This window comes from Melanostigma gelatinosum, assembly GCF_949748355.1.
Source record: "Melanostigma gelatinosum genome assembly, chromosome: 6".
Lineage (NCBI taxonomy): Eukaryota > Metazoa > Chordata > Actinopteri > Perciformes > Zoarcidae > Melanostigma > Melanostigma gelatinosum.
In genome coordinates, this window is record NC_136639.1 from 26,641,241 (window position 1) to 26,713,329 (window position 72,089).

A 72,089-nucleotide genomic window follows, 5' to 3' on the forward strand; every position below is an offset into this window, starting at 1 on the left:
TCTGGGTGAGATAGCTCTGCATGCCAGTAGAGCCCCACACTGCCTCTGGATCTGGGTGATCAGCCCCATTGCCGTGATATTATTTCCGCCCTCCAGCTCTACATTCACTGTCAGTCTCTTCAGGTCATTCGTACTCCTCACCTTCTCCGCAGCCCTTTGTGCTGCATTCTCCTGCTCGCTCCTCACCGCTACCACCAGGTTATTCACCGCAGCTGCAGCCGGGGCCTCGCATCTCTCTGTAGCCCGGGTGGGCATCTCCTTCCTCGTTGTCAGTATTCCATTCCTTGTCACGCCATCTTTCGCCGTCTGCATGGGGATGTTCATTCGGATTGTCGTTACGCCAGGCAGGGTCATACCGTCGTTGTCAATCATACCAGGGGTGTCCGTGTTCGTCCTCATTGTACCAGGCAGGGTTCGGTTCACAGGTGTGGCAGTCATCTTCTCCGCAGCCCTTTGTGCTGCATTCTCCTGCTCGCTCCTCACCGCTACCACCAGGTTATTCACCGCAGCTGCAGCCGGGCCCTCGCCTCTCTCTGCAGCCCGGGTGGGCATCTCCTTCCTCGTTGTCAGTATTCCATTCCTTGTCACGCCATCTTTCGCCGTCTGCATGGGGATGTTCATTCGGATTGTCGCTACGCCAGGCAGGGTCATTCCGTCGTTGTCAATCATACCAGGGGTGTCCGTGTTCGTCATCATTGTACCAGGCAGGGTTCGGTTCACAGGTGTGGCAGTCATCTCGGGAGGGGAAAAAAAAGCGCTCTTTTACAAACAATTGTAAAAAGAGGGAAAAACACGCCAAAACGACGGACTTTAAACACTTCCCCCCGAACAGTGAGACACTGTCGGGGGTACTAGAACGAACAATCAAACAATTAACAAAGAAAACCACTCAGGGCATGTAAGAAAAAACGAGTATAGTGTAGAGAAAAGCAGGAGCAGCAAACAAGCGTGCCTGCAAACAGGATCACAATCAGCCAAGTCCCACAATGCACTCTGGTCCTGACAGGTGAAATCCAAATTGTGCCTGGGTTTCACGAGTGACATCTAAATAGACATCATGGGTTGCCTCGATAGCAAGGTTCTGCTATATTCCGCGTAATGAAAATGTCGTTGTCTCATGAATTTGATTTGAAGTTAGCTCATGAATGAGATTTTGAAGTGCTTTCATTTTAAAATGCTACATCAGAATGTCCTGTAACACACCCAAGTATAGCGAGAGTAAACATCTACAAATTCATCCCAGGTTAAGTCCTAGTCTAAAACTCTGAAGCCCAACGTGGGGCTCGAACCCACGACCCTGAGATTAAGAGTCTCATGCTCTGCCGTCTGAGCTAGCCGGGCCTGTTAAAGCAAACAAAAGGTTGAGAGTTCGAATCCCACCTTCCGTGATAGTCTTTTGTACTGTGGACTACTGTTGTCAGGGGTTGCCTTTCATTTGAAGTTAGCTCATGAATGAGATTTTGAAGGGCTTTAATTTCAAAATGCTGCATCAGAATGTCCTGTAACACACCCACGTATAGCTCGGGTAAACGTCTACAAATTCATCCCAGGTTAAGTCCTAGTCTAAAACTTAGAAGCCCAACGTGGGGCTCGAACCCACGACCCTGAGATTAAGAGTCTCATGCTCTGCCGTCTGAGCTAGCCGGGCCTGTTAAAGCAAACAAAAGGTTGAGAGTTCGAATCCCACCTTCGGTGATAGTCTTTTGTACTGTGGCCGACTGTTCTCATGGGTGGACTTCAGTCCTATAACACACGCCTCCGCCAACCCATCCCCCACTGTTGACATCAGTGGTCTGGGAGGATGCTGATTGTCGGCTTGATTCTGACACCAACTCCAGCTGGATTTACATTGACATTCTGTGTAACTTCTAGCAAAGTAAAATACATCTTTTGAACTAACAACTAAATCCATGTTGCACACCTTAAAGCAATTTGGTTTTCTATGTTCTCATGATTTCATTCAGTCAAAATGGTACCGGTAGATATTCAAGGACAACTTTGTTTTCTACAGAAACCACCGCAGAGATATCTGTTTTGCCAAACTACAAGGATGAAACTTGCAGGTAAAATTATCTGTCAGAAGTGGGGTTTGAACCCACGCCTCCATTTGGAGACCAGAAGTCTCTTTGCTGAGGAAGGAGTGAACCCTTGAGTCTGGCGCCTTAGACCACTCGGCCATCCTGACAGGTGAAATCCAAATTGTGCCTGGGTTTCACGAGTGACATCTAAATAGACATCATGGGTTGCCTCGATAGCAAGGTTCTGCTATATTCCGCGTAATGAAAATGTCGTTGTCTCATGAATTTGATTTGAAGTTAGCTCATGAATGAGATTTTGAAGTGCTTTCATTTTAAAATGCTACATCAGAATGTCCTGTAACACACCCAAGTATAGCGAGAGTAACCATCTACAAATTCATCCCAGGTTAAGTCCTAGTCTAAAACTCTGAAGCCCAACGTGGGGCTCGAACCCACGACCCTGAGATTAAGAGTCTCATGCTCTGCCGTCTGAGCTAGCCGGGCCTGTTAAAGCAAACAAAAGGTTGAGAGTTCGAATCCCACCTTCGGTGATAGTCTTTTGTACTGTGGACTACTGTTGTCAGGGGTTGCCTTTCATTTGAAGTTAGCTCATGAATGAGATTTTGAAGGGCTTTAATTTCAAAATGCTGCATCAGAATGTCCTGTAACACACCCACGTATAGCTCGGGTAAACGTCTACAAATTCATCCCAGGTTAAGTCCTAGTCTAAAACTTAGAAGCCCAACGTGGGGCTCGAACCCACGACCCTGAGATTAAGAGTCTCATGCTCTGCCGTCTGAGCTAGCCGGGCCTGTTAAAGCAAACAAAAGGTTGAGAGTTCGAATCCCACCTTCGGTGATAGTCTTTTGTACTGTGGCCGACTGTTCTCATGGGTGGACTTCAGTCCTATAACACACGCCTCCGCCAACCCATCCCCCACTGTTGACATCAGTGGTCTGGGAGGATGCTGATTGTCGGCTTGATTCTGACACCAACTCCAGCTGGATTTACATTGACATTCTGTGTAACTTCTAGCAAAGTAAAATACATCTTTTGAACTAACAACTAAATCCATGTTGCACACCTTAAAGCAATTTGGTTTTCTATGTTCTCATGATTTCATTCAGTCAAAATGGTACCGGTAGATATTCAAGGACAACTTTGTTTTCTACAGAAACCACCGCAGAGATATCTGTTTTGCCAAACTACAAGGATGAAACTTGCAGGTAAAATTATCTGTCAGAAGTGGGGTTTGAACCCACGCCTCCATTTGGAGACCAGAAGTCTCTTTGCTGAGGAAGGAGTGAACCCTTGAGTCTGGCGCCTTAGACCACTCGGCCATCCTGACAGGTGAAATCCTAATTGTGCCTGGGTTTCACGAGTGACATCTAAATAGACATCATGGGTTGCCTCGATAGCAAGGTTCTGCTATATTCCGCGTAATGAAAATGTCGTTGTCTCATGAATTTGATTTGAAGTTAGCTCATGAATGAGATTTTGAAGGGCTTTCATTTTAAAATGCTACATCAGAATGTCCTGTAACACACCCAAGTATAGCGAGAGTAAACATCTACAAATTCATCCCAGGTTAAGTCCTAGTCTAAAACTCTGAAGCCCAACGTGGGGCTCGAACCCACGACCCTGAGATTAAGAGTATCATGCTCTGCCGTCTGAGCTAGCCGGGCCTGTTAAAGCAAACAAAAGGTTGAGAGTTCGAATCCCACCTTCGGTGATAGTCTTTTGTACTGTGGACTACTGTTGTCAGGGGTTGTCTTTCATTTGAAGTTAGCTCATGAATGAGATTTTGAAGGGCTTTAATTTCAAAATGCTGCATCAGAATGTCCTGTAACACACCCACGTATAGCTCGGGTAAACGTCTACAAATTCATCCCAGGTTAAGTCCTAGTCTAAAACTTAGAAGCCCAACGTGGGGCTCGAACCCACGACCCTGAGATTAAGAGTCTCATGCTCTGCCGTCTGAGCTAGCCGGGCCTGTTAAAGCAAACAAAAGGTTGAGAGTTCGAATCCCACCTTCGGTGATAGTCTTTTGTACTGTGGCCGACTGTTCTCATGGGTGGACTTCAGTCCTATAACACACGCCTCCGCCAACCCATCCCCCACTGTTGACATCAGTGGTCTGGGAGGATGCTGATTGTCGGCTTGATTCTGACACCAACTCCAGCTGGATTTACATTGACATTCTGTGTAACTTCTAGCAAAGTAAAATACATCTTTTGAACTAACAACTAAATCCATGTTGCACACCTTAAAGCAATTTGGTTTTCTATGTTCTCATGATTTCATTCAGTCAAAATGGTACCGGTAGATATTCAAGGACAACTTTGTTTTCTACAGAAACCACCGCAGAGATATCTGTTTTGCCAAACTACAAGGATGAAACTTGCAGGTAAAATTATCTGTCAGAAGTGGGGTTTGAACCCACGCCTCCATTTGGAGACCAGAAGTCTCTTTGCTGAGGAAGGAGTGAACCCTTGAGTCTGGCGCCTTAGACCACTCGGCCATCCTGACAGGTGAAATCCTAATTGTGCCTGGGTTTCACGAGTGACATCTAAATAGACATCATGGGTTGCCTCGATAGCAAGGTTCTGCTATATTCCGCGTAATGAAAATGTCGTTGTCTCATGAATTTGATTTGAAGTTAGCTCATGAATGAGATTTTGAAGGGCTTTCATTTTAAAATGCTACATCAGAATGTCCTGTAACACACCCAAGTATAGCGAGAGTAAACATCTACAAATTCATCCCAGGTTAAGTCCTAGTCTAAAACTCTGAAGCCCAACGTGGGGCTCGAACCCACGACCCTGAGATTAAGAGTATCATGCTCTGCCGTCTGAGCTAGCCGGGCCTGTTAAAGCAAACAAAAGGTTGAGAGTTCGAATCCCACCTTCGGTGATAGTCTTTTGTACTGTGGACTACTGTTGTCAGGGGTTGTCTTTCATTTGAAGTTAGCTCATGAATGAGATTTTGAAGGGCTTTAATTTCAAAATGCTACATCAGAATGTCCTGTAACACACCCAAGTATAGCTAGGGTAAACGTCTACAAATTCATCCCAGGTTAAGTCCTAGTTTAAAACTCTGAACCAGCGGGCCCTGTACATTGAACAAAAGATTGCGAGTTCGAATCCCACCATGGGTGATAGTCTTTTGTACTGTGGCCGACTGTTCTCATGGGTGGACTTCAGTCCTATAACACACGCCTCCGCCAACCCATCCCCCACTGTTGACATCAGTGGTCTGGGAGGATGCTGATTGTCGGCTTGATTCTGACACCAACTCCAGCTGGATTTACATTGACATTCTGTGTAACTTCTAGCAAAGTAAAATACATCTTTTGAACTAACAACTAAATCCATGTTGCACACCTTAAAGCAATTTGGTTTTCTATGTTCTCATGATTTCATTCAGTCAAAATGGTACCGGTAGATATTCAAGGACAACTTTGTTTTCTACAGAAACCACCGCAGAGATATCTGTTTTGCCAAACTACAAGGATGAAACTTGCAGGTAAAATTATCTGTCAGAAGTGGGGTTTGAACCCACGCCTCCATTTGGAGACCAGAAGTCTCTTTGCTGAGGAAGGAGTGAACCCTTGAGTCTGGCGCCTTAGACCACTCGGCCATCCTGACAGGTGAAATCCTAATTGTGCCTGGGTTTCACGAGTGACATCTAAATAGACATCATGGGTTGCCTCGATAGCAAGGTTCTGCTATATTCCGCGTAATGAAAATGTCGTTGTCTCATGAATTTGATTTGAAGTTAGCTCATGAATGAGATTTTGAAGGGCTTTCATTTTAAAATGCTACATCAGAATGTCCTGTAACACACCCAAGTATAGCGAGAGTAAACATCTACAAATTCATCCCAGGTTAAGTCCTAGTCTAAAACTCTGAAGCCCAACGTGGGGCTCGAACCCACGACCCTGAGATTAAGAGTATCATGCTCTGCCGTCTGAGCTAGCCGGGCCTGTTAAAGCAAACAAAAGGTTGAGAGTTCGAATCCCACCTTCGGTGATAGTCTTTTGTACTGTGGACTACTGTTGTCAGGGGTTGTCTTTCATTTGAAGTTAGCTCATGAATGAGATTTTGAAGGGCTTTAATTTCAAAATGCTACATCAGAATGTCCTGTAACACACCCAAGTATAGCTAGGGTAAACGTCTACAAATTCATCCCAGGTTAAGTCCTAGTTTAAAACTCTGAACCAGCCGGGCCCTGTACATTGAACAAAAGGTTGAGAGTTCGAATCCCACCATGGGTGATAGTCTTTTGTACTGTGGCCGACTGTTCTCATGGGTGGACTTCAGTCCTATTACACACGCCTCCGCCAACCCATCCCCCACTGTTGACATCAGTGGTCTGGGAGGATGCTGATTGTCGGCTTGATTCTGACACCAACTCCAGCTGGATTTACATTGACATTCTGTGTAACTTCTAGCAAAGTAAAATACATCTTTTGAACTAACAACTAAATCCATGTTGCACACCTTAAAGCAATTTGGTTTTCTATGTTCTCATGATTTCATTCAGTCAAAATGGTACCGGTAGATATTCAAGGACAACTTTGTTTTCTACAGAAACCACCGCAGAGATATCTGTTTTGCCAAACTACAAGGATGAAACTTGCAGGTAAAATTATCTGTCAGAAGTGGGGTTTGAACCCACGCCTCCATTTGGAGACCAGAAGTCTCTTTGCTGAGGAAGGAGTGAACCCTTGAGTCTGGCGCCTTAGACCACTCGGCCATCCTGACAGGTGAAATCCTAATTGTGCCTGGGTTTCACGAGTGACATCTAAATAGACATCATGGGTTGCCTCGATAGCAAGGTTCTGCTATATTCCGCGTAATGAAAATGTCGTTGTCTCATGAATTTGATTTGAAGTTAGCTCATGAATGAGATTTTGAAGGGCTTTCATTTTAAAATGCTACATCAGAATGTCCTGTAACACACCCAAGTATAGCGAGAGTAAACATCTACAAATTCATCCCAGGTTAAGTCCTAGTCTAAAACTCTGAAGCCCAACGTGGGGCTCGAACCCACGACCCTGAGATTAAGAGTATCATGCTCTGCCGTCTGAGCTAGCCGGGCCTGTTAAAGCAAACAAAAGGTTGAGAGTTCGAATCCCACCTTCGGTGATAGTCTTTTGTACTGTGGACTACTGTTGTCAGGGGTTGTCTTTCATTTGAAGTTAGCTCATGAATGAGATTTTGAAGGGCTTTAATTTCAAAATGCTACATCAGAATGTCCTGTAACACACCCAAGTATAGCTAGGGTAAACGTCTACAAATTCATCCCAGGTTAAGTCCTAGTTTAAAACTCTGAACCAGCCGGGCCCTGTACATTGAACAAAAGGTTGAGAGTTCGAATCCCACCATGGGTGATAGTCTTTTGTACTGTGGCCGACTGTTCTCATGGGTGGACTTCAGTCCTATTACACACGCCTCCGCCAACCCATCCCCCACTGTTGACATCAGTGGTCTGGGAGGATGCTGATTGTCGGCTTGATTCTGACACCAACTCCAGCTGGATTTACATTGACATTCTGTGTAACTTCTAGCAAAGTAAAATACATCTTTTGAACTAACAACTAAATCCATGTTGCACACCTTAAAGCAATTTGGTTTTCTATGTTCTCATGATTTCATTCAGTCAAAATGGTACCGGTAGATATTCAAGGACAACTTTGTTTTCTACAGAAACCACCGCAGAGATATCTGTTTTGCCAAACTACAAGGATGAAACTTGCAGGTAAAATTATCTGTCAGAAGTGGGGTTTGAACCCACGCCTCCATTTGGAGACCAGAAGTCTCTAATCCTAATTGTGCCTGGGTTTCACGAGTTACATCTAAATAGACACCATGGCCTGCCTCGATCGCAAGGTTCTGCTCTATTCCGCGTAACGAAAATGTCGTTGTCTCATGAATTTGATTTGAAGTTAGCTCATGAATGACATTTTGAAGGGCTTTAATTTCAAAATGCTACATCAGAATGTCCTGTAACACACCCAAGTATAGCTAGGGTAAACGTCTACAAATTCATCCCAGGTTAAGTCCTAGTTTAAAACTCTGAGCTAGCCGGGCCTGTTAAAGCAAACAAAAGGTTGAGAGTTCGAATCCCACCTTCGGTGATAGTATTTTGTACTGTGGCCGACTGTTCTCATGGGTGGACTTCAGTCCTATAACACACGCCTCCGCCAACCCATCCCCCACTGTTGACATCAGTGGTCTGGGAGGATGCTGATTGTCGGCTTGATTCTGACACCAACTCCAGCTGGATTTACATTGACATTCTGTGTAACTTCTAGCAAAGTAAAATACATCTTTTGAACTAACAACTAAATCCATGTTGCACACCTTAAAGCAATTTGGTTTTCTATGTTCTCATGATTTCATTCAGTCAAAATGGTACCGGTAGATATTCAAGGACAACTTTGTTTTCTACAGAAACCACCGCAGAGATATCTGTTTTGCCAAACTACAAGGATGAAACTTGCAGGTAAAATTATCTGTCAGAAGTGGGGTTTGAAACCACACCTCCATTTGGAGACCAGAAGTCTCTTTGCTGAGGAAGGAGTGAACCCTTGAGTCTGGCGCCTTAGACCACTCGGCCATCCTGACAGGTGAAATCCTAATTGTGCCTGGGTTTCACGAGTTACATCTAAATAGACACCATGGCCTGCCTCGATCGCAAGGTTCTGCTCTATTCCGCGTAACGAAAATGTCGTTGTCTCATGAATTTGATTTGAAGTTAGCTCATGAATGAGATTTTGAAGGGCTTTCATTTTAAAATGCTACATCAGAATGTCCTGTAACACACCCAAGTATAGCGAGAGTAAACATCTACAAATTCATCCCAGGTTAAGTCCTAGTCTAAAACTCTGAAGCCCAACGTGGGGCTCGAACCCCGACCCTGAGATTAAGAGTCTCATGCTCTGCCGTCTGAGCTAGCCGGGCCTGTTAAAGCAAACAAAAGGTTGAGAGTTCGAATCCCACCTTCGGTGATAGTCTTTTGTACTGTGGACTACTGTTGTCAGGGGTTGCCTTTCATTTGAAGTTAGCTCATGAATGAGATTTTGAAGGGCTTTAATTTCAAAATGCTGCATCAGAATGTCCTGTAACACACCCACGTATAGCTCGGGTAAACGTCTACAAATTCATCCCAGGTTAAGTCCTAGTCTAAAACTCTGAAGCCCAACGTGGGGCTCAAACCCACGACCCTGAGATTAAGAGTCTCATGCTCTGCCGTCTGAGCTAGCCGGGCCCTGTACATTGAACAAAAGGTTGAGAGTTTGAATCCCACCCATCTTTTGTACTGTGGCCGACTGTTCTCATGGGTGGACTTCAGTCCTGTAACACATGCCTCCGCCAACCCATCCCCCACTGTTGACATCAGTGGTCTGGGAGGATGCTGATTGTCGGCTTGATTCTGACACCAACTCCAGCTGGATTTACATTGACATTCTGTGTAACTTGCTACATCAGAATGTCCTTTAACACACCCAAGTATAGCTCGGGTAAACGTCTACAAATTCATCCCAGGTTAAGTCCTAGTCTAAAACTTAGAAGCCCAACGTGGGGCTCGAACCCACGACCCTGAGATTAAGAGTCTCATGCTCTGCCGTCTGAGCTAGTCGGGCCTGTTAAAGCAAACAAAAGGTTGAGAGTTCGAATCCCACCTTCGGTGATAGTCTTTTGTACTGTGGCCGACTGTTCTCATGGGTGGACTTCAGTCCTATAACACACGCCTCCGCCAACCCATCCCCCACTGTTGACATCAGTGGTCTGGGAGGATGCTGATTGTCGGCTTGATTCTGACACCAACTCCAGCTGGATTTACATTGACATTCTGTGTAACTTCTAGCAAAGTAAAATACATCTTTTGAACTAACAACTAAATCCATGTTGCACACCTTAAAGCAATTTGGTTTTCTATGTTCTCATGATTTCATTCAGTCAAAATGGTACCGGTAGATATTCAAGGACAACTTTGTTTTCTACAGAAACCACCGCAGAGATATCTGTTTTGCCAAACTACAAGGATGAAACTTGCAGGTAAAATTATCTGTCAGAAGTGGGGTTTGAACCCACGCCTCCATTTGGAGACCAGAAGTCTCTAATCCTAATTGTGCCTGGGTTTCACGAGTTACATCTAAATAGACACCATGGCCTGCCTCGATCGCAAGGTTCTGCTCTATTCCGCGTAACGAAAATGTCGTTGTCTCATGAATTTGATTTGAAGTTAGCTCATGAATGAGATTTTGAAGGGCTTTAATTTCAAAATGCTACATCAGAATGTCCTGTAACACACCCAAGTATAGCTAGGGTAAACGTCTACAAATTCATCCCAGGTTAAGTCCTAGTTTAAAACTCTGAGCTAGCCGGGCCTGTTAAAGCAAACAAAAGGTTGAGAGTTCGAATCCCACCTTCGGTGATAGTATTTTGTACTGTGGCCGACTGTTCTCATGGGTGGACTTCAGTCCTATAACACACGCCTCCGCCAACCCATCCCCCACTGTTGACATCAGTGGTCTGGGAGGATGCTGATTGTCGGCTTGATTCTGACACCAACTCCAGCTGGATTTACATTGACATTCTGTGTAACTTCTAGCAAAGTAAAATACATCTTTTGAACTAACAACTAAATCCATGTTGCACACCTTAAAGCAATTTGGTTTTCTATGTTCTCATGATTTCATTCAGTCAAAATGGTACCGGTAGATATTCAAGGACAACTTTGTTTTCTACAGAAACCACCGCAGAGATATCTGTTTTGCCAAACTACAAGGATGAAACTTGCAGGTAAAATTATCTGTCAGAAGTGGGGTTTGAACCCACGCCTCCATTTGGAGACCAGAAGTCTCTTTGCTGAGGAAGGAGTGAACCCTTGAGTCTGGCGCCTTAGACCACTCGGCCATCCTGACAGGTGAAATCCTAATTGTGCCTGGGTTTCACGAGTGACATCTAAATAGACATCATGGGTTGCCTCGATAGCAAGGTTCTGCTATATTCCGCGTAATGAAAATGTCGTTGTCTCATGAATTTGATTTGAAGTTAGCTCATGAATGAGATTTTGAAGGGCTTTCATTTTAAAATGCTACATCAGAATGTCCTGTAACACACCCAAGTATAGCGAGAGTAAACATCTACAAATTCATCCCAGGTTAAGTCCTAGTCTAAAACTCTGAAGCCCAACGTGGGGCTCGAACCCACGACCCTGAGATTAAGAGTATCATGCTCTGCCGTCTGAGCTAGCCGGGCCTGTTAAAGCAAACAAAAGGTTGAGAGTTCGAATCCCACCTTCGGTGATAGTCTTTTGTACTGTGGACTACTGTTGTCAGGGGTTGTCTTTCATTTGAAGTTAGCTCATGAATGAGATTTTGAAGGGCTTTAATTTCAAAATGCTACATCAGAATGTCCTGTAACACACCCAAGTATAGCTAGGGTAAACGTCTACAAATTCATCCCAGGTTAAGTCCTAGTTTAAAACTCTGAACCAGCCGGGCCCTGTACATTGAACAAAAGGTTGAGAGTTCGAATCCCACCATGGGTGATAGTCTTTTGTACTGTGGCCGACTGTTCTCATGGGTGGACTTCAGTCCTATTACACACGCCTCCGCCAACCCATCCCCCACTGTTGACATCAGTGGTCTGGGAGGATGCTGATTGTCGGCTTGATTCTGACACCAACTCCAGCTGGATTTACATTGACATTCTGTGTAACTTCTAGCAAAGTAAAATACATCTTTTGAACTAACAACTAAATCCATGTTGCACACCTTAAAGCAATTTGGTTTTCTATGTTCTCATGATTTCATTCAGTCAAAATGGTACCGGTAGATATTCAAGGACAACTTTGTTTTCTACAGAAACCACCGCAGAGATATCTGTTTTGCCAAACTACAAGGATGAAACTTGCAGGTAAAATTATCTGTCAGAAGTGGGGTTTGAACCCACGCCTCCATTTGGAGACCAGAAGTCTCTTTGCTGAGGAAGGAGTGAACCCTTGAGTCTGGCGCCTTAGACCACTCGGCCATCCTGACAGGTGAAATCCTAATTGTGCCTGGGTTTCACGAGTGACATCTAAATAGACATCATGGGTTGCCTCGATAGCAAGGTTCTGCTATATTCCGCGTAATGAAAATGTCGTTGTCTCATGAATTTGATTTGAAGTTAGCTCATGAATGAGATTTTGAAGGGCTTTCATTTTAAAATGCTACATCAGAATGTCCTGTAACACACCCAAGTATAGCGAGAGTAAACATCTACAAATTCATCCCAGGTTAAGTCCTAGTCTAAAACTCTGAAGCCCAACGTGGGGCTCGAACCCACGACCCTGAGATTAAGAGTATCATGCTCTGCCGTCTGAGCTAGCCGGGCCTGTTAAAGCAAACAAAAGGTTGAGAGTTCGAATCCCACCTTCGGTGATAGTCTTTTGTACTGTGGACTACTGTTGTCAGGGGTTGTCTTTCATTTGAAGTTAGCTCATGAATGAGATTTTGAAGGGCTTTAATTTCAAAATGCTACATCAGAATGTCCTGTAACACACCCAAGTATAGCTAGGGTAAACGTCTACAAATTCATCCCAGGTTAAGTCCTAGTTTAAAACTCTGAACCAGCCGGGCCCTGTACATTGAACAAAAGGTTGAGAGTTCGAATCCCACCATGGGTGATAGTCTTTTGTACTGTGGCCGACTGTTCTCATGGGTGGACTTCAGTCCTATTACACACGCCTCCGCCAACCCATCCCCCACTGTTGACATCAGTGGTCTGGGAGGATGCTGATTGTCGGCTTGATTCTGACACCAACTCCAGCTGGATTTACATTGACATTCTGTGTAACTTCTAGCAAAGTAAAATACATCTTTTGAACTAACAACTAAATCCATGTTGCACACCTTAAAGCAATATGGTTTTCTATGTTCTCATGATTTCATTCAGTCAAAATGGTACCGGTAGATATTCAAGGACAACTTTGTTTTCTACAGAAACCACCGCAGAGATATCTGTTTTGCCAAACTACAAGGATGAAACTTGCAGGTAAAATTATCTGTCAGAAGTGGGGTTTGAACCCACGCCTCCATTTGGAGACCAGAAGTCTCTAATCCTAATTGTGCCTGGGTTTCACGAGTTACATCTAAATAGACACCATGGCCTGCCTCGATCGCAAGGTTCTGCTCTATTCCGCGTAACGAAAATGTCGTTGTCTCATGAATTTGATTTGAAGTTAGCTCATGAATGACATTTTGAAGGGCTTTAATTTCAAAATGCTACATCAGAATGTCCTGTAACACACCCAAGTATAGCTAGGGTAAACGTCTACAAATTCATCCCAGGTTAAGTCCTAGTTTAAAACTCTGAGCTAGCCGGGCCTGTTAAAGCAAACAAAAGGTTGAGAGTTCGAATCCCACCTTCGGTGATAGTATTTTGTACTGTGGCCGACTGTTCTCATGGGTGGACTTCAGTCCTATAACACACGCCTCCGCCAACCCATCCCCCACTGTTGACATCAGTGGTCTGGGAGGATGCTGATTGTCGGCTTGATTCTGACACCAACTCCAGCTGGATTTACATTGACATTCTGTGTAACTTCTAGCAAAGTAAAATACATCTTTTGAACTAACAACTAAATCCATGTTGCACACCTTAAAGCAATTTGGTTTTCTATGTTCTCATGATTTCATTCAGTCAAAATGGTACCGGTAGATATTCAAGGACAACTTTGTTTTCTACAGAAACCACCGCAGAGATATCTGTTTTGCCAAACTACAAGGATGAAACTTGCAGGTAAAATTATCTGTCAGAAGTGGGGTTTGAAACCACACCTCCATTTGGAGACCAGAAGTCTCTTTGCTGAGGAAGGAGTGAACCCTTGAGTCTGGCGCCTTAGACCACTCGGCCATCCTGACAGGTGAAATCCTAATTGTGCCTGGGTTTCACGAGTTACATCTAAATAGACACCATGGCCTGCCTCGATCGCAAGGTTCTGCTCTATTCCGCGTAACGAAAATGTCGTTGTCTCATGAATTTGATTTGAAGTTAGCTCATGAATGAGATTTTGAAGGGCTTTCATTTTAAAATGCTACATCAGAATGTCCTGTAACACACCCAAGTATAGCGAGAGTAAACATCTACAAATTCATCCCAGGTTAAGTCCTAGTCTAAAACTCTGAAGCCCAACGTGGGGCTCGAACCCCGACCCTGAGATTAAGAGTCTCATGCTCTGCCGTCTGAGCTAGCCGGGCCTGTTAAAGCAAACAAAAGGTTGAGAGTTCGAATCCCACCTTCGGTGATAGTCTTTTGTACTGTGGACTACTGTTGTCAGGGGTTGCCTTTCATTTGAAGTTAGCTCATGAATGAGATTTTGAAGGGCTTTAATTTCAAAATGCTGCATCAGAATGTCCTGTAACACACCCACGTATAGCTCGGGTAAACGTCTACAAATTCATCCCAGGTTAAGTCCTAGTCTAAAACTCTGAAGCCCAACGTGGGGCTCAAACCCACGACCCTGAGATTAAGAGTCTCATGCTCTGCCGTCTGAGCTAGCCGGGCCCTGTACATTGAACAAAAGGTTGAGAGTTTGAATCCCACCCATCTTTTGTACTGTGGCCGACTGTTCTCATGGGTGGACTTCAGTCCTGTAACACATGCCTCCGCCAACCCATCCCCCACTGTTGACATCAGTGGTCTGGGAGGATGCTGATTGTCGGCTTGATTCTGACACCAACTCCAGCTGGATTTACATTGACATTCTGTGTAACTTGCTACATCAGAATGTCCTTTAACACACCCAAGTATAGCTCGGGTAAACGTCTACAAATTCATCCCAGGTTAAGTCCTAGTCTAAAACTTAGAAGCCCAACGTGGGGCTCGAACCCACGACCCTGAGATTAAGAGTCTCATGCTCTGCCGTCTGAGCTAGTCGGGCCTGTTAAAGCAAACAAAAGGTTGAGAGTTCGAATCCCACCTTCGGTGATAGTCTTTTGTACTGTGGCCGACTGTTCTCATGGGTGGACTTCAGTCCTATAACACACGCCTCCGCCAACCCATCCCCCACTGTTGACATCAGTGGTCTGGGAGGATGCTGATTGTCGGCTTGATTCTGACACCAACTCCAGCTGGATTTACATTGACATTCTGTGTAACTTCTAGCAAAGTAAAATACATCTTTTGAACTAACAACTAAATCCATGTTGCACACCTTAAAGCAATTTGGTTTTCTATGTTCTCATGATTTCATTCAGTCAAAATGGTACCGGTAGATATTCAAGGACAACTTTGTTTTCTACAGAAACCACCGCAGAGATATCTGTTTTGCCAAACTACAAGGATGAAACTTGCAGGTAAAATTATCTGTCAGAAGTGGGGTTTGAACCCACGCCTCCATTTGGAGACCAGAAGTCTCTAATCCTAATTGTGCCTGGGTTTCACGAGTTACATCTAAATAGACACCATGGCCTGCCTCGATCGCAAGGTTCTGCTCTATTCCGCGTAACGAAAATGTCGTTGTCTCATGAATTTGATTTGAAGTTAGCTCATGAATGAGATTTTGAAGGGCTTTAATTTCAAAATGCTACATCAGAATGTCCTGTAACACACCCAAGTATAGCTAGGGTAAACGTCTACAAATTCATCCCAGGTTAAGTCCTAGTTTAAAACTCTGAGCTAGCCGGGCCTGTTAAAGCAAACAAAAGGTTGAGAGTTCGAATCCCACCTTCGGTGATAGTATTTTGTACTGTGGCCGACTGTTCTCATGGGTGGACTTCAGTCCTATAACACACGCCTCCGCCAACCCATCCCCCACTGTTGACATCAGTGGTCTGGGAGGATGCTGATTGTCGGCTTGATTCTGACACCAACTCCAGCTGGATTTACATTGACATTCTGTGTAACTTCTAGCAAAGTAAAATACATCTTTTGAACTAACAACTAAATCCATGTTGCACACCTTAAAGCAATTTGGTTTTCTATGTTCTCATGATTTCATTCAGTCAAAATGGTACCGGTAGATATTCAAGGACAACTTTGTTTTCTACAGAAACCACCGCAGAGATATCTGTTTTGCCAAACTACAAGGATGAAACTTGCAGGTAAAATTATCTGTCAGAAGTGGGGTTTGAACCCACGCCTCCATTTGGAGACCAGAAGTCTCTTTGCTGAGGAAGGAGTGAACCCTTGAGTCTGGCGCCTTAGACCACTTTTTTTTTTTTTTTTTTTTTTTTTTTTTTATTATCAAAAATATAAATTTTTACAATCAACACTTTGCCACTTTACTCTTCAATACAAGACCACATGACATTTGCACAAACATAAATACTCCATAAACCCTCCAAACGTACACGAACTTTAAATTCAAAACACTTAACACTTTCCCCACCCACAAAGTCAAAATCAATGAAAATAAACCTCCCCATAACTCAAACAGACAGATACCAACTTTTTACTCAGACATAATGTAAACAACAAAAACAATCCCCACTGATAATTAGCCATAACACAGATTCTAACCAAAATCTAACACAACCCCTCCCCTCTCCCCAATCGCAACAAAGGTGCTCCCCTCAATAAACCCCTCCTTAAACTCTTCCTCCTTGACATAGCTATGTAATATGTTTACATCTCTTTTCATAATACTTTTAAACACATCCCATACTTCCACTCTCCTGTTCTCGTAATGCGTTACATTCCTCCTTAGCTTGACTGCAAACCTTGCATGGCTTAGCATGTAGTTCAACAAGTTGACATTACATCCTTTCCTTCTAGCACCCGCACCAAACAACCACAGCTCCTTCCACCCTATTTTCTCAATAAATTCCCCTTTCCAGCATCTGATTATCAACTCTTTCACTTTCCCAAAGTACATAGCCAACTCCCCACATTCCACAAACTCATGCATACATGTCTCCACTTCCACCTGACAGACATCACACTCCTTCCTCACATCCTCATTAAATTTACTTCTTATAAGATTGTTAAACACCCTGTTGTGACGTAGTAGGAAATCGAAATGCTCACATTCAATACTATTCCATTTTACTCCCAGGTTCAGCCACATCCTTTTTACGTCCATTCCGGCCATTACCTTTTCCCATACCTTCTCTGCAGCCGGCCTTCTTACCTCTTTCATTCTTAAACATCTGTACATCACTCTCGTTTTCACACTCGCCAGGCTTACTATCCTTTCTCCTTCCCCCACATACATTTCCACCCCTTCTTCTCCACTCCCCACCGCCTCACTCTCAATCATTCTCACCCACTCACCCGGCATCCCCTTCTTTATCTTCTCCACCACTTCCCCCACTGCACCGAACCCCATTTCATCACCCCTTTCTCTCACCCCATCTACCACTACCTGAGCCCCCATGAACCCAGGTACATACTCGTACACTAAATCCCTCACCTTCCTAAAGCCTGCTCTCCACATCTCCACGTTATAAATTGTGCTCCCCTCAAACGTGATTTTGGGATTTAGAAACACTGGTTGCTCCCACACCTGTTTTACATTCTTGCATTGAAACTGCACATGTTTTACAAACTCTCCCCAAGCTCCCAACATCTCTTTATAGAACTCAGACACCTCACTCAACATACCTTTCTTCAGTTCCATAAATATTCCACTTTCTCCACAACCCCCACATTTGTTAATTGCTTCATTCAAAAACAGCTTCCATACATGATCTTTCTTGTCCTTTACATATCTTGTCATCATTTTCAACCGAAGCGCATTCTTTTTCTTTTCTAAATTGATCAGCTTCAACCCCCCCATCCTTGTATTCATTTTCCATCACTTCCCTGGCTATTCTGACACCTTTCCCACCCCAGAGAAACTCACTCATCATTTTCTCTGTCTCCTTTAGCACTCGCTCAGGCACATCCAACACAGTCATTGCATACACCAGTTTGCTCATTAGCAGGCCATTCACTACCACCACTTTCCCCTTCAACTTCAACTTCCTAAGTCTCCAAAACCGTAATGTCTTCTTGATGCTATTCATTATCCCTTCATACTGCATGTCTCTCCCTTCTCTGTCTTCAACCCCTAGATTCACCCCTAATACCCTAAAATAGTCCTTCCTCTCTTTCAATCCTATATCCCTCCTCCTTTCTCTATTGGCTCCAACATACATGATTTCTGACTTTTCCATGTTTAGCTTTGCTCCTGATGCTCTACCATAATCATCTACACTTTTTATAACCTCAAGGACACTTTCACTATCTTGTACTGTTACTGTTGTGTCATCCGCATACTGGTACAATAGACTCATTTGCCCTCCTGGTAAGTCTATGCCTCTGACCTTTTTATTTTGCTTCAGCAGTGCAGCCAATGGCTCTGCTGACAGTGAGTACAGCAGAGCTGACAGTGGACACCCCTGTCTAACCGACCTCTCTAATCTGAATTCATCTGTGACTATCCCATTAATTTTGACGCAACTAACAGCTTTATCATACAACCTTTTGATCCATCCTACTAACTGCTGCCCAAACCCAACTTTTTCTAATACGCCATATAGGTATCCATGGTCTACCCTATCAAATGCTTTGTTCAAGTCTAAACTCATCACTATTCCCCCCTCCCCTCCCTTCATGTGTTCTATTGTGTCCCTAATACTGCTGATTGTGTCTGCTATATCCCTCCCTGGTATGCTGTAAGCCTGCATGCTTCCCACTATTGTCCCTATCACCCTCTTAATCCTATTTGCCAGTACTCTTGCTAGTATTTTATAGTCACTGTTTAAACAGCTAAGCGGCCTATAGTTTTCAAGTCTATCCCTACTCCCTTTCTTATATATAATACTAACTAACCCTGTCGCCATACTAACCGGCATCTCATCCTTCTCTTCCATCCATTTAAACAATCTGTCCAACAGTGGCGCTAGTTCCTCTTTAAACTCTATGTAAAACTCTCCAACTAACCCATCTAACCCTGGACTTTTATTCCTGCCTAACCCTACTATGGCTGCTTCTATTTCACCTATCCTTATCTCTCCTTCACACATCCCCTTCGCATCTTCGGTCAACTTAGACTCCATTTTCTCCAGCACATGTTTCATGCTCTCTTCATCAACCTCTTCTTTCCTAAATAGTTCCCTATAAAATTCTTCTACCCTTCCAACAATCCCTACAAAATCCGTTATTGTTTCTCCATTTTTCCCTTCCACCTGCTCCAAATAATTATTTTTCTGTTTCGTCCTCTCTAACCCTAAAAAGAATGCTGTACATTTCTCTCCCTCAACCACATATCTAGCCCTACTTCTAACTATTGCTCCCATGCATCTCTTCTGTTCTACCTCCTCCAGCTCACTTTTAATTTTATTATACCGTTCTAATGCGTGCCCTACCCCCTGGTCCACCCTCTCTGCTTCTCTAGCTAACTCTTCCTTTAGTCTCCTTTCCCTCCCTCTTTCCCTTCTATTCCTATCCCTGCTGTAGCTCATGCTCAACTTCTTTAGCTCCCCCTTCATCTCCTCCCACCACCTCCCCATATCCTCCTCATACATGCTCTCATTCTTTCTCCCCATTATACATTCTCTCACCTTTTCCTTGTACCTTTCTTCTTTGAGCAACATCCCATTCAGGCACCACACACCTCCCCCCCTCCTCTCACACCCATGACCTAATCTAAATTTCAGCACCACATGGTCACTGAGCGTAGTTACCCTATAATCAATTTCTCCCATTTTGCTTGCTAGACTCTCCGTACTCAACACTAAATCAATCCTACTCTGTTTTAATTCCCCTTTCACCATCTGTCTCCTTGTAAATATGCGGCCTCTTGGATTCTTTTCCCTCCACACATCTACCAGTCCATTTGCTCTCATTACCTCCTTCAATACTCTTCTTGAGGAGTCACTTTTGAAACACACACTTGCAGACGCATCCAACCTTCCACACCACACATTAAAGTCGCCCACAATTACGCATTCTTTCCCACACATTCCCGCCATTCTCTCAAAAAACTCCCGTCTCTCCTTTTCCTCATTTGGTGCATACACATTCAACACTTTCAATTCCTTACCCAGGTGTTCAAAAGTAATCCCTATCACCCTCCCATCCCCATCATCCTCACATTTCCTCACTTTCTCAATCCCTCCCTGTTTAACTAAAATCGCCACTCCCCTCGAATACATGTCCCCATTGTTTGCATACACATCTCCCATCCACTCTCTCTCTACCTCCTCCACACATTTCTCATCCCAGTGTGTCTCTTGCAAACATATAATGTCAGCCTCACACAACATCAAGACTTGGCTTCGCCTATACCTAGTCCTAAGCCTATTTGCATTAAAAGAAGCAACAGACACCATTAATAGTACAAATGAAAAAAAAAGAAAACAAATAAATCGTCTTTTTTTAGACACAACTTCCCTGTGAGACTGTACTTAATTATTTTCCTACTTCTGCAGCCATTTATGCTTAGGGACAATACATTCACAGAACCAGCAGCAAGGAAGACCATTATGTTAGGCAGATACATTTACACTTTTATTATTTTTTTTCCGCTCACCTTTTTCTTTGATTTCCTTTTTGTTGCCCATAACCCCTGTCTCTTTCTCATCTCTTTGGCTTCAGAGAAGTCCATGTCCGACTCACCAGATATCTCTGTCTGCTGTGATGTCTGCAGCCCAGTACCGCTCTCTCCCCTCTCCTCCATGTCAAGGGAGGACCCGATCTCGAACTGATCCTCAAGCCCCCCCAGTTCCCGCGGCCCAGACTGAACCGTCTGTGCTGGTGCCCACTCCGGCATTACTTCCTCTGCCTCCACCGCCGTATCTGCTCCATGCATCGCCTCGTCAGCGATCCTCACTTGTGTCATGGCCGCCGAGCCCACCACCCTCGAGACACGCCTTCCTCTTGCCTTGGCTCCCAGTCTCTGGCTCTCTTCCATTCCCAGCCATGATGCGGGCTGCAGCCCGCCCCTCGGTCCCGGCTGCGTCGTTGCTGGCGTCGGCGTTTCTGGCACCGTTGTCTGCACGGGTGTGGCCCCTGGCTCCAACGCTGCTCCTGCTGCCTCCACATCTGTAGCTCTCGCCCCGACACTCTCTCGGGCTCCCGTCTCCGCCGTCGCCACTGGCCCCTCCACGTCCTCAGCAATCACCACCAGGTCCATCCCCGCCGTCGCTGGCTCCTTGGCCACTCCGCTCACCTGCCCCGGTGTCAGCCCAGTGCTGGGGCCCGTCACCTCACCCTCCGCCAGTAGGTCTGCCTCGGGCTCAGGCTGCACATCGCAGCTGGCCCCCACCTCCTCCTCATCCATCTGGGTCTGCTCCTCGTCCTCTCCCCCAGGCCCGCCGGAATCCGTAGCGCTGTTTAGGTCAAACAGCTCCTCCTCCGTCCCTTTCTCCTCCTCCACCACCAGCTCTCCCACACACACACATGCCTCAGGCATTTTGTTACATTGTCTACATCTCTGTCCCTGCTTCATGGCGCACTCTCTGGCAATATGGCCCTGCTCGCCACACTTGTGGCACAGAAACTCTGAGCACTCCCTGAGAATGTGGCCCGGCTGCATGCAGCCCCTGCATATTTTTGCCTGCCCGTCGTGGAGTACCCTAAAGTACTCCGATCCTACTGCAGTCTCAAATTTTGTGGAGTATGGCAGGGACTGCACGCGCTCCGTGAAACGTACTCTCAGGTACCTGGTTCCGTCTGTCACCCGTGAGCCGGGCCACATTCTCCTCCTGATGGCAGAAACCGCCATTACACCCCAGCTGGCCAGTTTAGTCAGGATGCTTTCATCAGCAATATAAAACGGTAGATTCAGGAAAGAAACTACCAGTTCATTATTTACAAGTTCAGACGCATGCACCCGCATATCACCCACCCTGAAGCCCTCCATTAATTTGTTCTTTGCTGCCAGATCAGCCATGGTTAGTTCGTATTTTCTGGGTGAGATAGCTCTGCATGCCAGTAGAGCCCCACACTGCCTCTGGATCTGGGTGATCAGCCCCATTGCCGTGATATTATCTCCGCCCTCCAGCTCTACATTCACTGTCAGTCTCTTCAGGTCATTCGTACTCCTCACCTTCTCCGCAGCCCTTTGTGCTGCATTCTCCTGCTCGCTCCTCACCGCTACCACCAGGTTATTCACCGCAGCTGCAGCCGGGGCCTCGCATCTCTCTGTAGCCCGGGTGGGCATCTCCTTCCTCGTTGTCAGTATTCCATTCCTTGTCACGCCATCTTTCGCCGTCTGCATGGGGATGTTCATTCGGATTGTCGTTACGCCAGGCAGGGTCATACCGTCGTTGTCAATCATACCAGGGGTGTCCGTGTTCGTCATCATTGTACCAGGCAGGGTTCGGTTCACAGGTGTGGCAGTCATCTCGGGAGGGGAAAAAAAAGCGCTCTTTTACAAACAATTGTAAAAAGAGGGAAAAACACGCCAAAACGACGGACTTTAAACACTTCCCCCCGAACAGTGAGACACTGTCGGGGGTACTAGAACGAACAATCAAACAATTAACAAAGAAAACCACTCAGGGCATGTAAGAAAAAACGAGTATAGTGTAGAGAAAAGCAGGAGCAGCAAACAAGCGTGCCTGCAAACAGGATCACAATCAGCCAAGTCCCACAATGCACTCTGGTCCTGACAGGTGAAATCCTAATTGTGCCTGGGTTTCACGAGTGACATCTAAATAGACATCATGGGTTGCCTCGATAGCAAGGTTCTGCTATATTCCGCGTAATGAAAATGTCGTTGTCTCATGAATTTGATTTGAAGTTAGCTCATGAATGAGATTTTGAAGGGCTTTCATTTTAAAATGCTACATCAGAATGTCCTGTAACACACCCAAGTATAGCGAGAGTAAACATCTACAAATTCATCCCAGGTTAAGTCCTAGTCTAAAACTCTGAAGCCCAACGTGGGGCTCGAACCCACGACCCTGAGATTAAGAGTCTCATGCTCTGCCGTCTGAGCTAGCCGGGCCTGTTAAAGCAAACAAAAGGTTGAGAGTTCGAATCCCACCTTCGGTGATAGTCTTTTGTACTGTGGACTACTGTTGTCAGGGGTTGCCTTTCATTTGAAGTTAGCTCATGAATGAGATTTTGAAGGGCTTTAATTTCAAAATGCTGCATCAGAATGTCCTGTAACACACCCACGTATAGCTCGGGTAAACGTCTATAAATTCATCCCAGGTTAAGTCCTAGTCTAAAACTCTGAAGCCCAACGTGGGGCTCGAACCCACGACCCTGAGATTAAGAGTCTCATGCTCTGCCGTCTGAGCTAGCCGGGCCTGTTAAAGCAAACAAAAGGTTGAGAGTTCGAATCCCACCTTCGGTGATAGTATTTTGTACTGTGGCCGACTGTTCTCATGGGTGGACTTCAGTCCTATAACACACGCCTCCGCCAACCCATCCCCCACTGTTGACATCAGTGGTCTGGGAGGATGCTGATTGTCGGCTTGATTCTGACACCAACTCCAGCTGGATTTACATTGACATTCTGTGTAACTTGCTACATCAGAATGTCCTGTAACACACCCAAGTATAGCTCGGGTAAACGTCTACAAATTCATCCCAGGTTAAGTCCTAGTCTAAAACTTAGAAGCCCAACGTGGGGCTCGAACCCACGACCCTGAGATTAAGAGTCTCATGCTCTGCCGTCTGAGCTAGCCGGGCCTGTTAAAGCAAACAAAAGGTTGAGAGTTCGAATCCCACCTTCGGTGATAGTATTTTGTACTGTGGCCGACTGTTCTCATGGGTGGACTTCAGTCCTATAACACACGCCTCCGCCAACCCATCCCCCACTGTTGACATCAGTGGTCTGGGAGGATGCTGATTGTCGGCTTGATTCTGACACCAACTCCAGCTGGATTTACATTGACATTCTGTGTAACTTCTAGCAAAGTAAAATACATCTTTTGAACTAACAACTAAATCCATGTTGCACACCTTAAAGCAATTTGGTTTTCTATGTTCTCATGATTTCATTCAGTCAAAATGGTACCTGTAGATATTCAAGGAAAACTTAGTTTTCTACAGAAACCACAGCAGAGATATCTGTTTTGCCAAACTACAAGGATGAAACTTGCAGGTAAAATTATCTGTCAGAAGTGGGGTTTGAACCCACGCCTCCATTTGGAGACCAGAAGTCTCTAATCCTAATTGTGCCTGGGTTTCACGAGTTACATCTAAATAGACACCATGGCCTGCCTCGATCGCAAGGTTCTGCTCTATTCCGCGTAACGAAAATGTCGTTGTCTCATGAATTTGATTTGAAGTTAGCTCATGAATGAGATTTTGAAGGGCTTTAATTTCAAAATGCTACATCAGAATGTCCTGTAACACACCCAAGTATAGCTAGGGTAAACGTCTACAAATTCATCCCAGGTTAAGTCCTAGTTTAAAACTCTGAACTAGCCGGGCCCTGTACATTGAACAAAAGGTTGAGAATTCGAATCCCACCATGGGTGATAGTCTTTTGTACTGTGGCCGACTGTTCTCATGGGTGGACTTCAGTCCTGTAACACACGCCTCTGCCAACCCATCCCCCACTGTTGACATCAGTGGTCTGGGAGGATGCTGATTGTCGGCTTGATTCTGACACCAACTCCAGCTGGATTTACATTGACATTCTGTGTAACTTGCCACATCAGAATGTCCTGTAACACACCCAAGTATAGCTCGGGTAAACGTCTACAAATTCATCCCAGGTTAAGTCCTAGTCTAAAACTTAGAAGCCAAACGTGGGGCTCGAACCCACGACCCTGAGATTAAGAGTCTCATGCTCTGCCGTCTGAGCTAGCCGGGCCTGTTAAAACAAACAAAAGGTTGAGAGTTCGAATCCCACCTTCGGTGATAGTATTTTGTACTGTGGCCGACTGTTCTCATGGGTGGACTTCAGTCCTATAACACACGCCTCCGCCAACCCATCCCCCACTGTTGACATCAGTGGTCTGGGAGGATGCTGATTGTCGGCTTGATTCTGACACCAACTCCAGCTGGATTTACATTGACATTCTGTGTAACTTCTAGCAAAGTAAAATACATCTTTTGAACTAACAACTAAATCCATGTTGCACACCTTAAAGCAATTTGGTTTTCTATGTTCTCATGATTTCATTCAGTCAAAATGGTACCTGTAGATATTCAAGGAAAACTTTGTTTTCTACAGAAACCACAGCAGAGATATCTGTTTTGCCAAACTACAAGGATGAAACTTGCAGGTAAAATTATCTGTCAGAAGTGGGGTTTGAACCCACGCCTCCATTTGGAGACCAGAAGTCTCTAATCCTAATTGTGCCTGGGTTTCACGAGTTACATCTAAATAGACACCATGGCCTGCCTCGATCGCAAGGTTCTGCTCTATTCCGCGTAACGAAAATGTCGTTGTCTCATGAATTTGATTTGAAGTTAGCTCATGAATGAGATTTTGAAGGGCTTTAATTTCAAAATGCTACATCAGAATGTCCTGTAACACACCCAAGTATAGCTAGGGTAAACGTCTACAAATTCATCCCAGGTTAAGTCCTAGTTTAAAACTCTGAACTAGCCGGGCCCTGTACATTGAACAAAAGGTTGAGAGTTCGAATCCCACCATGGGTGATACTCTTTTGTACTGTGGCCGACTGTTCTCATGGGTGGACTTCAGTCCTGTAACACACGCCTCCGCCAACCCATCCCCCACTGTTGACATCAGTGGTCTGGGAGGATGCTGATTGTCGGCTTGATTCTGACACCAACTCCAGCTGGATTTACATTGACATTCTGTGTAACTTGCTACATCAGAATGTCCTGTAACACACCCAAGTATAGCTCGGGTAAACGTCTACAAATTCATCCCAGGTTAAGTCCTAGTCTAAAACTTAGAAGCCCAACGTGGGGCTCGAACCCACGACCCTGAGATTAAGAGTCTCATGCTCTGCCATCTGAGCTAGCCGGGCCTGTTAAAGGAAACAAAAGGTTGAGAGTTCGAATCCCACCTTCGGTGATAGTATTTTGTACTCTGGCCGACTGTTCTCATGGGTGGACTTCAGTCCTATAACACACGCCTCCGCCAACCCATCCCCCACTGTTGACATCAGTGGTCTGGGAGGATGCTGATTGTCGGCTTGATTCTGACACCAACTCCAGCTGGATTTACATTGACATTCTGTGTAACTTCTAGCAAAGTAAAATACATCTTTTGAACTAACAACTAAATCCATGTTGCACACCTTAAAGCAATTTGGTTTTCTATGTTCTCATGATTTCATTCAGTCAAAATGGTACCGGTAGATATTCAAGGACAACTTTGTTTTCTACAGAAACCACCGCAGAGATATCTGTTTTGCCAAACTACAAGGATGAAACTTGCAGGTAAAATTATCTGTCAGAAGTGGGGTTTGAACCCACGCCTCCATTTGGAGACCAGAAGTCTCTAATCCTAATTGTGCCTGGGTTTCACGAGTTACATCTAAATAGACACCATGGCCTGCCTCGATCGCAAGGTTCTGCTCTATTCCGCGTAACGAAAATGTCGTTGTCTCATGAATTTGATTTGAAGTTAGCTCATGAATGAGATTTTGAAGGGCTTTAATTTCAAAATGCTACATCAGAATGTCCTGTAACACACCCAAGTATAGCTAGGGTAAACGTCTACAAATTCATCCCAGGTTAAGTCCTAGTTTAAAACTCTGAACTAGCCGGGCCCTGTACATTGAACAAAAGGTTGAGAGTTCGAATCCCACCATGGGTGATAGTCTTTTGTACTGTGGCCGACTGTTCTCATGGGTGGACATCAGTCCTGTAACACACGCCTCCGCCAACCCATCCCCCACTGTTGACATCAGTGGTCTGGGAGGATGCTGATTGTCGGCTTGATTCTGACACCAACTCCAGCTGGATTTACATTGACATTCTGTGTAACTTGCTACATCAGAATGTCCTGTAACACACCCAAGTATAGCTCGGGTAAACGTCTACAAATTCATCCCAGGTTAAGTCCTAGTCTAAAACTTAGAAGCCCAACGTGGGGCTCGAACCCACGACCCTGAGACTAAGAGTCTCATGCTCTGCCGCCTGAGCTAGCCGGGCCTGTTAAAGCAAACAAAAGGTTGAGAGTTCGAATCCCACCTTCGGTTATAGTCTTTTGTACTGTGGACTACTGTTGTCAGGGGTTGCCTTTCATTTGAAGTTAGCTCATGAATGAGATTTTGAACGGCTTTAATTTCAAAATGCTGCATCAGAATGTCCTGTAACACACCCACGTATAGCTCGGGTAAACGTCTACAAATTCATCCCAGGTTAAGTCCTAGTCTAAAACTCTGAAGCCCAACGTGGGGCTCGAACCCACGACCCTGAGATTAAGAGTCTCATGCTGTGCCGTCTGAGCTAGCCGGGCCTGTTAAAGCAAACAAAAGGTTGAGAGTTCGAATCCCACCTTCGGTGATAGTCTTTTGTACTGTGGCCGACTGTTCTCATGGGTGGACTTCAGTCCTATAACACACGCCTCCGCCAACCCATCCCCCACTGTTGACATCAGTGGACTGGGAGGATGCTGATTGTCGGCTTGATTCTGACACCAACTCCAGCTGGATTTACATTGACATTCTGTGTAACTTCTAGCAAAGTAAAATACATCTTTTGAACTAAAAAGTAAATCCATGTTGCACACCTTAAAACAATTTGGTTTTCTATGTTCTCATGATTTCATTCAGTCAAAATGGTACCTGTAGATATTCAAGGAAAACCTTGTTTTCTACAGAAACCACAGCAGAGATATCTGTTTTGCCAAACTACAAGGATGAAACTTGCAGGTAAAATTATCTGTCAGAAGTGGGGTTTGAACCCACGCCTCCATTTGGAGACCAGAAGTCTCTAATCCTAATTGTGCCTGGGTTTCACGAGTTACATCTAAATAGACACCATGGTCTGCCTCGATCGCAAGGTTCTGCTCTATTCCGCGTAACGAAAATGTCGTTGTCTCATGAATTTGATTTGAAGTTAGCTCATGAATGAGATTTTGAAGGGCTTTAACTTCAAAATGCTACATCAGAATGTCCTGTAACACACCCAAGTATAGCTAGGGTAAATGTCTACAAATTCATCCCAGGTTAAGTCCTAGTTTAAAACTCTGAACTAGCCGGGCCCTGTACATTGAACAAAAGGTTGAGAGTTCGAATCCCACCATGGGTGATAGTCTTTTGTACTGTGGCCGACTGTTCTCATGGGTGGACATCAGTCCTGTAACACACGCCTCCGCCAACCCATCCCCCACTGTTGACATCAGTGGTCTGGGAGGATGCTGATTGTCGGCTTGATTCTGACACCAACTCCAGCTGGATTTACATTGACATTCTGTGTAACTTGCTACATCAGAATGTCCTGTAACACACCCAAGTATAGCTCGGGTAAACGTCTACAAATTCATCCCAGGTTAAGTCCTAGTCTAAAACTTAGAAGCCCAACGTGGGGCTCGAACCCACGACCCTGAGATTAAGAGTCTCATGCTCTGCCGTCTGAGCTAGCCGGGCCTGTTAAAGCAAACAAAAGGTTGAGAGTTCGAATCCCACCTTCGGTTATAGTCTTTTGTACTGTGGACTACTGTTGTCAGGGGTTGCCTTTCATTTGAAGTTAGCTCATGAATGAGATTTTGAACGGCTTTAATTTCAAAATGCTGCATCAGAATGTCCTGTAACACACCCACGTATAACTCGGGTAAACGTCTACAAATTCATCCCAGGTTAAGTCCTAGTCTAAAACTCTGAAGCCCAACGTGGGGCTCGAACCCACGACCCTGAGATTAAGAGTCTCATGCTCTGCCGTCTGAGCTAGCCGGGCCTGTTAAAGCAAACAAAAGGTTGAGAGTTCGAATCCCACCTTCGGTGATAGTCTTTTGTACTGTGGCCGACTGTTCTCATGGGTGGACATCAGTCCTGTAACACACGCCTCCGCCAACCCATCCCCCACTGTTGACATCAGTGGTCTGGGAGGATGCTGATTGTCGGCTTGATTCTGACACCAACTCCAGCTGGATTTACATTGACATTCTGTGTAACTTGCTACATCAGAATGTCCTGTAACACACCCAAGTATAGCTCGGGTAAACGTCTATAAATTCATCCCAGGTTAAGTCCTAGTCTAAAACTCTGAAGCCCAACGTGGGGCTCGAACCCACGACCCTGAGATTAAGAGTCTCATGCTCTGCCGTCTGAGCTAGCCGGGCCTGTTAAAGCAAACAAAAGGTTGAGAGTTCGAATCCCACCTTCGGTGATAGTCTTTTGTACTGTGGCCGACTGTTCTCATGGGTGGACTTCAGTCCTGTAACACACGCCTCCGCCAACCCATCCCCCACTGTTGACATCAGTGGTCTGGGAGGATGCTGATTGTCGGCTTGATTCTGACACCAACTCCAGCTGGATTTACATTGACATTCTGTGTAACTTGCTACATCAGAATGTCCTGTAACACACCCAAGTATAGCTCGGGTAAACGTCTACAAATTCATCCCAGGTTAAGTCCTAGTCTAAAACTCTGAAGCCCAAAGTGGGGCTCGAACCCAAGACCCTGAGATTAAGAGTCTCATGCTCTGCCGTCTGAGCTAGCCGGGCCTGTTAAAGCAAACAAAAGGTTGAGAGTTCGAATCCCACCTTCGGTGATAGTCTTTTGTACTGTGGCCGACTGTTCTCATGGGTGGACTTCAGTCCTATAACACACGCCTCCGCCAACCCATCCCCCACTGTTGACATCAGTGGACTGGGAGGATGCTGATTGTCGGCTTGATTCTGACACCAACTCCAGCTGGATTTACATTGACATTCTGTGTAACTTCTAGCAAAGTAAAATACATCTTTTGAACTAAAAAGTAAATCCATGTTGCACACCTTAAAGCAATTTGGTTTTCTATGTTCTCATGATTTCATTCAGTCAAAATGGTACCTGTAGATATTCAAGGAAAACTTTGTTTTCTACAGAAACCACAGCAGAGATATCTGTTTTGCCAAACTACAAGGATGAAACTTGCAGGTAAAATTATCTGTCAGAAGTGGGGTTTGAACCCACGCCTCCATTTGGAGACCAGAAGTCTCTAATCCTAATTGTGCCTGGGTTTCACGAGTTACATCTAAATAGACACCATGGTCTGCCTCGATCGCAAGGTTCTGCTCTATTCCGCGTAACGAAAATGTCGTTGTCTCATGAATTTGATTTGAAGTTAGCTCATGAATGAGATTTTGAAGGGCTTTAATTTCAAAATGCTACATCAGAATGTCCTGTAACACACCCAAGTATAGCTAGGGTAAATGTCTACAAATTCATCCCAGGTTAAGTCCTAGTTTAAAACTCTGAACTAGCCGGGCCCTGTACATTGAACAAAAGGTTGAGAGTTCGAATCCCACCATGGGTGATAGTCTTTTGTACTGTGGCCGACTGTTCTCATGGGTGGACATCAGTCCTGTAACACACGCCTCCGCCAACCCATCCCCCACTGTTGACATCAGTGGTCTGGGAGGATGCTGATTGTCGGCTTGATTCTGACACCAACTCCAGCTGGATTTACATTGACATTCTGTGTAACTTGCTACATCAGAATGTCCTGTAACACACCCAAGTATAGCTCGGGTAAACGTCTACAAATTCATCCCAGGTTAAGTCCTAGTCTAAAACTTAGAAGCCCAACGTGGGGCTCGAACCCACGACCCTGAGATTAAGAGTCTCATGCTCTGCCGTCTGAGCTAGCCGGGCCTGTTAAAGCAAACAAAAGGTTGAGAGTTCGAATCCCACCTTCGGTTATAGTCTTTTGTACTGTGGACTACTGTTGTCAGGGGTTGCCTTTCATTTGAAGTTAGCTCATGAATGAGATTTTGAACGGCTTTAATTTCAAAATGCTGCATCAGAATGTCCTGTAACACACCCACGTATAGCTCGGGTAAACGTCTACAAATTCATCCCAGGTTAAGTCCTAGTCTAAAACTCTGAAGCCCAACGTGGGGCTCGAACCCACGACCCTGAGATTAAGAGTCTCATGCTGTGCCGTCTGAGCTAGCCGGGCCTGTTAAAGCAAACAAAAGGTTGAGAGTTCGAATCCCACCTTCGGTGATAGTCTTTTGTACTGTGGCCGACTGTTCTCATGGGTGGACTTCAGTCCTATAACACACGCCTCCGCCAACCCATCCCCCACTGTTGACATCAGTGGACTGGGAGGATGCTGATTGTCGGCTTGATTCTGACACCAACTCCAGCTGGATTTACATTGACATTCTGTGTAACTTCTAGCAAAGTAAAATACATCTTTTGAACTAAAAAGTAAATCCATGTTGCACACCTTAAAACAATTTGGTTTTCTATGTTCTCATGATTTCATTCAGTCAAAATGGTACCTGTAGATATTCAAGGAAAACCTTGTTTTCTACAGAAACCACAGCAGAGATATCTGTTTTGCCAAACTACAAGGATGAAACTTGCAGGTAAAATTATCTGTCAGAAGTGGGGTTTGAACCCACGCCTCCATTTGGAGACCAGAAGTCTCTAATCCTAATTGTGCCTGGGTTTCACGAGTTACATCTAAATAGACACCATGGTCTGCCTCGATCGCAAGGTTCTGCTCTATTCCGCGTAACGAAAATGTCGTTGTCTCATGAATTTGATTTGAAGTTAGCTCATGAATGAGATTTTGAAGGGCTTTAACTTCAAAATGCTACATCAGAATGTCCTGTAACACACCCAAGTATAGCTAGGGTAAATGTCTACAAATTCATCCCAGGTTAAGTCCTAGTTTAAAACTCTGAACTAGCCGGGCCCTGTACATTGAACAAAAGGTTGAGAGTTCGAATCCCACCATGGGTGATAGTCTTTTGTACTGTGGCCGACTGTTCTCATGGGTGGACATCAGTCCTGTAACACACGCCTCCGCCAACCCATCCCCCACTGTTGACATCAGTGGTCTGGGAGGATGCTGATTGTCGGCTTGATTCTGACACCAACTCCAGCTGGATTTACATTGACATTCTGTGTAACTTGCTACATCAGAATGTCCTGTAACACACCCAAGTATAGCTCGGGTAAACGTCTACAAATTCATCCCAGGTTAAGTCCTAGTCTAAAACTTAGAAGCCCAACGTGGGGCTCGAACCCACGACCCTGAGATTAAGAGTCTCATGCTCTGCCGTCTGAGCTAGCCGGGCCTGTTAAAGCAAACAAAAGGTTGAGAGTTCGAATCCCACCTTCGGTTATAGTCTTTTGTACTGTGGACTACTGTTGTCAGGGGTTGCCTTTCATTTGAAGTTAGCTCATGAATGAGATTTTGAACGGCTTTAATTTCAAAATGCTGCATCAGAATGTCCTGTAACACACCCACGTATAACTCGGGTAAACGTCTACAAATTCATCCCAGGTTAAGTCCTAGTCTAAAACTCTGAAGCCCAACGTGGGGCTCGAACCCACGACCCTGAGATTAAGAGTCTCATGCTCTGCCGTCTGAGCTAGCCGGGCCTGTTAAAGCAAACAAAAGGTTGAGAGTTCGAATCCCACCTTCGGTGATAGTCTTTTGTACTGTGGCCGACTGTTCTCATGGGTGGACATCAGTCCTGTAACACACGCCTCCGCCAACCCATCCCCCACTGTTGACATCAGTGGTCTGGGAGGATGCTGATTGTCGGCTTGATTCTGACACCAACTCCAGCTGGATTTACATTGACATTCTGTGTAACTTGCTATATCAGAATGTCCTGTAACACACCCAAGTATAGCTCGGGTAAACGTCTATAAATTCATCCCAGGTTAAGTCCTAGTCTAAAACTCTGAAGCCCAACGTGGGGCTCGAACCCACGACCCTGAGATTAAGAGTCTCATGCTCTGCCGTCTGAGCTAGCCGGGCCTGTTAAAGCAAACAAAAGGTTGAGAGTTCGAATCCCACCTTCGGTGATAGTCTTTTGTACTGTGGCCGACTGTTCTCATGGGTGGACTTCAGTCCTGTAACACACGCCTCCGCCAACCCATCCCCCACTGTTGACATCAGTGGTCTGGGAGGATGCTGATTGTCGGCTTGATTCTGACACCAACTCCAGCTGGATTTACATTGACATTCTGTGTAACTTGCTACATCAGAATGTCCTGTAACACACCCAAGTATAGCTCGGGTAAACGTCTACAAATTCATCCCAGGTTAAGTCCTAGTCTAAAACTCTGAAGCCCAAAGTGGGGCTCGAACCCAAGACCCTGAGATTAAGAGTCTCATGCTCTGCCGTCTGAGCTAGCCGGGCCTGTTAAAGCAAACAAAAGGTTGAGAGTTCGAATCCCACCTTCGGTGATAGTCTTTTGTACTGTGGCCGACTGTTCTCATGGGTGGACTTCAGTCCTATAACACACGCCTCCGCCAACCCATCCCCCACTGTTGACATCAGTGGACTGGGAGGATGCTGATTGTCGGCTTGATTCTGACACCAACTCCAGCTGGATTTACATTGACATTCTGTGTAACTTCTAGCAAAGTAAAATACATCTTTTGAACTAAAAAGTAAATCCATGTTGCACACCTTAAAGCAATTTGGTTTTCTATGTTCTCATGATTTCATTCAGTCAAAATGGTACCTGTAGATATTCAAGGAAAACTTTGTTTTCTACAGAAACCACAGCAGAGATATCTGTTTTGCCAAACTACAAGGATGAAACTTGCAGGTAAAATTATCTGTCAGAAGTGGGGTTTGAACCCACGCCTCCATTTGGAGACCAGAAGTCTCTAATCCTAATTGTGCCTGGGTTTCACGAGTTACATCTAAATAGACACCATGGTCTGCCTCGATCGCAAGGTTCTGCTCTATTCCGCGTAACGAAAATGTCGTTGTCTCATGAATTTGATTTGAAGTTAGCTCATGAATGAGATTTTGAAGGGCTTTAATTTCAAAATGCTACATCAGAATGTCCTGTAACACACCCAAGTATAGCTAGGGTAAATGTCTACAAATTCATCCCAGGTTAAGTCCTAGTTTAAAACTCTGAACTAGCCGGGCCCTGTACATTGAACAAAAGGTTGAGAGTTCGAATCCCACCATGGGTGATAGTCTTTTGTACTGTGGCCGACTGTTCTCATGGGTGGACATCAGTCCTGTAACACACGCCTCCGCCAACCCATCCCCCACTGTTGACATCAGTGGTCTGGGAGGATGCTGATTGTCGGCTTGATTCTGACACCAACTCCAGCTGGATTTACATTGACATTCTGTGTAACTTGCTACATCAGAATGTCCTGTAACACACCCAAGTATAGCTCGGGTAAACGTCTACAAATTCATCCCAGGTTAAGTCCTAGTCTAAAACTTAGAAGCCCAACGTGGGGCTCGAACCCACGACCCTGAGATTAAGAGTCTCATGCTCTGCCGTCTGAGCTAGCCGGGCCTGTTAAAGCAAACAAAAGGTTGAGAGTTCGAATCCCACCTTCGGTTATAGTCTTTTGTACTGTGGACTACTGTTGTCAGGGGTTGCCTTTCATTTGAAGTTAGCTCATGAATGAGATTTTGAACGGCTTTAATTTCAAAATGCTGCATCAGAATGTCCTGTAACACACCCACGTATAGCTCGGGTAAACGTCTACAAATTCATCCCAGGTTAAGTCCTAGTCTAAAACTCTGAAGCCCAACGTGGGGCTCGAACCCACGACCCTGAGATTAAGAGTCTCATGCTGTGCCGTCTGAGCTAGCCGGGCCTGTTAAAGCAAACAAAAGGTTGAGAGTTCGAATCCCACCTTCGGTGATAGTCTTTTGTACTGTGGCCGACTGTTCTCATGGGTGGACTTCAGTCCTATAACACACGCCTCCGCCAACCCATCCCCCACTGTTGACATCAGTGGACTGGGAGGATGCTGATTGTCGGCTTGATTCTGACACCAACTCCAGCTGGATTTACATTGACATTCTGTGTAACTTCTAGCAAAGTAAAATACATCTTTTGAACTAAAAAGTAAATCCATGTTGCACACCTTAAAACAATTTGGTTTTCTATGTTCTCATGATTTCATTCAGTCAAAATGGTACCTGTAGATATTCAAGGAAAACCTTGTTTTCTACAGAAACCACAGCAGAGATATCTGTTTTGCCAAACTACAAGGATGAAACTTGCAGGTAAAATTATCTGTCAGAAGTGGGGTTTGAACCCACGCCTCCATTTGGAGACCAGAAGTCTCTAATCCTAATTGTGCCTGGGTTTCACGAGTTACATCTAAATAGACACCATGGTCTGCCTCGATCGCAAGGTTCTGCTCTATTCCGCGTAACGAAAATGTCGTTGTCTCATGAATTTGATTTGAAGTTAGCTCATGAATGAGATTTTGAAGGGCTTTAACTTCAAAATGCTACATCAGAATGTCCTGTAACACACCCAAGTATAGCTAGGGTAAATGTCTACAAATTCATCCCAGGTTAAGTCCTAGTTTAAAACTCTGAACTAGCCGGGCCCTGTACATTGAACAAAAGGTTGAGAGTTCGAATCCCACCATGGGTGATAGTCTTTTGTACTGTGGCCGACTGTTCTCATGGGTGGACATCAGTCCTGTAACACACGCCTCCGCCAACCCATCCCCCACTGTTGACATCAGTGGTCTGGGAGGATGCTGATTGTCGGCTTGATTCTGACACCAACTCCAGCTGGATTTACATTGACATTCTGTGTAACTTGCTACATCAGAATGTCCTGTAACACACCCAAGTATAGCTCGGGTAAACGTCTACAAATTCATCCCAGGTTAAGTCCTAGTCTAAAACTTAGAAGCCCAACGTGGGGCTCGAACCCACGACCCTGAGATTAAGAGTCTCATGCTCTGCCGTCTGAGCTAGCCGGGCCTGTTAAAGCAAACAAAAGGTTGAGAGTTCGAATCCCACCTTCGGTTATAGTCTTTTGTACTGTGGACTACTGTTGTCAGGGGTTGCCTTTCATTTGAAGTTAGCTCATGAATGAGATTTTGAACGGCTTTAATTTCAAAATGCTGCATCAGAATGTCCTGTAACACACCCACGTATAACTCGGGTAAACGTCTACAAATTCATCCCAGGTTAAGTCCTAGTCTAAAACTCTGAAGCCCAACGTGGGGCTCGAACCCACGACCCTGAGATTAAGAGTCTCATGCTCTGCCGTCTGAGCTAGCCGGGCCTGTTAAAGCAAACAAAAGGTTGAGAGTTCGAATCCCACCTTCGGTGATAGTCTTTTGTACTGTGGCCGACTGTTCTCATGGGTGGACATCAGTCCTGTAACACACGCCTCCGCCAACCCATCCCCCACTGTTGACATCAGTGGTCTGGGAGGATGCTGATTGTCGGCTTGATTCTGACACCAACTCCAGCTGGATTTACATTGACATTCTGTGTAACTTGCTACATCAGAATGTCCTGTAACACACCCAAGTATAGCTCGGGTAAACGTCTACAAATTCATCCCAGGTTAAGTCCTAGTCTAAAACTTAGAAGCCCAACGTGGGGCTCGAACCCACGACCCTGAGATTAAGAGTCTCATGCTCTGCCGTCTGAGCTAGCCGGGCCTGTTAAAGCAAACAAAAGGTTGAGAGTTCGAATCCCACCTTCGGTTATAGTCTTTTGTACTGTGGACTACTGTTGTCAGGGGTTGCCTTTCATTTGAAGTTAGCTCATGAATGAGATTTTGAACGGCTTTAATTTCAAAATGCTGCATCAGAATGTCCTGTAACACACCCACGTATAGCTCGGGTAAACGTCTACAAATTCATCCCAGGTTAAGTCCTAGTCTAAAACTCTGAAGCCCAACGTGGGGCTCGAACCCACGACCCTGAGATTAAGAGTCTCATGCTCTGCCGTCTGAGCTAGCCGGGCCTGTTAAAGCAAACAAAAGGTTGAGAGTTCGAATCCCACCTTCGGTGATAGTCTTTTGTACTGTGGCCGACTGTTCTCATGGGTGGACTTCAGTCCTATAACACACGCCTCCGCCAACCCATCCCCCACTGTTGACATCAGTGGACTGGGAGGATGCTGATTGTCGGCTTGATTCTGACACCAACTCCAGCTGGATTTACATTGACATTCTGTGTAACTTGCTACATCAGAATGTCCTGTAACACACCCAAGTATAGCTCGGGTAAACGTCTACAAATTCATCCCAGGTTAAGTCCTAGTCTAAAACTCTGAAGCCCAACGTGGGGCTCGAACCCACGACCCTGAGATTAAGAGTCTCATGCTCTGCCGTCTGAGCTAGCCGGGCCTGTTAAAGCAAACAAAAGGTTGAGAGTTCGAATCCCACCTTCGGTGATAGTCTTTTGTACTGTGGCCGACTGTTCTCATGGGTGGACTTCAGTCCTGTAACACACGCCTCCGCCAACCCATCCCCCACTGTTGACATCAGTGGTCTGGGAGGATGCTGATTGTCGGCTTGATTCTGACACCAACTCCAGCTGGATTTACATTGACATTCTGTGTAACTTGCTACATCAGAATGTCCTGTAACACACCCAAGTATAGCTCGGGTAAACGTCTACAAATTCATCCCAGGTTAAGTCCTAGTCTAAAACTCTGAAGCCCAACGTGGGGCTCGAGCCCACGACCCTGAGATTAAGAGTCTCATGCTCTGCCGTCTGAGCTAGCCGGGCCTGTTAAAGCAAACAAAAGGTTGAGAGTTCGAATCCCACCTTCGGTGATAGTCTTTTGTACTGTGGCCGACTGTTCTCATGGGTGGACTTCAGTCCTATAACACACGCCTCCGCCAACCCATCCCCCACTGTTGACATCAGTGGACTGGGAGGATGCTGATTGTCGGCTTGATTCTGACACCAACTCCAGCTGGATTTACATTGACATTCTGTGTAACTTGCTACATCAGAATGTCCTGTAACACACCCAAGTATAGCTCGGGTAAACGTCTACAAATTCATCCCAGGTTAAGTCCTAGTCTAAAACTCTGAAGCCCAACGTGGGGCTCGAACCCACGACCCTGAGATTAAGAGTCTCATGCTCTGCCGTCTGAGCTAGCCGGGCCTGTTAAAGCAAACAAAAGGTTGAGAGTTCGAATCCCACCTTCGGTGATAGTCTTTTGTACTGTGGCCGACTGTTCTCATGGGTGGACTTCAGTCCTGTAACACACGCCTCCGCCAACCCATCCCCCACTGTTGACATCAGTGGTCTGGGAGGATGCTGATTGTCGGCTTGATTCTGACACCAACTCCAGCTGGATTTACATTGACATTCTGTGTAACTTGCTACATCAGAATGTCCTGTAACACACCCAAGTATAGCTCGGGTAAACGTCTACAAATTCATCCCAGGTTAAGTCCTAGTCTAAAACTCTGAAGCCCAACGTGGGGCTCGAACCCACGACCCTGAGATTAAGAGTCTCATGCTCTGCCGTCTGAGCTAGCCGGGCCTGTTAAAGCAAACAAAAGGTTGAGAGTTCGAATCCCACCTTCGGTGATAGTCTTTTGTACTGTGGCCGACTGTTCTCATGGGTGGACTTCAGTCCTATAACACACGCCTCCGCCAACCCATCCCCCACTGTTGACATCAGTGGACTGGGAGGATGCTGATTGTCGGCTTGATTCTGACACCAACTCCAGCTGGATTTACATTGACATTCTGTGTAACTTCTAGCAAAGTAAAATACATCTTTTGAACTAAAAAGTAAATCCATGTTGCACACCTTAAAGCAATTTGGTTTTCTATGTTCTCATGATTTCATTCAGTCAAAATGGTACCTGTAGATATTCAAGGAAAACTTTGTTTTCTACAGAAACCACAGCAGAGATATCTGTTTTGCCAAACTACAAGGATGAAACTTGCAGGTAAAATTATCTGTCAGAAGTGGGGTTTGAACCCACGCCTCCATTTGGAGACCAGAAGTCTCTAATCCTAATTGTGCCTGGGTTTCACGAGTTACATCTAAATAGACACCATGGTCTGCCTCGATCGCAAGGTTCTGCTCTATTCCGCGTAACGAAAATGTCGTTGTCTCATGAATTTGATTTGAAGTTAGCTCATGAATGAGATTTTGAAGGGCTTTAATTTCAAAATGCTACATCAGAATGTCCTGTAACACACCCAAGTATAGCTAGGGTAAATGTCTACAAATTCATCCCAGGTTAAGTCCTAGTTTAAAACTCTGAACTAGCCGGGCCCTGTACATTGAACAAAAGGTTGAGAGTTCGAATCCCACCATGGGTGATAGTCTTTTGTACTGTGGCCGACTGTTCTCATGGGTGGACTTCAGTCCTGTAACACACGCCTCCGCCAACCCATCCCCTACTGTTGACATCAGTGGTCTGGGAGGATGCTGATTGTCGGCTTGATTCTGACACCAACTCCAGCTGGATTTACATTGACATTCTGTGTAACTTGCTACATCAGAATGTCCTGTAACACACCCAAGTATAGCTCGGGTAAACGTCTACAAATTCATCCCAGGTTAAGTCCTAGTCTAAAACTTAGAAGCCCAACGTGGGGCTCGAACCCACGACCCTGAGATTAAGAGTCTCATGCTCTGCCGTCTGAGCTAGCCGGGCCTGTTAAAGCAAACAAAAGGTTGAGAGTTCGAATCCCACCTTCGGTTATAGTCTTTTGTAATGTGGACTACTGTTGTCAGGGGTTGCCTTTCATTTGAAGTTAGCTCATGAATGAGATTTTGAACGGCTTTAATTTCAAAATGCTGCATCAGAATGTCCTGTAACACACCCACGTATAGCTCGGGTAAACGTCTACAAATTCATCCCAGGTTAAGTCCTAGTCTAAAACTCTGAAGCCCAACGTGGGGCTCGAATCCACGACCCTGAGATTAAGAGTCTCATGCTCTGCCGTCTGAGCTAGCCGGGCCTGTTAAAGCAAACAAAAGGTTGAGAGTTCGAATCCCACCTTCGGTGATAGTCTTTTGTACTGTGGCCGACTGTTCTCATGGGTGGACTTCAGTCCTATAACACACGCCTCCGCCAACCCATCCCCCACTGTTGACATCAGTGGACTGGGAGGATGCTGATTGTCGGCTTGATTCTGACACCAACTCCAGCTGGATTTACATTGACATTCTGTGTAACTTCTAGCAAAGTAAAATACATCTTTTGAACTAAAAAGTAAATCCATGTTGCACACCTTAAAGCAATTTGGTTTTCTATGTTCTCATGATTTCATTCAGTCAAAATGGTACCTGTAGATATTCAAGGAAAACTTTGTTTTCTACAGAAACCACAGCAGAGATATCTGTTTTGCCAAACTACAAGGATGAAACTTGCAGGTAAAATTATCTGTCAGAAGTGGGGTTTGAACCCACGCCTCCATTTGGAGACCAGAAGTCTCTAATCCTAATTGTGCCTGGGTTTCACGAGTTACATCTAAATAGACACCATGGCCTGCCTCGATCGCAAGGTTCTGCTCTATTCCGCGTAACGAAAATGTCGTTGTCTCATGAATTTGATTTGAAGTTAGCTCATGAATGAGATTTTGAAGGGCTTTAATTTCAAAATGCTACATCAGAATGTCCTGTAACACACCCAAGTATAGCTAGGGTAAATGTCTACAAATTCATCCCAGGTTAAGTCCTAGTCTAAAACTTAGAAGCCAAACGTGGGGCTCGAACCCACGAACCCTGAGATTAAGAGTCTCATGCTCTGCCGTCTGAGCTAGCCGGGCCTGTTAAAGCAAACAAAAGGTTGAGAGTTCGAATCCCACCTTCGGTGATAGTCTTTTGTACTGTGGCCGACTGTTCTCATGGGTGGACTTCAGTCCTATAACACACGCCTCCGCCAACCCATCCCCCACTGTTGACATCAGTGGACTGGGAGGATGCTGATTGTCGGCTTGATTCTGACACCAACTCCAGCTGGATTTACATTGACATTCTGTGTAACTTCTAGCAAAGTAAAATACATCTTTTGAACTAACAAGTAAATCCATGTTGCACACCTTAAAGCAATTTGGTTTTCTATGTTCTCATGATTTCATTCAGTCAAAATGGTACCTGTAGATATTCAAGGAAAACTTTGTTTTCTACAGAAACCACAGCAGAGATATCTGTTTTGCCAAACTACAAGGATGAAACTTGCAGGTAAAATTATCTGTCAGAAGTGGGGTTTGAACCCACGCCTCCATTTGGAGACCAGAAGTCTCTAATCCTAATTGTGCCTGGGTTTCACGAGTTACATCTAAATAGACACCATGGCCTGCCTCGATCGCAAGGTTCTGCTCTATTCCGCGTAACGAAAATGTCGTTGTCTCATGAATTTGATTTGAAGTTAGCTCATGAATGAGATTTTGAAGGGCTTTAATTTCAAAATGCTACATCAGAATGTCCTGTAACACACCCAAGTATAGCTAGGGTAAATGTCTACAAATTCATCCCAGGTTAAGTCCTAGTTTAAAACTCTGAACTAGCCGGGCCCTGTACATTGAACAAAAGGTTGAGAGTTCGAATCCCACCATGGGTGATAGTCTTTTGTACTGTGGCCGACTGTTCTCATGGGTGGACTTCAGTCCTGTAACACACGCCTCCGCCAACCCATCCCCCACTGTTGACATCAGTGGTCTGGGAGGATGCTGATTGTCGGCTTGATTCTGACACCAACTCCAGCTGGATTTACATTGACATTCTGTGTAACTTGCTACATCAGAATGTCCTGTAACACACCCAAGTATAGCTAGGGTAAATGTCTACAAATTCATCCCAGGTTAAGTCCTAGTCTAAAACTTTGAAGCCCAACGTGGGGCTCAAACCCACGACCCTGAGATTAAGAGTCTCATGCTCTGCCGTCTGAGCTAGCCGGGCCTGTTAAAGCTAACAAAAGGTTGAGAGTTCGAAGCCCACCTTCGGTGATAGTCTTTTGTACTGTGGACTACTGTTCTCAGGGGTTGCCTTTCAATTGAAGTTAGCTCATGAATGAGATTTTTAAGGGCTTTAATTTCAAAATGCTACATCAGAATGTCCTGTAACACACCCAAGTATAGCTCGGGTAAACGTCTACAAATTCATCCCAGGTTAAGTCCTAGTCTAAAACTCTGAAACCCAACGTGGGGCTCGAACCCACGACCCTGAGATTAAGAGTCTCATGCTCTGCCGTCTGAGCTAGCCGGGCCTGTTAAAGCAAACAAAAGGTTGAGAGTTCGAATCCCACCTTCGGTGATAGTCTTTTGTACTGTGGCCGACTGTTCTCATGGGTGGACTTCAGTCCTATAACACACGCCTCCGCCAACCCATCCCCCACTGTTGACATCAGTGGACTGGGAGGATGCTGATTGTCGGCTTGATTCTGACACCAACTCCAGCTAGATTTACATTGACATTCTGTGTAACTTCTAGCAAAGTAAAATACATCTTTTGAACTAACAAGTAAATCCATGTTGCACACCTTAAAGCAATTTGGTTTTCTATGTTCTCATGATTTCATTCAGTCAAAATGGTACCTGGAGATATTCAATGAAAACTTTGTTTTCTACAGAAACCACAGCAGAGATATCTGTTTTGCCAAACTACAAGGATGAAACTTGCAGGTAAAATTATCTGTCAGAAGTGGGGTTTGAACCCACGCCTCCATTTGGAGACCAGAAGTCTCTAATCCTAATTGTGCCTGGGTTTCACGAGTTACATCTAAATAGACACCATGGCCTGCCTCGATCGCAAGGTTCTGCTCTATTCCGCGTAACGAAAATGTCGTTGTCTCATGAATTTGATTTGAAGTTAGCTCATGAATGAGATTTTGAAGGGCTTTAATTTCAAAATGCTACATCAGAATGTCCTGTAACAAACCCAAGTATAGCTAGGGTAAATGTCTACAAATTCATCCCAGGTTAAGTCCTAGTCTAAAACTTAGAAGCCAAACTTGGGGCTCGAACCCACGACCCTGAGATTAAGAGTCTCATGCTCTGCCATCTGAGCTAGCCGGGCCCTGTACATTGAACAAAAGGTTGAGAGTTCGAATCCCACCCATCTTTTGTACTGTGGCCGACTGTTCTCATGGGTGGACTTCAGTCCTGTAACAAACGCCTCCGCCAACCCATCCCCCACTGTTGACATCAGTGGTCTGGGAGGATGCTGATTGTCGGCTTGATTCTGACACCAACTCCAGCTGGATTTACATTGACATTCTGTGTAACTTGCTACATCAGAATGTCCTGTAACACACCCAAGTATAGCTCGGGTAAACGTCTACAAATTCATCCCAGGTTAAGTCCTAGTCTAAAACTTAGAAGCCAAACGTGGGGCTCGAACCCACGACCCTGAGATTAAGAGTCTCATGCTCTGCCGTCTGAGCTAGCCGGGCCTGTTAAAGCAAACAAAAGGTTGAGAGTTCGAATCCCACCTTCGGTGATAGTCTTTTGTACTGTGGCCGACTGTTCTCATGGGTGGACTTCAGTCCTATAACACACGCCTCCGCCAACCCATCCCCCACTGTTGACATCAGTGGACTGGGAGGATGCTGATTGTCGGCTTGATTCTGACACCAACTCCAGCTGGATTTACATTGACATTCTGTGTAACTTCTAGCAAAGTAAAATACATCTTTTGAACTAACAAGTAAATCCATGTTGCACACCTTAAAGCAATTTGGTTTTCTATGTTCTCATGATTTCATTCAGTCAAAATGGTACCTGTAGATATTCAAGGAAAACTTTGTTTTCTACAGAAACCACAGCAGAGATATCTGTTTTGCCAAACTACAAGGATGAAACTTGCAGGTAAAATTATCTGTCAGAAGTGGGGTTTGAACCCACACCTCCATTTGGAGACCAGAAGTCTCTTTGCTGAGGATGGAGTGAACCCTTGAGTCTGGCGCCTTAGACCACTCGGCCATCCTGACAGGTGAAGTCCTAATTGTGCCTTGGTTTCACGAGTGACATCTAAATAGACATCATGGGTTGCCTCGATAGCAAGGTTCTGCTCTATTCCGTGTAATGAAAATGTCGTTGTCTCATGAATTTGATTTGAAGTTAGCTCATGAATGAGATTTTGAAGGGCTTTCATTTTAAAATGCTACATCAGAATGTCCTGTAACACACCCAAGTATAGCGAGAGTAAACATCTACAAATTCATCCCAGGTTAAGTCCTAGTCTAAAACTCTGAAGCCCAACGTGGGGCTCGAACCCACGACCCTGAGATTAAGAGTCTCATGCTCTGCCGTCTGAGCTAGACGGGGCCGCTACATTGAACAAAAGGTTGAGAGTTCGAATCCCACCATGGGTGATAGTCTTTTGTACTGTGGCCAACTGTTCTCATGGGTGGACTTCAGTCCTGTAACACACGCCTCCGCCAACCCATCCCCCACTGTTGACATCAGTGGTCTGGGAGGATGCTGATTGTCGGCTTGATTCTGACACCAACTCCAGCTGGATTTACATTGACATTCTGTGTAACTTGCTACATCAGAATGTCCTGTAACACACCCAAGTATAGCTCGGGTAAACGTCTACAAATTCATCCCAGGTTAAGTCCTAGTCTAAAACTTAGAAGCCCAACGTGGGGCTCGAACCCACGACCCTGAGATTAAGAGTCTCATGCTCTGCCGTCTGAGCTAGCCGGGCCTGTTAAAGCAAACAAAAGGTTGAGAGTTCGAATCCCACCTTCGGTGATAGTCTTTTGTACACTGGCCCGACTGTTCTCATGGGTGGACTTCAGTCCTATAACACACGCCTCCGCCAACCCATCCCCCACTGTTGACATCAGTGGTCTGGGAGGATGCTGATTGTCGGCTTGATTCTGACACCAACTCCAGCTGGATTTACATTGACATTCTGTGTAACTTCTAGCAAAGTAAAATACATCTTTTGAACTAACAACTAAATCCATGTTGCACACCTTAAAGCAATTTGGTTTTCTATGTTCTCATGATTTCATTCAGTCAAAATGGTACCTGTAGATATTCAAGGAAAACTTTGTTTTCTACAGAAACCACAGCAGAGATATCTGTTTTGCCAAACTACAAGGATGAAACTTGCAGGTAAAATTATCTGTCAGAAGTGGGGTTTGAACCCACGCCTCCATTTGGAGACCAGAAGTCTCTTTGCTGAGGAAGGAGGGAACCCTTGAGTCTGGCGCCTTAGACCACTCGGCCACGCTGACAGGTGAAGTCCTAATTGTGCCTTGGTTTCACGAGTGACATCTAAATAGACATCATGGGTTGCCTCGATAGCAAGGTTCTGCTCTATTCCGTGTAATGAAAATGTCGTTGTCTCATGAATTTGATTTGAAGTTAGCTCATGAATGAGATTTTGAAGGGCTTTCATTTTAAAATGCTACATCAGAATGTCCTGTAACACACCCAAGTATAGCGAGAGTAAACATCTACAAATTCATCCCAGGTTAAGTCCTAGTCTAAAACTCTGAAGCCCAACGTGGGGCTCGAACCCACGACCCTGAGATTAAGAGTCTCATGCTCTGCCGTCTGAGCTAGACGGGGCCGCTACATTGAACAAAAGGTTGAGAGTTCGAATCCCACCATGGGTGATAGTCTTTTGTACTGTGGCCGACTGTTCTCATGGGTGGACTTCAGTCCTGTAACACACGCCTCCGCCAACCCATCCCCCACTGTTGACATCAGTGGTCTGGGAGGATGCTGATTGTCGGCTTGATTCTGACACCAACTCCAGCTGGATTTACATTGACATTCTGTGTAACTTGCTACATCAGAATGTCCTGTAACACACCCAAGTATAGCTCGGGTAAACGTCTACAAATTCATCCCAGGTTAAGTCCTAGTCTAAAACTTAGAAGCCCAACGTGGGGCTCGAACCCACGACCCTGAGATTAAGAGTCTCATGCTCTGCCGTCTGAGCTAGCTGGGCCTGTTAAAGCAAACAAAAGGTTGAGAGTTCGAATCCCACCTTCGGTGATAGTCTTTTGTACTGTGGCCGACTGTTCTCATGGGTGGACTTCAGTCCTATAACACACGCCTCCGCCAACCCATCCCCCACTGTTGACATCAGTGGTCTGGGAGGATGCTGATTGTCGGCTTGATTCTGACACCAACTCCAGCTGGATTTACATTGACATTCTGTGTAACTTCTAGCAAAGTAAAATACATCTTTTGAACTAACAACTAAATCCATGTTGCACACCTTAAAGCAATTTGGTTTTCTATGTTCTCATGATTTCATTCAGTCAAAATGGTACCTGTAGATATTCAAGGAAAACTTTGTTTTCTACAGAAACCACAGCAGAGATATCTGTTTTGCCAAACTACAAGGATGAAACTTGCAGTTAAATTATCTGTCAGAAGTGGGGTTTGAACCCACGCCTCCATTTGGAGACCAGAAGTGTCTTTGCTGAGGAAGGAGGGAACCCTTGAGTCTGGCGCCTTAGACTACTCGGCCACGCTGACAGGTGAAGTCCTAATTGTGCCTGGGTTTCACGAGTGACATCTAAATAGACATCATGGGTTGCCTCGATAGCAAGGTTCTGCTCTATTCCGCGTAATGAAAATGTCGTTGTCTCATGAATTTGATTTGAAGTTAGCTCATGAATGAGATTTTGAAGGGCTTTCATTTTAAAATGCTACATCAGAATGTCCTGTAACACACCCAAGTACAGCGAGAGTAAACATCTACAAATTCATCCCAGGTTAAGTCCTAGTCTAAAACTCTGAAGCCCAACGTGGGGCGGAAACCCACGACCCTGAGATTAAGAGTCTCATGCTCTGCGTCTGAGCTAGCCGGGCCCGGTACATTGAACAAATGGTTGAGAGTTCGAATCCCACCCATCTTTTGTACTGTGGCCGACTGTTCTCATGGGTGGACTTCAGTCCTGTAACACACGCCTCCGCCAACCCATCCCCCACTGTTGACATCAGTGGTCTGGGAGGATGCTGATTGTCGGCTTGATTCTGACACCAACTCCAGCTGGATTTACATTGACATTCTGTGTAACTTGCTACATCAGAATGTCCTGTAACACACCCAAGTATAGCTCGGGGAAACGTCTACAAATTCATCCCAGGTTAAGTCCTAGTCTAAAACTTAGAAGCCTAACGTGGGGCTCGAACCCACGACCCTGAGATTAAGAGTCTCATGCTCTGCCGTCTGAGCTAGCCGGGCCCGGTACATTGAACAAAAGGTTGAGAGTTCGAATCCCACCCATCTTTTGTACTGTGGCCGACTGTTCTCATGGGTGGACTTCAGTCCTATAACACACGCCTCCGCCAACCCATCCCCCACTGTTGACATCAGTGGACTGGGAGGATGCTGATTGTCGGCTTGATTCTGACACCAACTCCAGCTGGATTTACATTGACATTCTGTGTAACTTGCTACATCAGAATGTCCTGTAACACACCCAAGTATAGCGAGAGTAAACATCTACAAATTCATCCCAGGTTAAGTCCTAGTCTAAAACTCTGAAGCCCAACGTGGGGCTCGAACCCACGACCCTGAGATTAAGAGTCTCATGCTCTGCCGTCTGAGCTAGCCGGGCCCGGTACATTGAACAAAAGGTTGAGAGTTCGAATCCCACCCATCTTTTGTACTGTGGCCGACTGTTCTCATGGGTGGACTTCAGTCCTATAACACACGCCTCCGCCAACCCATCCCCCACTGTTGACATCAGTGGTCTGGGAGGATGCTGATTGTCGGCTTGATTCTGACACCAACTCCAGCTGGATTTACATTGACATTCTGTGTAACTTGCTACATCAGAATGTCCTGTAACACACCCAAGTATAGCTCGGGTAAACGTCTACAAATTCATCCCAGGTTAAGTCCTAGTCTAAAACTTAGAAGCCCAACGTGGGGCTCGAACCCACGACCCTGAGATTAAGAGTCTCATGCTCTGCCGTCTGAGCTAGCCGGGCCTGTTAAAGCAAACAAAAGGTTGAGAGTTCGAATCCCACCTTCGGTGATAGTCTTTTGTACTGTGGCCGACTGTTCTCATGGGTGGACTTCAGTCCTATAACACACGCCTCCGCCAACCCATCCCCCACTGTTGACATCAGTGGACTGGGAGGATGCTGATTGTCGGCTTGATTCTGACACCAACTCCAGCTGGATTTACATTGACATTCTGTGTAACTTCTAGCAAAGTAAAATACATCTTTTGAACTAACAACTAAATCCATGTTGCACACCTTAAAGCAATTTGGTTTTCTATGTTCTCATGATTTCATTCAGTCAAAATGGTACCTGTAGATATTCAAGGAAAACTTAGTTTTCTACAGAAACCACAGCAGAGATATCTGTTTTGCCAAACTACAAGGATGAAACTTGCAGGTAAAATTATCTGTCAGAAGTGGGGTTTGAACCCACGCCTCCATTTGGAGACCAGAAGTCTCTAATCCTAATTGTGCCTTTTTTTTTTTTTTTTTTTTCTTTTTTTTTTATTATCAAAAATATAAATTTTTACAATCAACACTTTGTCACTTTACTCTTCAATACAAGACCACATGACATTTGCACAAACATAAATACTCCATAAACCCTCCAAACTTACACGAACTTTAAATTCAAAACACTCAACACTTTCCCCACCCACAAAGTCAAAATCAATGAAAATAAACCTCCCCATAAAACAGACAGATACCAACTTTTTACTCAGACATAATGTAAACAACAAAAACAATCCCCACTGATAATTAGCCATAACACAGATTCTAACCAAAATCTAACACAACCCCTCCCCTCTCCCCAATCGCAACAAAGGTGCTCCCCTCAATAAACCCCTCCTTAAACTCTTCCTCCTTGACATAGCTATGTAATATGTTTACATCTCTTTTCATAATACTTTTAAACACATCCCATACTTCCACTCTCCTGTTCTCGTAATGCGCTACATTCCTCCTTAGCTTGACTGCAAACCTTGCATGGCTTAGCATGTAGTTCAACAAGTTGACATTACATCCTTTCCTTCTAGCACCCGCACCAAACAACCACAGCTCCTTCCACCCTATTTTCTCAATAAATTCCCCTTTCCAGCATCTGATTATCAACTCTTTCACTTTCCCAAAGTACATAGCCAACTCCCCACATTCCACAAACTCATGCATACATGTCTCCACTTCCACCTGACAGACATCACACTCCTTCCTCACATCCTCATTAAATTTACTTCTTATAAGATTGTTAAACACCCTGTTGTGACGTAGTAGGAAATCGAAATGCTCACATTCAATACTATTCCATTTTACTCCCAGGTTCAGCCACATCCTTTTTACGTCCATTCCGGCCATTACCTTTTCCCATACCTTCTCTGCAGCCGGCCTTCTTACCTCTTTCATTCTTAAACATCTGTACATCACTCTCGTTTTCACACTCGCCAGGCTTACTATCCTTTCTCCTTCCCCCACATACATTTCCACCCCTTCTTCTCCACTCCCCACCGCCTCACTCTCAATCATTCTCACCCACTCACCCGGCATCCCCTTCTTTATCTTCTCCACCACTTCCCCCACTGCACCGAACCCCATTTCATCACCCCTTTCTCTCACCCCATCTACCACTACCTGAGCCCCCATGAACCCAGGTACATACTCGTACACTAAATCCCTCACCTTCCTAAAGCCTGCTCTCCACATCTCCACGTTATAAATTGTGCTCCCCTCAAACGTGATTTTGGGATTTAGAAACACTGGTTGCTCCCACACCTGTTTTACATTCTTGCATTGAAACTGCACATGTTTTACAAACTCTCCCCAAGCTCCCAACATCTCTTTATAGAACTCAGACACCTCACTCAACATACCTTTCTTCAGTTCCATAAATATTCCACTTTCTCCACAACCCCCACATTTGTTAATTGCTTCATTCAAAAACAGCTTCCATACATGATCTTTCTTGTCCTTTACATATCTTGTCATCATTTTCAACCGAAGCGCATTCTTTTTCTTTTCTAAATTGATCAGCTTCAACCCCCCATCCTTGTATTCATTTTCCATCACTTCCCTGGCTATTCTGACACCTTTCCCACCCCAGAGAAACTCACTCATCATTTTCTCTGTCTCCTTTAGCACTCGCTCAGGCACATCCAACACAGTCATTGCATACACCAGTTTGCTCATTAGCAGGCCATTCACTACCACCACTTTCCCCTTCAACTTCAACTTCCTAAGTCTCCAAAACCGTAATGTCTTCTTGATGCTATTCATTATCCCTTCATACTGCATGTCTCTCCCTTCTCTGTCTTCAACCCCTAGATTCACCCCTAATACCCTAAAATAGTCCTTCCTCTCTTTCAATCCTATATCCCTCCTCCTTTCTCTATTGGCTCCAACATACATGATTTCTGACTTTTCCATGTTTAGCTTTGCTCCTGATGCTCTACCATAATCATCTACACTTTTTATAACCTCAAGGACACTTTCACTATCTTGTACTGTTACTGTTGTGTCATCCGCATACTGGTACAATAGACTCATTTGCCCTCCTGGTAAGTCTATGCCTCTGACCTTTTTATTTTGCTTCAGCAGTGCAGCCAATGGCTCTGCTGACAGTGAGTACAGCAGAGCTGACAGTGGACACCCCTGTCTAACCGACCTCTCTAATCTGAATTCATCTGTGACTATCCCATTAATTTTGACGCAACTAACAGCTTTATCATACAACCTTTTGATCCATCCTACTAACTGCTGCCCAAACCCAACTTTTTCTAATACGCCATATAGGTATCCATGGTCTACCCTATCAAATGCTTTGTTCAAGTCTAAACTCATCACTATTCCCCCCTCCCCTCCCTTCATGTGTTCTATTGTGTCCCTAATACTGCTGATTGTGTCTGCTATATCCCTCCCTGGTATGCTGTAAGCCTGCGTGCTTCCCACTATTGTCCCTATCACCCTCTTAATCCTATTTGCCAGTACTCTTGCTAGTATTTTATAGTCACTGTTTAAACAGCTAAGCGGCCTATAGTTTTCAAGTCTATCCCTACTCCCTTTCTTATATATAATACTAACTAACCCTGTCGCCATACTAACCGGCATCTCATCCTTCTCTTCCATCCATTTAAACAATCTGTCCAACAGTGGCGCTAGTTCCTCTTTAAACTCTATGTAAAACTCTCCCACTAACCCATCTAACCCTGGACTTTTATTCCTGCCTAACCCTACTATGGCTGCTTCTATTTCACCTATCCTTATCTCTCCTTCACACATCCCCTTCGCATCTTCGGTCAACTTAGACTCCATTTTCTCCAGCACATGTTTCATGCTCTCTTCATCAACCTCTTCTTTCCTAAATAGTTCCCTATAAAATTCTTCTACCCTTCCAACAATCCCTACAAAATCCGTTATTGTTTCTCCATTTTTCCCTTCCACCTGCTCCAAATAATTATTTTTCTGTTTCGTCCTCTCTAACCCTAAAAAGAATGCTGTACATTTCTCTCCCTCAACCACATATCTAGCCCTACTTCTAACTATTGCTCCCATGCATCTCTTCTGTTCTACCTCCTCCAGCTCACTTTTAATTTTATTATACCGTTCTAATGCGTGCCCTACCCCCTGGTCCACCCTCTCTGCTTCTCTAGCTAACTCTTCCTTTAGTCTCCTTTCCCTCCCTCTTTCCCTTCTATTCCTATCCCTGCTGTAGCTCATGCTCAACTTCTTTAGCTCCCCCTTCATCTCCTCCCACCACCTCCCCATATCCTCCTCATACATGCTCTCATTCTTTCTCCCTATTATACATTCTCTCACCTTTTCCTTGTACCTTTCTTCTTTGAGCAACATCCCATTCAGGCACCACACACCTCCCCCCCTCCTCTCACACCCATGACCTAATCTAAATTTCAGCACCACATGGTCACTGAGCGTAGTTACCCTATAATCAATTTCTCCCATTTTGCTTGCTAGACTCTCCGTACTCAACACTAAATCAATCCTACTCTGTTTTAATTCCCCTTTCACCATCTGTCTCCTTGTAAATATGCGGCCTCTTGGATTCTTTTCCCTCCACACATCTACCAGTCCATTTGCTCTCATTACCTCCTTCAATACTCTTCTTGAGGAGTCACTTTTGAAACACACACTTGCAGACGCATCCAACCTTCCACACCACACATTAAAGTCGCCCACAATTACGCATTCTTTCCCACACATTCCCGCCATTCTCTCAAAAAACTCCCGTCTCTCCTTTTCCTCATTTGGTGCATACACATTCAACACTTTCAATTCCTTACCCAGGTGTTCAAAAGTAATCCCTATCACCCTCCCATCCCCATCATCCTCACATTTCCTCACTTTCTCAATCCCTCCCTGTTTAACTAAAATCGCCACTCCCCTCGAATACATGTCCCCATTGTTTGCATACACATCTCCCATCCACTCTCTCTCTACCTCCTCCACACATTTCTCATCCCAGTGTGTCTCTTGCAAACATATAATGTCAGCCTCACACAACATCAAGACTTGGCTTCGCCTATACCTAGTCCTAAGCCTATTTGCATTAAAAGAAGCAACAGACACCATTAATAGTACAAATGAAAAAAAAAGAAAACAAATAAATCGTCTTTTTTTAGACACAACTTCCCTGTGAGACTGTACTTAATTATTTTCCTACTTCTGCAGCCATTTATGCTTAGGGACAATACATTCACAGAACCAGCAGCAAGGAAGACCATTATGTTAGGCAGATACATTTACACTTTTATTATTTTTTTTCCGCTCACCTTTTTCTTTGATTTCCTTTTTGTTGCCCATAACCCCTGTCTCTTTCTCATCTCTTTGGCTTCAGAGAAGTCCATGTCCGACTCACCAGATATCTCTGTCTGCTGTGATGTCTGCAGCCCAGTACCGCTCTCTCCCCTCTCCTCCATGTCAAGGGAGGACCCGATCTCGAACTGATCCTCAACCCCCCCCAGTTCCCGCGGCCCAGACTGAACCGTCTGTGCTGGTGCCCACTCCGGCATTACTGCCTCTGCCTCCACCGCCGTATCTGCTCCATGCATCGCCTCGTCAGCGATCCTCACTTGTGTCATGGCCGCCGAGCCCACCACCCTCGAGACACGCCTTCCTCTTGCCTTGGCTCCCAGTCTCTGGCTCTCTTCCATTCCCAGCCATGATGCGGGCTGCAGCCCGCCCCTCGGTCCCGGCTGCGTCGTTGCTGGCGTCGGCGTTTCTGGCACCGTTGTCTGCCCGGGTGTGGCCCCTGGCTCTAACGCTGCTCCTGCTGCCTCCACATCTGTAGCTCTCGCCCCGACACTCTCTCGGGCTCCCGTCTCCGCCGTCGCCACTGGCCCCTCCACGTCCTCAGCAATCACCACCAGGTCCATCCCCGCCGTCGCTGGCTCCTTGGCCACTCCGCTCACCTGCCCCGGTGTCAGCCCAGTGCTGGGGCCCAGATAACGAAAATGTCGTTATCTCATGAATTTGATTTGAAGTTAGCTCATGAATGAGATTTTGAAGGGCTTTAATTTCAAAATGCTACATCACAATGTCCTGTAACACACCCAAGTATAGCGAGAGTAAACATCTACAAATTCATCCCAGGTTAAGTCCTAGTCTAAAACTCTGAAGCCCAACGTGGGGTTCGAACCCACGACCCTGAGATTAAGAGTCTCATGCTCTGCCGTCTGAGCTAGCCGGGCCTGTTAAAGTAAACAAAAGGTTGAGAGTTCGAATCCCACCTTCGGTGATAGTCTTTTGTACTGTGGACTACTGTTGTCAGGGGTTGCCTTTCATTTGAAGTTAGCTCATGAATGAGATTTTGAAGGGCTTTAATTTCAAAATTCTGCATCAGAATGACCTGTAACACACCCACGTATAGCTCGGGTAAACGTCTACAAATTCATCCCAGGTTAAGTCCTAGTCTAAAACTCTGAAGCCCAACGTGGGCTCGAACCCACGACCCTGAGATTAAGAGTCTCATGCTCTGCCGTCTGAGCTAGCCGGGCCCGGTACATTGAACAAAAGGTTGAGAGTTCGAATCCCACCCATCTTTTGTACTGTGGCCGACTGTTCTCATGGGTGGACTTCAGTCCTGTAACACACGCCTCCGCCAACCCATCCCCCACTGTTGACATCAGTGGTCTGGGAGGATGCTGATTGTCGGCTTGATTCTGACACCAACTCCAGCTGGATTTACATTGACATTCTGTGTAACTTGCTACATCAGAATGTCCTGTAACACACCCAAGTATAGCGAGAGTAAACATCTACAAATTCATCCCAGGTTAAGTCCTAGTCTAAAACTCTGAAGCCCAACGTGGGGCTCGAACCCACGACCCTGAGATTAAGAGTCTCATGCTCTGCCGTCTGAGCTAGCCGGGCCCGGTACATTGAACAAAAGGTTGAGAGTTCGAATCCCACCCATCTTTTGTACTGTGGCCGACTGTTCTCATGGGTGGACTTCAGTCCTATAACACACGCCTCCGCCAACCCATCCCCCACTGTTGACATCAGTGGTCTGGGAGGATGCTGATTGTCGGCTTGATTCTGACACCAACTCCAGCTGGATTTACATTGACATTCTGTGTAACTTCTAGCAAAGTAAAATACATCTTTTGAACTAACAACTAAATCCATGTTGCACACCTTAAAGCAATTTGGTTTTCTATGTTCTCATGATTTCATTCAGTCAAAATGGTACCTGTAGATATTCAAGGAAAACTTAGTTTTCTACAGAAACCACAGCAGAGATATCTGTTTTGCCAAACTACAAGGATGAAACTTGCAGGTAAAATTATCTGTCAGAAGTGGGGTTTGAACCCACGCCTCCATTTGGAGACCAGAATTCTCTAATCCTAATTGTGCCTGGGTTTCACGAGTTACATCTAAATAGACACCATGGCCTGCCTCGATCGCAAGGTTCTGCTCTATTCCGCGTAACGAAAATGTCGTTATCTCATGAATTTGATTTGAAGTTAGCTCATGAATGAGATTTTGAAGGGCTTTAATTTCAAAATGCTACATCACAATGTCCTGTAACACACCCAAGTATAGCGAGAGTAAACATCTACAAATTCATCCCAGGTTAAGTCCTAGTCTAAAACTCTGAAGCCCAACGTGGGGCTCGAACCCACGACCCTGAGATTAAGAGTCTCATGCTCTGCCGTCTGAGCTAGCCGGGCCTGTTAAAGCAAACAAAAGGTTGAGAGTTCGAATCCCACCTTCGGTGATAGTCTTTTGTACTGTGGACTACTGTTGTCAGGGGTTGCCTTTCATTTGAAGTTAGCTCATGAATGAGATTTTGAAGGGCTTTAATTTCAAAATTCTGCATCAGAATGACCTGTAACACACCCACGTATAGCTCGGGTAAACGTCTACAAATTCATCCCAGGTTAAGTCCTAGTCTAAAACTCTGAAGCCCAACGTGGGCTCGAACCCACGACCCTGAGATTAAGAGTCTCATGCTCTGCCGTCTGAGCTAGCCGGGCCCGGTACATTGAACAAAAGGTTGAGAGTTCGAATCCCACCCATCTTTTGTACTGTGGCCGACTGTTCTCATGGGTGGACTTCAGTCCTGTAACACACGCCTCCGCCAACCCATCCCCCACTGTTGACATCAGTGGTCTGGGAGGATGCTGATTGTCGGCTTGATTCTGACACCAACTCCAGCTGGATTTACATTGACATTCTGTGTAACTTCTAGCAAAGTAAAATACATCTTTTGAACTAACAACTAAATCCATGTTGCACACCTTAAAGCAATTTGGTTTTCTATGTTCTCATGATTTCATTCAGTCAAAATGGTACCTGTAGATATTCAAGGAAAACTTTGTTTTCTACAGAAACCACAGCAGAGATATCTGTTTTGCCAAACTACAAGGATGAAACTTGCAGGTAAAATTATCTGTCAGAAGTGGGGTTTGAACCCACGCCTCCATTTGGAGACCAGAAGTCTCTTTGCTGAGGAAGGAGGGAACCCTTGAGTCTGGCGCCTTAGACCACTCGGCCACGCTGACAGGTGAAGTCCTAATTGTGCCTTGGTTTCACGAGTGACATCTAAATAGACATCATGGGTTGCCTCGATAGCAAGGTTCTGCTCTATTCCGTGTAATGAAAATGTCGTTGTCTCATGAATTTGATTTGAAGTTAGCTCATGAATGAGATTTTGAAGGGCTTTCATTTTAAAATGCTGCATCAGAATGTCCTGTAACACACCCAAGTATAGCGAGAGTAAACATCTACAAATTCATCCCAGGTTAAGTCCTAGTCTAAAACTCTGAAGCCCAACGTGGGGCTCGAACCCACGACCCTGAGATTAAGAGTCTCATGCTCTGCCGTCTGAGCTAGACGGGGCCGCTACATTGAGCAAAAGGTTGAGAGTTCGAATCCCACCATGGGTGATAGTCTTTTGTACTGTGGCCGACTGTTCTCATGGGTGGACTTCAGTCCTGTAACACACGCCTCCGCCAACCCATCCCCCACTGTTGACATCAGTGGTCTGGGAGGATGCTGATTGTCGGCTTGATTCTGACACCAACTCCAGCTGGATTTACATTGACATTCTGTGTAACTTGCTACATCAGAATGTCCTGTAACACACCCAAGTATAGCTCGGGTAAACGTCTACAAATTCATCCCAGGTTAAGTCCTAGTCTAAAACTTAGAAGCCCAACGTGGGGCTCGAACCCACGACCCTGAGATTAAGAGTCTCATGCTCTGCCGTCTGAGCTAGCCGGGCCTGTTAAAGCAAACAAAAGGTTGAGAGTTCGAATCCCACCTTCGGTGATAGTATTTTGTACTGTGGCCGACTGTTCTCATGGGTGGACTTCAGTCCTATAACACACGCCTCCGCCAACCCATCCCCCACTGTTGACATCAGTGGTCTGGGAGGATGCTGATTGTCGGCTTGATTCTGACACCAACTCCAGCTGGATTTACATTGACATTCTGTGTAACTTCTAGCAAAGTAAAATACATCTTTTGAACTAACAACTAAATCCATGTTGCACACCTTAAAGCAATTTGGTTTTCTATGTTCTCATGATTTCATTCAGTCAAAATGGTACCTGTAGATATTCAAGGAAAACTTTGTTTTCTACAGAAACCACAGCAGAGATATCTGTTTTGCCAAACTACAAGGATGAAACTTGCAGGTAAAATTATCTGTCAGAAGTGGGGTTTGAACCCACGCCTCCATTTGGAGACCAGAAGTCTCTTTGCTGAGGAAGGAGGGAACCCTTGAGTCTGGCGCCTTAGACTACTCGGCCACGCTGACAGGTGAAGTCCTAATTGTGCCTGGGTTTCACGAGTGACATCTAAATAGACATCATGGGTTGCCTCGATAGCAAGGTTCTGCTCTATTCCGCGTAATGAAAATGTCGTTGTCTCATGAATTTGATTTGAAGTTAGCTCATGAATGAGATTTTGAAGGGCTTTCATTTTAAAATGCTACATCAGAATGTCCTGTAACACACCCAAGTACAGCGAGAGTAAACATCTACAAATTCATCCCAGGTTAAGTCCTAGTCTAAAACTCTGAAGCCCAACGTGGGGCGGAAACCCACGACCCTGAGATTAAGAGTCTCATGCTCTGCGTCTGAGCTAGCCGGGCCCGGTACATTGAACAAATGGTTGAGAGTTCGAATCCCACCCATCTTTTGTACTGTGGCCGACTGTTCTCATGGGTGGACTTCAGTCCTGTAACACACGCCTCCGCCAACCCATCCCCCACTGTTGACATCAGTGGTCTGGGAGGATGCTGATTGTCGGCTTGATTCTGACACCAACTCCAGCTGGATTTACATTGACATTCTGTGTAACTTGCTACATCAGAATGTCCTGTAACACACCCAAGTATAGCTCGGGGAAACGTCTACAAATTCATCCCAGGTTAAGTCCTAGTCTAAAACTCTGAAGCCCAACGTGGGGCTCGAACCCACGACCCTGAGATTAAGAGTCTCATGCTCTGCCGTCTGAGCTAGCCGGGCCCGGTACATTGAACAAAAGGTTGAGAGTTCGAATCCCACCCATCTTTTGTACTGTGGCCGACTGTTCTCATGGGTGGACTTCAGTCCTATAACACACGCCTCCGCCAACCCATCCCCCACTGTTGACATCAGTGGACTGGGAGGATGCTGATTGTCGGCTTGATTCTGACACCAACTCCAGCTGGATTTACATTGACATTCTGTGTAACTTGCTACATCAGAATGTCCTGTAACACACCCAAGTATAGCTCGGGGAAACGTCTACAAATTCATCCCAGGTTAAGTCCTAGTCTAAAACTCTGAAGCCCAACGTGGGGCTCGAACCCACGACCCTGAGATTAAGAGTCTCATGCTCTGCCATCTGAGCTAGCCGGGCCCGGTACATTGAACAAAAGGTTGAGAGTTCAAATCCCACCCATCTTTTGTACTGTGGCCGACTGTTCTCATGGGTGGACTTCAGTCCTGTAACACACGCCTCCGCCAACCCATCCCCCACTGTTGACATCAGTGGTCTGGGAGGATGCTGATTGTCGGCTTGATTCTGACACCAACTCCAGCTGGATTTACATTGACATTCTGTGTAACTTGCTACATCAGAATGTCCTGTAACACACCCAAGTATAGCTCGGGTAAACGTCTACAAATTCATCCCAGGTTAAGTCTAAAACTTAGAAGCCCAACGTGGGGCTCGAACCCACGACCCTGAGATTAAGAGTCTCATGCTCTGCCGTCTGAGCTAGCCGGGCCTGTTAAAGCAAACAAAAGGTTGAGAGTTCGAATCCCACCTTCGGTGATAGTCTTTTGTACTGTGGCCGACTGTTCTCATGGGTGGACTTCAGTCCTATAACACACGCCTCCGCCAACCCATCCCCCACTGTTGACATCAGTGGACTGGGAGGATGCTGATTGTCGGCTTGATTCTGACACCAACTCCAGCTGGATTTACATTGACATTCTGTGTAACTTCTAGCAAAGTAAAATACATCTTTTGAACTAACAACTAAATCCATGTTGCACACCTTAAAGCAATTTGGTTTTCTATGTTCTCATGATTTCATTCAGTCAAAATGGTACCTGTAGATATTCAAGGAAAACTTTGTTTTCTACAGAAACCACAGCAGAGATATCTGTTTTGCCAAACTACAAGGATGAAACTTGCAGATAAAATTATCTGTCAGAAGTGGGGTTTGAACCCACGCCTCCATTTGGAGACCAGAAGTCTCTTTGCTGAGGAAGGAGTGAACCCTTGAGTCTGGCGCCTTAGACCACTCGGCCATCCTGACAGGTGAAGTCCTAATTGTGCCTGGGTTTCACGAGTGACATCTAAATAGACATCATGGGTTGCCTCGATAGCAAGGTTCTGCTCTATTCCGCGTAATGAAAATGTCGTTGTCTCATGAATTTGATTTGAAGTTAGCTCATGAATGAGATTTTGAAGGGCTTTCATTTTAAAATGCTACATCAGAATGTCCTGTAACACACCCAAGTATAGCGAGAGTAAACATCTACAAATTCATCCCAGGTTAAGTCCTAGTCTAAAACTCTGAAGCCCAACGTGGGGCTCGAACCCACGACCCTGAGATTAAGAGTCTCATGCTCTGCCGTCTGAGCTAGCCGGGCCTGTTAAAGCAAACAAAAGGTTGAGAGTTCGAATCCCACCTTCGGTGATAGTCTTTTGTACTGTGGACTACTGTTGTCAGGGGTTGCCTTTCATTTGAAGTTAGCTCATGAATGAGATTTTGAAGGGCTTTAATTTCAAAATGCTGCATCAGAATGACCTGTAACACACCCACGTATAGCTCGGGTAAACGTCTACAAATTCATCCCAGGTTAAGTCCTAGTCTAAAACTCTGAAGCCCAACGTGGGCTCGAACCCACGACCCTGAGATTAAGAGTCTCATGCTCTGCCGTCTGAGCTAGCCGGGCCCGGTACATTGAACAAAAGGTTGAGAGTTCGAATCCCACCCATCTTTTGTACTGTGGCCGACTGTTCTCATGGGTGGACTTCAGTCCTGTAACACACGCCTCCGCCAACCCATCCCCCACTGTTGACATCAGTGGTCTGGGAGGATGCTGATTGTCGGCTTGATTCTGACACCAACTCCAGCTGGATTTACATTGACATTCTGTGTAACTTGCTACATCAGAATGTCCTGTAACACACCCAAGTATAGCGAGAGTAAACATCTACAAATTCATCCCAGGTTAAGTCCTAGTCTAAAACTCTGAAGCCCAACGTGGGGCTCGAACCCACGACCCTGAGATTAAGAGTCTCATGCTCTGCCGTCTGAGCTAGCCGGGCCCGGTACATTGAACAAAAGGTTGAGAGTTCGAATCCCACCCATCTTTTGTACTGTGGCCGACTGTTCTCATGGGTGGACTTCAGTCCTATAACACACGCCTCCGCCAACCCATCCCCCACTGTTGACATCAGTGGTCTGGGAGGATGCTGATTGTCGGCTTGATTCTGACACCAACTCCAGCTGGATTTACATTGACATTCTGTGTAACTTCTAGCAAAGTAAAATACATCTTTTGAACTAACAACTAAATCCATGTTGCACACCTTAAAGCAATTTGGTTTTCTATGTTCTCATGATTTCATTCAGTCAAAATGGTACCTGTAGATATTCAAGGAAAACTTAGTTTTCTACAGAAACCACAGCAGAGATATCTGTTTTGCCAAACTACAAGGATGAAACTTGCAGGTAAAATTATCTGTCAGAAGTGGGGTTTGAACCCACGCCTCCATTTGGAGACCAGAATTCTCTAATCCTAATTGTGCCTGGGTTTCACGAGTTACATCTAAATAGACACCATGGCCTGCCTCGATCGCAAGGTTCTGCTCTATTCCGCGTAACGAAAATGTCGTTATCTCATGAATTTGATTTGAAGTTAGCTCATGAATGAGATTTTGAAGGGCTTTAATTTCAAAATGCTACATCACAATGTCCTGTAACACACCCAAGTATAGCGAGAGTAAACATCTACAAATTCATCCCAGGTTAAGTCCTAGTCTAAAACTCTGAAGCCCAACGTGGGGCTCGAACCCACGACCCTGAGATTAAGAGTCTCATGCTCTGCCGTCTGAGCTAGCCGGGCCTGTTAAAGCAAACAAAAGGTTGAGAGTTCGAATCCCACCTTCGGTGATAGTCTTTTGTACTGTGGACTACTGTTGTCAGGGGTTGCCTTTCATTTGAAGTTAGCTCATGAATGAGATTTTGAAGGGCTTTAATTTCAAAATTCTGCATCAGAATGACCTGTAACACACCCACGTATAGCTCGGGTAAACGTCTACAAATTCATCCCAGGTTAAGTCCTAGTCTAAAACTCTGAAGCCCAACGTGGGCTCGAACCCACGACCCTGAGATTAAGAGTCTCATGCTCTGCCGTCTGAGCTAGCCGGGCCCGGTACATTGAACAAAAGGTTGAGAGTTCGAATCCCACCCATCTTTTGTACTGTGGCCGACTGTTCTCATGGGTGGACTTCAGTCCTGTAACACACGCCTCCGCCAACCCATCCCCCACTGTTGACATCAGTGGTCTGGGAGGATGCTGATTGTCGGCTTGATTCTGACACCAACTCCAGCTGGATTTACATTGACATTCTGTGTAACTTGCTACATCAGAATGTCCTGTAACACACCCAAGTATAGCGAGAGTAAACATCTACAAATTCATCCCAGGTTAAGTCCTAGTCTAAAACTCTGAAGCCCAACGTGGGGCTCGAACCCACGACCCTGAGATTAAGAGTCTCATGCTCTGCCGTCTGAGCTAGCCGGGCCCGGTACATTGAACAAAAGGTTGAGAGTTCGAATCCCACCCATCTTTTGTACTGTGGCCGACTGTTCTCATGGGTGGACTTCAGTCCTATAACACACGCCTCCGCCAACCCATCCCCCACTGTTGACATCAGTGGTCTGGGAGGATGCTGATTGTCGGCTTGATTCTGACACCAACTCCAGCTGGATTTACATTGACATTCTGTGTAACTTCTAGCAAAGTAAAATACATCTTTTGAACTAACAACTAAATCCATGTTGCACACCTTAAAGCAATTTGGTTTTCTATGTTCTCATGATTTCATTCAGTCAAAATGGTACCTGTAGATATTCAAGGAAAACTTAGTTTTCTACAGAAACCACAGCAGAGATATCTGTTTTGCCAAACTACAAGGATGAAACTTGCAGGTAAAATTATCTGTCAGAAGTGGTGTTTGAACCCACGCCTCCATTTGGAGACCAGAAGTCTATTTGCTGAGGAAGGAGTGAACCCTTGAGTCTGGCGCCTTAGACCACTTTTTTTTTTTTTTCTTTTTTTTTTATTATCAAAAATACAAATTTTTACAATCAACACTTTGCATCTTTACTCTTCAATACAAGACCACATGACATTTGCACAAACATAAATACTCCATAAACCCTCCAAACTTACACGAACTTTAAATTCAAAACACTCAACACTTTCCCCACCCACAAAGTCAAAATCAATGAAAATAAACCTCCCCATAACTCAAACAGACAGATACCAACTTTTTACTCAGACATAATGTAAACAACAAAAACAATCCCCATTGATAATTAGCCATAACACAGATCCTAACCAAAATCTAACACAACCCCTCCCCTCTCCCCAATCGCAACAAAGGTGCTCCCCTCAATAAACCCCTCCTTAAACTCTTCCTCCTTGACATAGCTATGTAATATGTTTACATCTCTTTTCATAATACTTTTAAACACATCCCATACTTCCACTCTCCTGTTCTCGTAATGCGCTACATTTCTCCTTAGCTTGACTGCAAACCTTGCATGGCTTAGCATGTAGTTCAACAAGTTGACATTACATCCTTTCCTTCTAGCAACCGCACCAAACAACCACAGCTCCTTCCACCCCATTTTCTCCACAAATTCCCCTTTCCAGCATCTGATTATCAACTCTTTCACTTTCCCAAAGTACATAGCCAACTCCCCACATTCCACAAACTCATGCATACATGTCTCCACTTCCACCTGACAGACATCACACTCCTTCCTCACATCCTCATTAAATTTACTTCTTATAAGATTGTTAAACACCCTATTGTGACGTAGTAGGAAATCGAAATGCTCACATTCAATACTATTCAATTTTACTCCCAGGTTCAGCCACATCCTTTTTACGTCCATTCCGGCCATTACCTTTTCCCATACCTTCTCTGCAGCCGGCCTTCTTACCTCTTTCATTCTTAAACATCTGTACATCACTCTCGTTTTCACACTCGCCAGGCTTACTATCCTTTCTCCTTCCCCCACATACATTTCCACCCCTTCTTCTCCACTCCCCACCGCCTCACTCTCAATCATTCTCACCCATTCACCCGGCATCCCCTTCTTTATCTTCTCCACCACTTCCCCCACTGCACCGAACCCCATTTCATCACCCCTTTCTCTCACCTCATCTATCACTACCTGAGCCCCCATGAACCCAGGTACATACTCGTACACTAAATCCCTCACCTTCCTAAAGCCTGCTCTCCACATCTCCAAGTTATAAATTGTGCTCCCCTCAAATGTGATTTTTGGATTTAGAAACACTGGTTGCTCCCACACCTGTTTTACATTCTTGCATTGAAACTGCACATGTTTTACAAACTCTCCCCAAGCTCCCAACATCTCTTTATAGAACTCAGACACCTCACTCAACATACCTTTCTTCAGTTCCATAAATATTCCACTTTCTCCACAACCCCCACATTTGTTAATTGCTTCTTTCAAAAACAGCTTCCATACATGATCTTTCTTGTCCTTTACATATCTTGTCATCATTTTCAACCGAAGCGCATTCTTTTTCTTTTCTAAATTGATCAGCTTCAACCCACCATCCTTGTATTCATTTTCCATCACTTCCCTGGCTATTCTGACACCTTTCCCACCCCAGAGAAACTCACTCACCATTTTCTCTGTCTCCTTTAGCACTCGCTCAGGCACATCCAACACAGTCATTGCATACACCAGTTTGCTCATTAGCAGGCCATTCACTACCACCACTTTCCCCTTCAACTTCAACTTCCTAAGTCTCCAAAACCGTAATGTCTTCTTGATGCTATTCATTATCCCTTCATACTGCATGTCTCTCCCTTCTCTGTCTTCAACCCCTAAATTCACCCCTAATACCCTAAAATAGTCCTTCCTCTCTTTCAATCCTATATCCCTCCTCCTTTCTCTATTGGCTCCAACATACATGATTTCTGACTTTTCCATGTTTAGCTTTGCTCCTGATGCTCTACCATAATCATCTACACTTTTTATAACCTCAAGGACACTTTCACTGTCTTGTACTGTTACTGTTGTGTCATCCGCATACTGGTACAATAGACTCATTTGCCCTCCTCGTAAGTCTATGCCTCTGACCTTTTTATTTTGCTTCAGCAGTGCAGCCAATGGCTCTGCTGACAGTGAGTACAGCAGAGCTGACAGTGGACACCCCTGTCTAACCGACCTCTCTAATCTGAATTTATCTATGACTATCCCATTAATTTTGACGCAACTAACAGCTTTATCATACAACCTTTTGATCCATCCTACTAACTGCTGCCCAAACCCAACTTTTTCTAATACGCCATATAGGTATCCATGGTCTACCCTATCAAATGCTTTGTTCAAGTCTAAACTCATCACTATTCCCCCCTCCCCTCCCTTCATGTGTTGTATTGTGTCCCTAATACTGCTGATTGTGTCTGCTATATCCCTCCCTGGTATGCTGTAAGCCTGCGTGCTTCCCACTATTGTCCCTATCACCCTCTTAATCCTATTTGCCAGTACTCTTGCTAGTATTTTATAGTCACTGTTTAAACAGCTAAGCGGCCTATAGTTTTCAAGTCTATCCCTACTCCCTTTCTTATATATAATACTAACTAACCCTGTCGCCATACTAACCGGCATCTCATCCTTCTCTTCCATCCATTTAAACAATCTGTCCAACAGTGGCGCTAGTTCCTCTTTAAACTCTATGTAAAACTCTCCCACTAACCCATCTAACCCTGGACTTTTATTCCTGCCTAACCCTACTATGGCTGCTTCTATTTCACCTATCCTTATCTCTCCTTCACACATCCCCTTCGCATCTTCGGTCAACTTAGACTCCATTTTCTCCAGCACATGTTTCATGCTCTCTTCATCAACCTCTTCTTTCCTAAATAGTTCCCTATAAAATTCTTCTACCCTTCCAACAATCCCTACAAAATCCGTTATTGGTTCTCCATTTTTCCCTTCCACCTGCTCCAAATAATTATTTTTCTGTTTCGTCCTCTCTAACCCTAAAAAGAATGCTGTACATTTCTCTCCCTCAACCACATATCTAGCCCTACTTCTAACTATTGCTCCCATGCATCTCTTCTGTTCTACCGCCTCCAGCTCACTTTTAATTTTATTATACCGTTCTAATGCGTGCCCTACCCCCTGGTCCACCCTCTCTGCTTCTCTAGCTAACTCTTCCTTTAGTCTCCTTTCCCTCCCTCTTTCCCTTCTATTCCTATCCCTGCTGTAGCTCATGCTCAACTTCTTTAGCTCCCCCTTCATCTCCTCCCACCACCTCCCCATATCCTCCTCATACATGCTCTCATTCTTTCTCCCCATTATACATTCTCTCACCTTTTCCTTGTACCTTTCTTCTTTGAGCAACATCCCATTCAGGCACCACACACCTCCCCCCCTCCTCTCACACCCATGACCTAATCTAAATTTCAGCACCACATGGTCACTGAGCGTAGTTACCCTATAATCAATTTCTCCCATTTTGCTTGCTAGACTCTCCGTACTCAACACTAAATCAATCCTACTCTGTTTTAATTCCCCTTTCACCATCTGTCTCCTTGTAAATATGCGGCCTCTTGGATTCTTTTCCCTCCACACATCTACCAGTCCATTTGCTCTCATTACCTCCTTCAATACTCTTCTTGAGGAGTCATTTTTGAAACACACACTTGCAGACGCATCCAGCCTTCCACACCACACATTAAAGTCGCCCACAATTACGCATTCTTTCCCACACATTCCCGCCATTCTCTCAAAAAACTCCCGTCTCTCCTTTTCCTCATTTGGTGCATACACATTCAACACTTTCAATTCCAGGTGTTCAAAAGTAATCCCTATCACCCTCCCATCACCATCATCCTCACTTTCTCAATCCTTCCCTTTTTAACTAAAATCGCCACTCCCTCGAATACATGTCCCCATTGTTTGCATACACATCTCCCATCCACTCTCTCTCTACCTCCTCCACACATTTCTCATCCCAGTGTGTCTCTTGCAAACATATAATGTCAGCCTCACACAACATCAAGACTTGGCTTCGCCTACAACTAGTCCTAAGCCTATTTGCATTAAAAGAAGCAACAGACACCATTAATAGTACAAATGAAAAGAAAAGAAAACAAATAAATCGTCTTTTTTTTTAGACACAACTTCCCTGTGAGACTGTACTTAATTATTTTCCTACTTCTGCAGCCATTTATGCTTAGGGACAATACATTCACAGAACCAGCAGCAAGGAAGACCATTATGTTAGGCAGATACATTTACACTTTTATTTTTTTTTTTCCCCGCTCACCTTTTTCTTTGATTTGTCTTTTGTTGCCCATAACCCCTGTCTCTTTCTCATCTCTTTGGCTTCAGAGAAGTCCATGTCCGACTCACCAGATATCTCTGTCTGCTGTGATGTCTGCAGCCCAGTACCGCTCTCTCCCCTCTCCTCCATGTCAAGGGAGGACCCGATCTCGAACTGATCCTCAACCCCCCCCCAGTTCCCGCGGCCCAGACTGAACCGTCTGTGCTGGTGCCCTCTCCGGCATTACTGCCTCTGCCTCCACCGCCGTATCTGCTCCATGCACCGCCTCGACAGCGATCCTCACTTGTGTCATGGCCGCCGAGCCCACCACCCTCGAGACACGCCTTCCTCTTGCCTTGGCTCCCAGTCTCTGGCTCTCTTCCATTCCCAGCCATGATGCGGGCTGCAGCCCGCCCCTCGGTCCCGGCTGCGTCGTTGCTGGCATCGGCGTTTCTGGCACCGTTGTCTGCACGGGTGTGGCCCCTGGCTCCAACGCTGCTCCTGCTGCCTCCACATCTGTAGCTCTCGCCCCGACACTCTCGGGCTCCCGTCTCCGCCGTCGCCACTGGCCCCTCCACGTCCTCAGCAATCACCACCAGGTCCATCACCGCCGTCGCTGGCTCCTTGGCCACTCCGCTCACCTGCCCCGGTGTCAGCCCAGTGCTGGGGCCCGTCACCTCACCCTCCGCCAGTAGGTCTGCCTCGGGCTCAGGCTGCACATCGCAGCTGGCCCCCACCTCCTCCTCATCCATCTGGGTCTGCTCCTCGTCCTCTCCCCCAGGCCCGCCGGAATCCGTAGCGCTGTTTAGGTCAAACAGCTCCTCCTCCGTCCCTTTCTCCTCCTCCACCACCAGCTCTCCCACACACACACATGCCTCAGGCATTTTGTTACATTGTCTACATCTCTGTCCCTGCTTCATGGCGCACTCTCTGGCGATATGGCCCTGCTCGCCACACTTGTGGCACAGAAACTCTGGGCACTCCCTGAGAATGTGGCCCGGCTGCATGCAGCCCCTGCATATTTTTGCCTGCCCGTCGTGGAGTACCCTAAAGTACTCCGATCCTAGTGCAGTCTCAAATTTTGTGGAGTATGGCAGGGACTGCACGCGCTCCGTGAAACGTACTTTCAGGTACCTGGTTCCGTCTGTCACCCGTGAGCCGGGCCACATTCTCCTCCTGATGGCAGAAACTGACATTACACCCTAGCTGGCCAGTTTAGTCAGGATGCTTTCATCAGCAATATAAAACGGTAGATTCAGGAAAGAAACTACCAGTTCATTATTTACAAGTTCAGACGCATGCACCCGCATATCACCCACCCTGAAGCCCTCCATTAATTTGTTCTTTGCTGCCAGATCAGCCATGGTTAGTTCGTATTTTCTGGGTGAGATAGCTCTGCACGCCAGTAGAGCCCCACACTGCCTCTGGATCTGGGTGATCAGCCCCATTGCCGTGATATTATCTCCGCCCTCCAGCTCTACATTCACTGTCAGTCTCTTCAGGTCATTCGTACTCCTCACCTTCTCCGCAGCCCTTTGTGCTGCATTCTCCTGCTCGCTCCTCACCGCTACCACCAGGTTATTCACCGCAGCTGCAGCCGGGGCCTCGCATCTCTCTGTAGCCCGGGTGGGCATCTCCTTCCTCGTTGTCAGTATTCCATTCCTTGTCACGCCATCTTTCGCCGTCTGCATGGGGATGTTCATTCGGATTGTCGTTACACCAGGCAGGGTCATACCGTCGTTGTCAATCATACCAGGGGTGTCCGTGTTCGTCATCATTGTACCAGGCAGGGTTCGGTTCACAGGTGTGGCAGTCATCTTCTCCGCAGCCCTTTGTGCTGCATTCTCCTGCTCGCTCCTCACCGCTACCACCAGGTTATTCACCGCAGCTGCAGCCGGGGCCTCGCATCTCTCTGTAGCCCGGGTGGGCATCTCCTTCCTCGTTGTCAGTATTCCATTCCTTGTCACGCCATCTTTCGCCGTCTGCATGGGGATGTTCATTCGGATTGTCGTTACGCCAGGCAGGGTCATACCGTCGTTGTCAATCATACCAGGGGTGTCCGTGTTCGTCATCATTGTACCAGGTAGGGTTCGGTTCACAGGTGTGGCAGTCATCTCGGGAGGGGAAAAAAAAGCGCTCTTTTACAAACAATTGTAAAAAGAGGGAAAAACACGCCAAAACGACGGACTTTAAACACTTCCCCCCGAACAGTGAGACACTGTCGGGGGTACTAGAACGAACAATCAAACAATTAACAAAGAAAACCACTCAGGGCATGTATGAAAAAACGAGTATAGTGTAGAGAAAAGCAGGAGCAGCAAACAAGCGTGCCTGCAAACAGGATCACAATCAGCCAAGTCCCACAATGCACTCTGGTCCTGACAGGTGAAATCCTAATTGTGCCTGGGTTTCACGAGTTACATCTAAATAGACATCATGGGCTGCCTCGATCGCAAGGTTCTGCTCTATTCCGCGTAACTAAAATGTCGTTGTCTCATGAATTTGATTTGAAGTTAGCTCATGAATGAGATTTTGAAGGGCTTTAATTTCAAAATGCTACATCAGAATGTCCTGTAACACACCCAAGTATAGCTCGGGTAAATGTCTACAAATTCATCCCAGGTTAAGTCCTAGTTTAAAACTTCGAAGCCCAACATGGGGCTCGAACCCACGACCCTGAGATTAAGAGTCTCATGCTCCGTCTGAACTAGCCGGGCCCTGTACATTGAACAAAAGGTTGAGAGTTCGAATCCCACCTTCGGTGATAGTCTTTTGTACTGTGGACTACTGTTGTCAGGGGTTGCCTTTCATTTGAAGTTAGCTCATGAATGAGATTTTGAAGGGCTTTAATTTCAAAATGCTGCATCAGAATGTCCTGTAACACACCCACGTATAGCTCGGGTAAACGTCTACAAATTCATCCCAGGTTAAGTCCTAGTCTAAAACTCTGAAGCCCAACATGGGGCTCGAACCCACGACCCTGAGATTAAGAGTCTCATACTCTGCCGTCTGAGCTAGCCGGGCCCGGTACATTGAACAAAAGGTTGAGAGTTCGAATCCCACCTTGGGTGATAGTCTTTTGTACTGTGGCCGACTGTTGTCATGGGTGGACTTCAGTCCTGTAACACACGCCTCCGCCAACCCATCCCCCACTGTTGACATCAGTGGTCTGGGAGGATGCTGATTGTCGGCTTGATTCTGACACCAACTCCAGCTGGATTTACATTGACATTCTGTGTAACTTGCTACATCAGAATGTCCTGTAACACACCCAAGTATAGCTAGGGTAAATGTCTACAAATTCATCCCAGGTTAAGTCCTAGTCTAAAACTTTGAAGCCCAACGTGGGGCTCAAACCCACGACCCTGAGATTAAGAGTCTCATGCTCTGCCGTCTGAGCTAGCCGGGCCTGTTAAAGCTAACAAAAGGTTGAGAGTTCGAAGCCCACCTTCGGTGATAGTCTTTTGTACTGTGGACTACTGTTCTCAGGGGTTGCCTTTCAATTGAAGTTAGCTCATGAATGAGATTTTTAAGGGCTTTAATTTCAAAATGCTACATCAGAATGTCCTGTAACACACCCAAGTATAGCTCGGGTAAACGTCTACAAATTCATCCCAGGTTAAGTCCTAGTCTAAAACTCTGAAGCCCAACGTGGGGCTCAAACCCACAACCCTGAGATTAAGAGTCTCATGCACTGCCGTCTGAGCTAGCCGGGCCTGTTAATGCAAACAAAAGGTTGAGAGTTCGAATCCCACCTTCGGTGATAGTATTTTGTACTGTGGCCGACTGTTCTCATGGGTGGACTTCAGTCCTATAATACACGCCTCCGCCAACCCATCCCCCACTGTTGACATCAGTGGTCTGAGAGGATGCTGATTGTCGGCTTGATTCTGACACCAACTCCAGCTGGATTTACATTGACATTCTGTGTAACTTCTAGCAAAGTAAAATACATCTTTTGAACTAACAACTAAATCCATGTTGCACACCTTAAAGCAATTTGGTTTTCTATGTTCTCATGATTTCATTCAGTCAAAATGGTACCTGTAGATATTCAAGGAAAACTTTGTTTTCTACAGAAACCACAGCAGAGGTATCTGTTTTGCCAAACTACAAGGATGAAACTTGCAGGTAAAATTATCTGTCAGAAGTGGGGTTTGAACCCACGCCTCCATTTGGAGACCAGAAGTCTCTAATCCTAATTGTGCCTGGGTTTCACGAGTTACATCTAAATAGACACCATGGCCTGCCTCGATCGCAAGGTTCTGCTCTATTCCGCGTAACGAAAATGTCGTCTCATGAATTTGATTTGAAGTTAGCTCATGAATGAGATTTTGAAGGGCTTTAATTTCAAAATGCTACATCAGAATGTCCTGTAACACACCCAAGTATAGCTAGGGTAAACGTCTACAAATTCATCCCAGGTTAAGTCCTAGTTTAAAACTCTGAACTAGCCGGGCCCTGTACATTGAACAAAAGGTTGAGAGTTCGAATCCCACCATGGGTGATAGTCTTTTGTACTGTGGCCGACTGTTCTCATGGGTGGACTTCAGTCCTGTAACACACGCCTCCGCCAACCCATCCCCCACTGTTGACATCAGTGGTCTGGGAGGATGCTGATTGTCGGCTTGATTCTGACACCAACTCCAGCTGGATTTACATTGACATTCTGTGTAACTTCTAGCAAAGTAAAATACATCTTTTGAACTAACAACTAAATCCATGTTGCACACCTTAAAGCAATTTGGTTTTCTATGTTCTCATGATTTCATTCAGTCAAAATGGTACCGGTAGATATTCAAGGACAACTTTGTTTTCTACAGAAACCACCGCAGAGATATCTGTTTTGCCAAACTACAAGGATGAAACTTGCAGGTAAAATTATCTGTCAGAAGTGGGGTTTGAACCCACACCTCCATTTGGAGACCAGAAGTCTCTTTGCTGAGGAAGGAGTGAACCCTTGAGTCTGGCGCCTTAGACCACTCGGCCATCCTGACAGGTGAAATCCTAATTGTGCCTGGGTTTCACGAGTGACATCTAAATAGACATCATGGGTTGCCTCGATAGCAAGGTTCTGCTATATTCCGCGTAATGAAAATGTCGTTGTCTCATGAATTTGATTTGAAGTTAGCTCATGAATGAGATTTTGAAGGGCTTTCATTTCAAAATGCTGCATCAGAATGTCCTGTAACACACCCACGTATAGCTCGGGTAAACGTCTACAAATTCATCCCAGGTTAAGTCCTAGTCTAAAACTCTGAAGCCCAACGTGGGGCTCGAACCCACGACCCTGAGATTAAGAGTCTCATGCTCTGCCGTCTGAGCTAGCCGGGCCCTGTACATTGAACAAAAGGTTGAGAGTTTGAATCCCACCCATCTTTTGTACTGTGGCCGACTGTTCTCATGGGTGGACTTCAGTCCTGTAACACACGCCTCCGCCAACCCATCCCCCACTGTTGACATCAGTGGTCTGGGAGGATGCTGATTGTCGGCTTGATTCTGACACCAACTCCAGCTGGATTTACATTGACATTCTGTGTAACTTCTAGCCAAGTAAAATACATCTTTTGAACGAACAACTAAATTTCACGAGTTACATCTCAATAGACATCATGGGTTGCCTCGATCGCAAGGTTCTGCTCTATTCCGCGTGACGAAAATGTAGTTGTCTCATGAATTTGAATTTGCCTTTCATATGAAGTTAGCTCATGAATGAGATTTTGAAGGGCTTTAATTTTAAAATGCTACATCAGAATGTCCTGTAACACACCCAACTGTAGCTAGGGTAAACGTCTA